Source organism: Pipistrellus hanaki (genome assembly GCF_964339955.1).
Source record: "Pipistrellus hanaki genome assembly, chromosome: 15".
Lineage (NCBI taxonomy): Eukaryota > Metazoa > Chordata > Mammalia > Chiroptera > Vespertilionidae > Pipistrellus > Pipistrellus hanaki.
In genome coordinates, this window is record NC_140517.1 from 42,656,923 (window position 1) to 42,722,993 (window position 66,071).

The following is a 66,071-nucleotide window of genomic DNA, read 5'->3' on the forward strand; positions in this document are numbered from 1 at the left end:
GCCTCCTGCGCGGCAGGAAACCTGCATCACCTACAACAGCTCCCTCAGATGCCTTTGGCCCTGGGCCCCCACTCCTCCTGGCTGTGACTCTTCAGTCATTGTTGACACTGGAAGTTGGCTCCCCAGGCATGGGACCCACCTAGTCCTTTGTCAACAGAGCCGCACGGCTCAGCCCCAAAGGTGCTCTTGGGGGCGGGGGCGGGGGCGGGACCGGGGGCTGCGAAACTCCGGCCTGCTCTCCCGGGGTTGGCCTCCGGCCTCACCTGTGCCCACAAAGAGCAGCATGGAGAGCGGAGGCCGGAGGAGAGGGGGTGCGCAGGGGCCTCCCAGGAAGAAATCTTTTGGACACTCGCTGTTTTGCTCAAGGGAGAAACGGGGGCCCAGGATTTTACAAAGCAAGTGAGTAGCAAAAGCTGCTCATAAAACTCAGAGATCCTGCCGAGACCGGTTTGGCTCAATGGATGGAATGTCGGCCTGCGGACTGAAGGGTCCTGAGTCCGATTCCGGACAAGGGCATGTACCTTGGTTGCGGGCACATCCCCAGTAGGGGGCGTGCAAGAGGCAGCTGATAGATGTTCCTCTCTCATCGATGTTTCTAACTCTCTATCCCTCTCCCTCTCTGTAAAAAATCAATAAAATATATATTTTTTTAAAAAACACTCAGAATCAGAGATAAGGGAGGGGAGTGGACTGACAATTCTCGGGAAAAGGGGAGTGTTGGATGCGGGAAGAGACTGAACATAAACTGTGCACCTATGGATGAGGACAATGGGGGGTGGGGAAAGGGCAGAGGGTGGGGTGGGAACCTGTGGGAGGGGGAGGGAAACGAGGAACTTTTGTAATAATATGAACAATAAAGATTGATTTAAAAAAAAAACACTCAGAGATCCTGTGGTAGGCAGGTAGACCGACGTGAGCAGGAGCAGGGCAGGGCCAGATACAGGTCACCAGAGCTGAGAGCCCCAGGCACTTCACAAGGCAAACAAGGTTCTGCCTCCAGGGTAACCTTCCTTCCCCTTCCCTATTGCTGATCCTTCCGTTTGGATCCCCTGACTTTTCCCCCTTGAAGACAACTTCCAGGCCCCTGTTGTACTTCAGCTCCAGGCTCAGAAAAGAAGCAACAGCCAACACCAGTTTGGCTCAGTGGATAGAGCGTCGGCCTGCCGACTGAAAGATCCCGGGTTCGATTCCAGTCAAGGGCATGTCCCTTGGTTGCAAATACATCCCCAATAGGGGGTGTGCAAGAGGCAGCTGATGGATGATGATTCTCTCTCATCGATGTTTCTAACTCTCTATCTCTCTCTCTTCCTCTCTGTAAAAAAATCAATAAAATATATTTTTAAAAGAAGAAGAAGAAGAAGCAGACAAGCGAAGGCTGCCTAGGTACGGGGTGCACTGACTAATGACCCCCTGCCCTGGCCCCCACCAATCAGGGGAGACCAGGACCCCGGAAGAGCACACCTGGAAAACAGATGAATAGTCTGCCGAAACTCTCTCTGAGACCTATCCCAAGATTCCTACCTGCGAGAGAGAAATAAACACTCTCCAGACAAAAGATCCAGCAGGTGCTCTCCCTCCGGGGAGCATACCCCCGCCATTCCCTCCCTCCCCCCACTCCTTCCCCCGCAGGCACCTGTCTCTAAACTCTAACAGGTCCCGTGAGTCTTGCAACCAGGGGAGCAGTGGGCAGCGGCAGCTGGTCCTGGGCTAACCCCAGGGGCTTGTCTCCCAGCCCCCTTCCCTCTGACTTCCCAGGGAGCCACAGCAGCCCTGCCCGGCTCTCCTGCTGCCGCTTCGAAGCTAAGCCCCTCCTGGGGTCCCTGTCCTGAGTGTGCTTTTGCTGTGGCCAATTCAGCATCTCGCTTGCTCTGCCGCACTGTGTCTCCTGACTGGATTTCCTCCTTCATGTGGACAGGAACCGAGGTCTCGGTCTCGTTGTCTTACCGGGAACAGTGCTGGCCCTCTCGTCTGGCCCAGATTGGGGGAAGAAGGACACGAAGATCTAGAGCACATTTATTATGCACGTACTTGCCAGCCAACCTTGCGCTAGGCTGTGCCGAGCCTGAGGTACACATTATCTCCAGGCCCAGCCTGCACCTCCTTGCGGGGTTAGCTTGGAGAAATCTACTCAGGGCCCAGTGTCCTTTTCCAGTGAAATGGGGACCATGAGAGTGTCCCCTTCATGGGGTTCTTAGGAGAAATGAACTAAGAGAAGCCAGTCCGTTCCGGATCTGCCGGTTTGTAACCCTGGGACTTTGGATCGAGTCACTTCATTTTCTCTGTGCCACGATTTTCTGATCCCTTAGGGTCTGTGTGGGTTATACGCGACCCTAGAGCACACAGGCCAGTGGCTAGCACATGGTAAGTGCCAACTGCATTTATTTAAAAAAATATATATTTTATTGATTTTTTGCAGAGAGGAAGGGAGAAGGATAGAGAGCTAGAAACATCGATGAGAAAGAAACATCAACCAGCTGCCTCCTGCACACCCCACACTGGAGATGTGCCCCCAACCAATGTACATGCCCCTGACTGGACCTCTCAGTCCGCAGGCCGACGCTCTATCCATTGAGCCAAACCAATTTCGGCGCCAAATGCATTTATTAGCAGTATTATTATTACCAAGACATGAACGCCGCTCCATAAGTCCCGGCTCCCTGAGCTTCTGGGGGGAGAGCTCAGGTGTATGGCGGACGGGGCAGGAGGGAAAATCTAAGGGGGGCTCTTTGCTAGCAAGCCCAGGCATCTGCTCCCAGCGGATCAGCTCCGCGCCCAGAGGCACTGGATCGGAGGGATTATAGGCGCTCAGTGGCATCCCCTCCCTCGGCCTTCTGGCTTCCCGCCCTCACCCAGACTAGCTGGGCGGCCTCACCAGCCCCCCCCCGGGGCAGCCCAAGGAATGTGAAGAGGTAGGTGGGGCTGCGGAGGAGCGGGAGCCGCGGGGAGAGACAAAGGGGCAGAGCCGGAGCGGAGACGAGCAGAGACGTGAGGAGGCGAGGAAGATAGGGAAGTGGGACAAGGACGCGGGGAGTGTCTGGAGGCCAAATCCTGGCTGGGCCCAGCAGAGGGCCGCGCGCGGGGGCCGGTCTGTGCTGCCCCCTGGCGGACGGGCGTAGGAAGGAGGCGGTGCGGACCAGATTGGGGAGGACGAGGGGATGGATGCACCAGGAATAGAAAACAGAGACAAGGGGCAGAGACATCGGGAGAGAGACACAGAGAGAAGCGAGACACCGAAAGAGAGACAACGCACAGAGACAGGGGCAGACACAGGCACAGAAAGAGACAGACATGGAGATAGATAAAGGCAGAGACACAGAGACAGAGTCGGAGGGAGAGAGACACACAGGACCAAGTAAAACATAAACAGAGATAGGAAGACACAGAGAGCCCAGAAACACAAAGCGATAAGATAGTGAGAGACACAAAGACGGAGGCACTCAGAGACATCTAGAAAGAAACGATGCAGCGACTCCCAGAGTCCGCCGAGGAAGAGGTGTAGGAAGAGAAAGAGGCCGCTCTGAGGAGCCCCCCCAAACGGGAGACAGACTCACAGCTAGCGAGGGGCGAGAGCAGAAGTCGGAGGCGGGGCTGGGGGTCTGGGCGCCAGGGCGGGGCTCCAGAGGGGGCGAGCCTAGGAGAGCCCGCGAGCCCCGCGCAGGTGTGGCGGGAGGGCCAGGACCTTCGCAGAGGGCGGGGCTAGAGCTGTGGGCGGGGCTAAGGCCGGGCAGCGGGCTCTCGGGTTGGAGAAGCTACAACCCAGATGATGGGAGGGGCGGGGCCTCGAGGAGGGGCGGGGCCTCACGGCGGGGGGCTCGCGGAGGGCGGGGCCTCGAGGAGGGGGGCGGGGGGCGGAGACGGCCGGGGCCTCAGTGGAGCCCCCAGGAGACGGAGAGCGGAGCTCCTGGGGAGAGGGGGCGTGGCCAGAGCACGAGGGGGAGAGGCTCGAACACCCGAAAGGGTTAGAGAATTCGGGGGGTGGGCCGATCATCGACCCCGGAGGGGCGACCGTGGAATCCAGAGGGGCGGCAGGTGTGGAGCCGTGGGAGGGGGCGGGCGGAGTGCGGGGCGGGGAGTGTGGGATCATGGGAAGCGGAGGGCCCGGGCGCTAGGAGGGCGGGGCGCGCTTCCCGGGTAGGGCCTGTTTGGAATCCCGGGAGGGGGCGGAGCCGCCGGGGCTCGGCGGGGCTGGGCTGGGCAGGGCAGGGGGTGGGTCCTGTGACGTCGTCCTAACAGCCAGAGAGGAGCTTAGCGGCCCGGGGGCACGGAGCCCGCAGAGCCGGGACCGAGATCGACGAAGCCGGGGGACGGGAACGCTGCGGGCGGGAGCCGGCCGGGAGCCGGAGCCCCTCAGGCACCTGCTGGCTCGCACAGGCGGTTGGCGCTCGCAGAGTGGTCCGCAGGCCTCCGCCAGGCCGCCCGCCCCCAGCCCCTCCCCGGGCCCCCCATGGCCCGGGCCGCGGCCCTCCCGCCGTCGAGACCGTCGCCGACTCCGCTGCTGCCGCTGCTGCTGCTGCTGCTGCTGCTCCGAGAAGCCGGTGAGCGCCCCTCCCGCGCGGACCCTGCCCCCTGCCCCCCTCCCGAGGGGGGCCCTGAGCACCCTCCCCACCCCTCCCCCAACGCGCCGGCCCCCGGCTTGCGCGTCCCCCTTTCCGGACCGGCCCCACCGACTCAGACCGCACCCCCCGCCCCCCGCGATCTGAGTGAGACTCCGACCCTCCCCTCTCCACCGCCCTCCCATCCTAATCCCAAACTCCCCAGCCTTCGCCGGACCCCCGTTCCCCCCCGCGCCCCTTCCCGAGGCTCCGATCCGGGGCCGAAAGGGTTAAAGCCCAGGCCTCTCGCCCCCTCCCCGCCCCGCGCCGCTCAGCGCCTCTGGACCTGGACATCCGTCCGCTTCCTCCCTCAGGAATGTCCCCCCCCGCCCCCAGCTGGGGGGTCGGGAAGACGAGGAGGCGAGATCAGGGTCCCCCGCCCTTATTTTTTTGTTTTCCCGGGGCTGGGCCTCTGAGGCTCGCCCTGGGAATGCGGAGGGCACGGCCTGGAGCAGGGGCGGGAGCTGGACTTTCGGCCCCTCGGAGAGGCCGGGATGGGAGTTGGGGCGACCCGGGGAGGGCCTTCGGGGAGCCGAACCCCGACTCCGGGGCTCCGGGGGAAATGAGGGGCTGGGAGCCCTGCGTTCTGGGTCCCCGGGAGGAGGAAGGCGGGGGGCTCTGCCTCCTGGGGTTCGGGTGAGAACCGGGGGCGAGGAGCTCACAGATTCCTGGGTTCTAGACTCCTTGGGGGGTGGTTGCAAGAGGCAGCCCCTGTCCTGGGCTTCGGGGGGTGCCCTGAGGTCCAGGCCCGCAGACGGGCAGGGGCCCTGTCACTGGGGTCCTGCGTGTCCCCGGGGGCCCGGGGCTCGGGCCGGGCGGCGGAGGAAGGGGCGCGCCCCGCGGTCTGGAAACTTCCCGGCCCGGCCGCCGGCGGGGACCTCCCTCCCTGGGGAAGTTTTTCCGGTTTCACTTTCACCTGAGCCCGGCCGATACCGGGCGGGCGCGCCCGGCTCCCGGTTCGGGCTCCCGAGTTTCGGGGACTTTACCGCCTCCGGCCGCGCCTTTGTCCTCCGAGCCGCCGCCCTAATCCCCGCCCCCGCCCCCCTCCGCGGCCCGGAGCCCCTCCAGCCCGGCCCGGGGGGAGGGGCGCGGCCCGGGGGGGGGGGTGGGAGGGGGAAGGGGAGAGAGAACAGGTGAAACTGGCTGCGGCCCCGCCCCTCGCAGGTGACCTGGCTTTTCATTCCCCAACCGGAAGCTCGGGACCCTGGGTTTCCCTAGGGTTTGCCCGAGGGGGTCTGGAGGGGGAACCTCGGGTCACCTCTCTGACCTCATTTCCCCCAGCGTTACTCCGAGCCCTGACCCAGAGCTGAGTGAGGGCCGCCTTCTCCCTTCCCAGCCTCTCCTTCCCGGGGGAATGCTCAGACTGCACCCCCCTTTGAGCCAGCCAGCTCAGGAACGCTCTAGATGGGGCCTAGGTCCTGTCCCTGTTCCCATTTTGCGGATGAGGGGACAGGCGTGGGAAGGGCCGCTCTCCCAGGACCGGCTGAGAAGCCGGACTTCAGACGTAACCCAGAGCCTTTCTTGGCCCCGCGCTCAGGGTGGGCTCCAGGCAGCCCCTCAGCCTGCATTTCCTCCTCGGTAACAGGGACTACCGTCCCTGCCGGCAGGCCCCTGGGCGGACTCGGAGCCCTGCTGATCCCCTGTGAAAGCTCTTAGCACCCGCACGCCTGCCCGCCCGCAGGGAGGGAGCCTCCCCTTTGACCCTTTCTCCTTGTGCCTCTGCTCTGCTGACTTTCTCTCTCTTTGCCTTTTCCTCCCTCCCTTTCTCTCTCTCTGTCTCTCTCCTTCCTTCCTTTTCCCTCACTTTCTCTCTCCCTCTTCCTGTCTTCATTTCTCTCTCCTTCTCTGTCCCTCATCTGTCTCCATCTCAGAGCTCTCTCTCTCTCTCTCTCTCTTTCTCTCCTTTCCTTCATCTCTGTGTGCCTGTCTCTGGCTCTCCGCTTCCTTCTCCCTGGCCTGACCAACAAGGGTGCACCACCAGGGCCTCGCAGCTCTCCCTGCCCACCCGTGTCAGCCAGGCCTCCATGGCAGCGAGGGGGGGGAGCAGAGGGGACTCCAGGCCCGCTGTCTCTTCTCATTAGGGAAGGGACACTCACATCCTGGGGAGAGGAGGAGGGGACGCATGGAGACAGAAGCCAACAGACACAGATTTAAGGATGGGGTTAGAAACACAGGAGGTAAGGGAAAGGATGGCGCAGAAAAACACTGGGTGGGACCGAGACCCCAGGATAAAGGAAAATGGCCTTTGGAGAGAGACTTGGGAGCCCAGAACTCCTTGGTGACTGACTGGTGGAGGTGTTAGGACACTGGGAGGTCAGGGCACAGGCTCCTCAAGGCCAGCATTGTGTGTGAGCCACAGGGAGTGGGGGACAGGGAGGGACAGGGAGTTGGGCACGCCGGCCAGCTCCCCCGCCACCCCACCCCCCGCCTGAGACGCTGTTACATTTTTAATGTCCCCGAGATACAGAGAAATGAAGCGGGGGAGGAGGAGAAAAAGGGACCCAGCGAGATGGCCCAGGCACAGAGAAAGTATGTCAGAGATGAGGAGAGACGGGGGAGACCCAGGAGGCAGAGAAGCAGACCCTGAGAGGTGTGGACCCTTGAGAGATTCCAGACCCAGGGAATCAATTCAGAGAGCCAGATTCCGGGGACTGGCAGACAGGACCTGGGAACACCGAGACCACGGATGTCAGAGATACTGAGGAGAGAGTATGGAGACAGCTAAGGCATGCGGGTATATCTTCTCGGGCCAGGAAAACTGTCCTGGAATTGGTGGTGCCGATGGAAGCGCAAACCGATGAATATACTAAAACCGAACACTTAATTTTTAAAATATACTTTTGTTGATTTCAGAGAGGAAGGGAGAGGGAGAGAAACATCAATGACCATAATCATTGATCGGCTACCTCCCGCACACCCCCTACTGGAGACCGAGCCCGCAACCCAGGCATGTGCCCTTGACCGGTATGGAACCCGGAATCTCAGTCCGCAGGCCGACGCTCTATCCACGGAGCCAAACCAGCTAGGGCTAACACTGGACCCTTTAAATGGGCACATCGTACAGTCTGGGAATGTATCTCACTAAAGCTGTTAGAGAATGCGAAAGAAACGGTGCGGAGACCTGGGCCTGGGAGTTGGAGACACAGGAGACCAAGTCAGACCCTAACAACCAGATGCAGAGCGAGAAACAGGAGCAGAGAAACAGAAACATGTAGAGCGGCGTCTGAGTGGTTCCTCTGAGGGGCTCAGCCAGGGAGAGCAGCCTAGAGATCCGCCCCAGCAATGGAGACCCCCCAGGGGAGGGCGTTGGGGACCCGAGCCCCTGGGGGAGGGAAGGCAGGTGCAGAATCCAGGCCGAGGCAGGCAGCCCCGCATCCTGCCGGACTGCCTCCGGATGTCTGCTGTGAGGGTGGGCCCTGTGATTAATGCAATTAATTAATTATCGGAGGTGGCTGAGGCAGCAGCTGAGGCCAGCGCATGGAGCACACTGGCCTTCAAAGGCCTGTGGAGCCTGGTCTCACCCTGTAGGGGAGGGCGGGTCACGCTGGGGCTTTATAGGGTTTGAGTGGGTGAGCCAAGCCCCAGGAGCCAGCCAGGTGGGGCCCGTCTCAGACCTGAGGGACAGTCCCCGGCCCCTCCCCGCTCCAGGGCTCCGTAAGTCGCTGTGTCCCCCCCCTCCGCCTAGATCTCCCCCTCCTGGGCTCACACCACAGGAAGCCTGCAGGCCGGGCCGCGGGGAAAGGAAGCGTGTCTGGGGACCCAGCTGACACCTCATGAAGCTGTCACCAGTCTGACCTCCTGAGGGAAGCCGGTGTTCCCATGGCCGCTCTCCCCCACTGTGGGGCCGGCCACGTCCCGGCCAAGGTCAGAGCGTGGGCACCCACCCAGCAGCGTGCGGGATACGAGGGCCCTGCCTCCAGGCCAGCCATCTTCCTGGCTTTGTTCCTCCCTACTCCACCCGAAACTCAAAACATCAGGGCAGTGGCACCCCCACCCCCCTCACCCCCACAGCCCCTCAGCGCCCTCGTCTTCCTAACCATTCTAACACCTGGACGTGTTCCAGTCCAGCTTGTCCTCCATCGCCATCACTCCCACCCTGGTCCAGGGGCCTTTTCTTCCCCTGGGTCCCAGCCCCACTCCATTCTGAGGGCTTTTATCTAAAGCACAAACCTAACCCTGTTCCCCTGCCTCCACCTCCGCCTGTCTATAACTCTCTATGACTCCCCAGCGCCCTCAGGAAAAAAAGTCCAAGCCTGTACTCAACCTCAGCTTGTGTGGCCCAGTGTACTGCTGATTTCCCATCCTCATCTCATTCATTCACCACGTTTATGAAACTCCCGCAGTGTGCCAGGCACTGTGCTAGGCTCTGGGGAGGTGGCGGGGAGCAGGGCAGAGGCCGAGAACCCCTGCCCCTCCCCGCACTGGTATTCCAGCGGAGAAGACACAGAGGAGCCGGAGGGAGAAGATTAGGTGGGGGAGATGGAGAAAGTGAGGGCGGGAGCCGGGGAGACACGTGGTGGGGAGAGCTTTCCCGAGTCCCGAACAGCAAGTGCAGAGGCCCTGAGGTGGGACTGGCCTGATGTGTTGAGGAGCCGGAGGAGGCCAGTGCGGCCGGAACGGGGTGAGCCACCGGAGAAAGGGTGGGAGACGAGGTCAGGAAGAGGACGAGCCAAAACCGGTTTGGCTCAGTGGATAGAGTGTCGGTCTGCGGACTGAAAGGTCCCAGGTTCGATTCCGGTCAAGGGCATGTACCTTGGTTGCAGGCACATCTCCGGTGGGGGGTGTGCAGGAGGCAGCTGGTCGTTGATTCTCTCTCATCGATGTTTCTAGCTCTCTATCCCTCTCCCTTCCTCTCTGTGAAAAATCAATAAAATACATTTAAAAAGAAAGAAAAGAAAAAAAAAGGAGGAGGACAAGCACAGACCATGGACCTGTGACCGCGGTAAAGACCTGAGCTTTTTCCTGAGTGGAGAGAGAGCCGTGGGAGGACTCGGAGCAGAGAGGAGGGGCTGGATCTGATATAGCGTGGTCGGCAAACTGAGGCTCTCGAGCCACATGCGGCTCTTCCACAAAATACCATGTGCAGACGCATGTACAGTGTGAATGAAACTTCGTGGCCCACGTGCAGAAGTCAGTTTTCTGCTTTCAAAAGAAGTTTCAATCGTTGATATTTGGCTCTGTTGACTAATGAGTTTGCCAACAGGACCTCTCTGGCTGCTTGTGGCAATACACTGTGTGGGGCAACTGCCATCCTACCAGGAGCTGGGTGACAGTTGCTTGTATATATTTTTTTTTAAAGGAGAGACTTTTAATTGATTTCAGAGAGGAAGGGAAAGGGAGAGAGAGAAACATCAATGATGAGAGAGCCTCGTGGATCGGCTGCCTCTTGCACACCTCCTACTGGGAATCTAGCCCACAACCTAGGCATGTTGCCCTTGACCGGGATTGAACCCGGACCCTGCAGTCTGCAGGCCGACGCTCTATCCACTGAGCCACACCGGCCAGGGCTGTCGATGTGCTTTAAAGGTGGAGCTGACAGGTTTCCTGATGGACTGACTGCATGTGGGGTGAGAGAGAGGGGGGACTCAGGGATGACTCCAAACCTCTGATCCTAAACCTTTACCTGAGGTGGAAATGCCTAAAAAAGACGGGCTGTCCCCTCCCAGGGGCAGAGCCATCCTGGTCATTGATTCGGAAGTAGAGACTTAGAACGGGAGGCTTGTAGCTGCGGGATCTCAGAACCCGGTCCGCGCGGGGAGAGGCGTGTGGCCTCGGGGCCAGGGTCCGGGGCGGGAAGTGACCTGGGGAGTTGGCAGCTCCAGAAGCTCCAAGTGGGTCGGTTGGTTTTTAAATCTGAGGCTGGCTGCCGAGGCGCCACCCTAGTTGTGCAAGGGCGGCCTCCCTCCGAGGAGAGAGGGAGCGTCTGGCAATCCCAGGACCCAGACGGGCGTGGGGCCCTGGGCCTGGAGCTCAGTTTCCCTGTCACTTCCTCCAGGAGAACCTCCCGGCCCCCCTCCGGTGGGTCATCCCCTGCTCCGGGTCCTCCCCCACTCCCACCTCCTTCAGCCTCAGCCACATCCGTGGTGCTGCCCGTTTGTGCAATGTTTGCCTTCCCTCCGGAATGTCACCTCCCGGAGGACGAGCGCCGGGTTTGGCTGGCACTTCTGTGGCACCGGCTCCGAGCACAGCACTTACTGAGCACCGGCTGCGGGGCCCCTGGTGCAGGCTGTGGGGATACAGGAGGGACCCAGACAGACAGGTCCTGTCCTCAGGGGCTGGCTCTCACACCCAGGCCTGTTTGTCAGCCACCGTTTGGGTTTGCCCAGAGGGGAAAGAATGGCCGAGAGGATCCTCTCAGGTCCCTACATCCCTTCAGTTCTGCACCAAGTCTCCGTCTTAGCGTCTGGGTCTTTTTATCCAGCCTTTTCGGGGGGCCTTTTGCTATCTGACGATCCGTTTCCGTCCAGCTCCCCCCTAAGCCGAGCCATTCTCCACCTGAGGGGCCCTCCGCGCCTCCCACCTGCCTCAAGGAAAAAGCCCACGTCCTCGGTCCCACCTCCTTTGCTCTCTGTAGCTCAGGGCCTGGGTGTTTTTTCCTGACAGAGTGCCCTCCCTCTCGGCCCGGCTAGAGAGGGGCGGAGCCTTGAGGGCCCTTGTCCCGCTTCCTGCCTTTGGGAGCCAGGTGGGTGAAGGGTCCTGGCACCCCAGGGGATGTCCTGAGGGAAGGGGCGGTCCCACCGCAGCTCCTCCCAGTTGGCCTCCCACCACGTTCATTTCGGTCTGGATTTTGGCGGTCAGGCTCCCGACCCACTGGTTCAGTCTGAGAGTGGCAGCTGCCACCTGTGCTTGGCTGCGCCAGGCCCTGCGAAGACTTGGGCGAGGAAATCATTTCATGGAACTTCCCACGGGCCCTGCAGGGCAGCTTAGACACCCCCATTGTACAGATGGGGGAAACTGAGGCTCAGGAACAAGTCACCCTCCCGGAGGGAGCCAGAGGGAAGCCCCCAGGGATCCCACACGCCCGAGTCTGTAGAGCTGCCCCTGGAGGGGAGCACCCCTCCCTGGGGGCGCCCTCGGGTTCCAGGGGTGGGTGTGTGTGTCACACAGTGGCCTTCGCTGATGGATGGCTTCTTTCCAAAGGCCTCCGGCACTGGCCCCACCCACGGGCGGCCTTTGGCTGGCACCCTCTCATTAGGGCCGCCCGCTGCTGCGCTTTGGTGCGGAGGCCACGCTGGGTCAGGCAGAGCGGGCGTGTGCCCGTGGCCGGCCTTGCCCAGAGGCTAAGTGACAAGGGCCTCTTGAGATGATGCTCAGCTTGTTTGTTCCTTCCTGTGGCCTCGCACAAGTGCTCCACAAATATCCCTAAAGTTCATGGCAGCCCCTGGGCCATGCTCGCGGCTGTTGTCCTTGTGTGACAGCGGAGGAGACTGAGGCACAGAGAGGTTACATGGCTGGCCCAAGATCACACAGCCAGCAAATGGTCGTCTTTATCCTCAGTTGCCACAGAAACATTCAATGTTTCTCCCTTTCTCCTTTTCTCTCTCTTTCTCTAAAATCAAGTTTTTAAAATGTTCTCTTTTTTTTTTAAGCGAGAAAACTGCCTGACCAGGGTGGCTCAGTGGTTGAGTGTCGACCCATGAACCAAGAGGTCACCGGTCACATTCCCAGTCAGGCACATGCCCGGGCTGTCGGCTCAATCCCCAGTAGGGGGCATGCAGGGGCAGCCGATCAATGAAGTCATGGTTCCATTCCCAGTCAGGGCACCTGCCCAGGTTTTAGAGTCCAGCCGGTCAATGATTCTCTCTCACCATTGATGTTTCTATCTCTCACCCTCTTCCTTCCTCTCTGAAATCAATAAAAACATACTAAAGAAAAATAAGATAGGGAAAGAGAGCTGTAGGTTTTATTTTTTTTAATATATTTTATTGCTGAAACCGGTTTGGCTCAGTGGAGAGAGCATCGGTCTGCGGACTGAAAAGTCCCAGGTTTGATTCCGGTCAAGGGCATGTACCTTGGTTGCGGGCACATCCCCAGTAGGGAGTGTGCAAGAGGCAGCTGGTCGATGTTTCTCTTTCATCGATGCTTCTAGCTCTCTATCCCTCTCCCTTTCTCTCTGTAAAAAATCGTAAAATATATTTAAAAAATATATTTTTTAATTGATTTTTTTACAGAGAGGAATGGAGAGAGAGAGAAACATCAATCAGCCGCCTCCTGCATACCACCCACTGGGGAAGTGCCCGCAACCAAGGTAATGCCCTTGACCGGAATTGAACCTTCAGTCAGCAGGCCGCTCTATCCACTGAGCCAAACCAGCTGGGGCCCAAGGATATTTTTCCTTTTGATTTTTAGAGACAGTGGAAGGGAAGGGAAGAGACAAAGAGGGAGAAACATCCGTGTGAGAGAGACCGTGCCCCCTGGGGCAGGGGATGGAGCCCTGGGGTGTGTGCCCTGCACCAGAATTGAAGGTCCTTCGGTCTGAGGGCCTGCGCTCTGTTCACTGAGCCAGAGTAGCTACGGCTCAAAAATTGTGGTGTTTTTTTTTCTTTATTTTTTCTTGTTTTTGTTTTTTTTGGGGGGTGGGAGGGAGGCTCAAAGTTTAAAAAAAATTATTTTGGGATAGGCTATATTTTAATCAGTTTTGTTTCAGAGGATTTTTTTTTCCCTTCCAACATTTGATACTGAAAAGTTTCAAATATACATGTATGAGTTGGAAGCACAGCCCCTCCCACTACACTTGACAGTTTGTAACATTTTGCCATGTTTGTTTCACCACTTTTTCTAGACCTTTTTATAGTTTTTGCTGGAAAAAAACAGTTGAGAGTATGTTGCAGACATGACATTTAATCCTATATTTTCATTTGTATTGATTTCAGAGAGGAAGGGAGAGGGAGAGAGAGAGAGAAACATCCATGATGAGAGAGAATAATTGATTGGCTGCCTCCTGCACGCCCCCCACTGGCAATTGATCCTGCAACCTGGGCATATGCCCTGACCAGGAATCGAACCTGTGACCTCTTGGTTCCTGGGTCGAAGCTCAACCACTGAGCTACACCTGGCTGGGCTAATCCTATATTTTCTAAGAAAAAGGAATACCCTATAACCATAATTTATTCAAAGCATCTGAGAATATTAACAGTAATATTAGTAACATGTAATTAATAATAACTCCATAATAACATGTCATATAGTCTGGACTCAAACGTTCTTAGCTTTTCACAAAACATCTTTTCTGGCTGGCCTTTTTAGGCTTCCCGAAAGCTGAGCACGGTGTTTTCCCAGCAGGCTCCCTCCCCCCTCGGTGGGGGCCCCGCCCCCCTGGAGGTCTGGGTCCTCCCCTCACCCGCCCCTCTCTCTGCTCTCTCCCCAGGAGCCCAGAATGGGCGGGTCAGCATGCCCGCCGAGGTGCGGGGCCGCCTGGGGGACACGGTGGAGCTGCCGTGCCACCTGCAGTCGCCGGGGCCTAAGGGCAACGTCTCCCAGGTGACATGGCAGCGCCTGGACCCGTCCGGGGACCTGCAGAGCGTGGCCGCCTTCCACCCGTCCCACGGCCTCAGCTTCCCCAGCCGGCAGTTCCCCAAGGACCGGCTGTCCTTCCGCTCCATGGGCCAGAGCCCCGGCGCCCGGCCCGGCGCCGAGCTGCGGGACGCCACGCTGGTCCTGCAGGGGCTGAGAGTGGAGGACGAGGGCAACTTCTCCTGCGAGTTCGCCACCTTCCCCCTGGGCACCAGCCGTGGGGTGACCTGGCTCCGGACCATCGGTGAGCAGGGGCGAGGGGGGCGGGCAGGGTGGGAGAGCCCCGCGCTGGTCTCTTCTGTCTGCTTTCTCCGCAGCCTTCAGTCAGGCGGCAAGCATTAAGCGAGTACCGTTTGCGGATGCTATTCTGCAGGTTGGGAATACAGCAGCCAACATGGCATTCAACAGACATACATTGAATACCTACTGTGTGCCGGACACTATTGTAGGCTCCGGGGATAAAGTCCTCCTGGGCTTATACTCTGAGAAAGGGGTGCCAGGGACTGAGTAAAAAGAAAAAGGGGTGAGTCAGGTGGCGGTAGGTGCTATAGAAGTTGAGGGGGAGCAGGTTACAAGTTTAGCCAGGGAGGTCTGGCGATACCTGAGCAAGAACTGGAATGAGGTGACGGAGCTGGGTAGACCTACGTGAGGGAGGAGAGGTCAGGCAGGGGGATGATAAGTGCAAAGGCCCTGAGGTAAGGTGCACCGGGGACATCTGAGGAGGAGAAAGACGTCTGTGTGGCTGGAGATGCGTGAATGGGGAAAGCAGGCAGGGACAAGGTCAAGGAGGCGATGGGTCGTAGCTGGCCGTGCAGGCGACGTGAAGACCGGCCAGATTCTGGGAGGACAAGAGCTGTGGGAAGTTCTGAGCAGAGACGGGCGTGACCGGCTTGCGTGTTCACAGGCTCCGTCCCGCTGCATGGCGGGGAGAAAGTGGAAGCTGGGAGACCCCAGAGGAGGCGACTGCATAAGTCTGGGGAGGAAGTGATGACAACTGAACCAGGTGGAGGCAGTGGAGAGGGGGGGAAATATGTCAGAGGTGAGGCCAGAGGAAGATCAGTGAGTGAACAAGCCAGCATGTCGCAATGCTCCCTGGGAGTAAGAGCTCCAGCGCCGTATGCAGAGCCAGGGCCGCTGACGGAGGAGGCCGCCCATGGCTGCAGCCGCCAGCAGAGGAAGGGGGCATAAGCAGGGGGACAGCGTATGCAAGAGCTGGGACGTGAAAGCGAGCTTGACATGTTCCAGGAACAGGCGGAGGCTGATGGCCAGGGCTTGAGTGGCCCTCAACAGGCAGGAAAACCAACAGGGCCAGACTGCGAGGGCCTCACGGGTCAAACCACAAAAGCACCCTGGTCAGATTGTTCAAGTTACGGAAAGATACAAGGGGGGAGGACTGGGGGGCGGGAGGGGGCGGGATTGAAGGCGGAGACAAAGGTGGACCAGGCGAGAGAAGGCATTGGCTTGGAGAGGAGGCGCGCTGAGGCGGTGGAGGAGTGGGCGCAGTGCGGGCTGCTTGCAGGAGGCAGCAGGTGCTTGTCCCTGGGTCGGAGGAGGACCACCAGGAAGGACCCCCGCCTTCTGGCCCCGAGCGTGACTGGCACCGCCCCTGAGTGAGCGGAACGGGCGGCATCGGGGAAGGCACTTTTCCCCAAAGATGCCGTTTCTTGCGAAGTCTTGGCATTCCCCTGGAATCCCTACCTTTTCCCAGCGACTTCCCCGCAGCCAGTCACCCTGGCAGCTCGCTTTCCCCGCTCGGCCCCGCGAGTTTTGGAGGGCTGTCCCGCGCAGTCCCCGAAGCCCTCACTTCTCTTTTTAAGGAGGTGACATCAGCCCCAGCTCACTCCCACACACACACACACACACACACACACACACACCCCGCTTCCCAAAGGTCTCTCTGAGCAGTCCTTTGTTCTTTGAGGAGACACAGTGAGGGCCCGGGCTGCGGTGGGAGCGGGGACAGCCCTCCTCGGCTTTTGGGGAGCAGGTGGTGTGAGTGAGTGTCCCTGAGTCAGGAAAGCTCCCGGGAGGAAGAGCAGCTGGAGTCTGGAGGAGGAGGGAGAGCATTGCAGGCGGAGGGTCACCGAGGCCCCCACTGTGGGTAGAGGGATGGGTGGGCGGTCCTGGAGCCGTCAGAGGACAGAGGGAGGGGGGAGGGGGGAGGCCCATCGGAGGCTCTGCTGGTCGGGGAGAGGTGGACTACACCGCATGAAGAAGCTCAGGAGAGCCGAAACCGGTGTGGCTCAGTGGATAGAGCACCGGCCTGTGGACTGAAGGGTCCCAGGTTCGATTCCGGTCAAGGGCCTGTACCTTGGTTGTGGGCACATCCCCAGTAGGGGGTGTGCAAGAGGCAGCTGATCGATGATTCTCTCTCATCAATGTTTCTAACTCTCTATCCCTCTCTGTAAAAAGTCAATAAAATATATTTGAAAAGAAAAGAAAAGAAGCAACTCAGGAGACCCCCGATGGGGTCCCGGAGGCAGCTAGCGATGTGAGCAGAACTCAGGGCGGGTTCTGGTTAGGTTCACGCATCCATACCTGGGGGTTGGCATTGCTCCTCCTGGAGGTTTTATTCCTCCTCACGTTTGCCAAGAGGATGGGTGAGAAGGGGTTTCTTCACCGCCTTTATCCCACTTCTGCCACCAAATTAGTGGTGATCGTAGGGAAAGAAGGCCTTCAGCGGGACCTCGGGACCACGCGGTTCTACTGTCAATATTTCTTTAATAGTCCCAGGCTCTGGGACACCCCGCTTGTCCAGCAGAGCAGAAAGCAGACACTGGCTGCAGGACGTAACGGCTAGCGCTTACGTTGAGCAGTGCGTGCCAGGCACTGGTCGGTGTGCTTGGATATCCGTGTATTTAGTCCACAACGCCATTCCGTGCAGTGGGCGCTTTCATTATCCCCCTTCCCCGAAGGGGCCTGAGTACCGGGCTGGGGAGTTCCTGGAGCTGAGCAGCAGAGCCGGGGTTTGGGCCCTCGCTGCTCAGCTCCGCGGTGACCACCCCCCTGCGCTCCTCCAGCCCAGCCCCAGAACCACGCCGAGACCCAGGAGGTGGCGCTCAGCGCGGAGCGGGTGCCCGTGGCGCGCTGCGTCTCCTCGGGGGGCCGCCCGCCCGCCAAGATCTCCTGGCTCTCGCCCCTGCACGGGGAGCAGAAGGAGACCGAGACCGCGGGGCCCCTGTCCGGCACGGTCACCGTCACCAGCCGCTACGCCGTGGTGCCCTCCAGCCAAGTAGATGGCGTCAGGATCACCTGCAAGGTGGAGCACGAGGCCCTGGAGGAGCCCGACCTGCTGCCCGTGATCCTGTCTGTGCGCTGTGAGTGCCTCCCCGCGGCCGCAGCGCCCGCGGCCGTCCACTGGGCTCGGCCACATCCGCCCTGCCTGCCGGCCCTGCGCCTGTGCTCCACACCGCCCCCCCCAGGCCACAGCCACACACTGCCCTGTCGTCCACACGGCCAGGCCGTGGCAGACGCTGCCCCCACTGTCACTGCCCCTCTGTCCACACTGCCTGAGCCAGCGCTGTCTGCACGCACACGCTCATCCACTCTGTTTCCATCCACTCCTGTGGTCTCTACACCAACTCCTGCCTCCGAAAATGATTCCCACCCACCCCACTGGCCCTGACAGTGCTGACGCCTTCCAGTGTGTTCTGTGCCAGCTCTTCCCCACACTGTGCACACGCACGCCCCTCCTACAGCCCTAAGGCCTCCCTGGCGCTGCTCCCCCCAGCCCCTCTCAGTCCCCCCAGCCCCTCTCAGCCATGCCTTCGGTTAGGCCCGGGGTCGGCAAACCCGGCTCTTTGGCCCCTTGAGTGTGGCTCGTCCACAAAATACCACGTGTGGACGGGCATGCACAGTGTGGTTGAAACTTCGTGGCCCCTGCGCAGAAGTCGGTTTTCGGCTCTCACAAGAAATTTCGGTCGTTGTGCTGTTGATATTGGCTCTGTTGATGATGAGTTTGCCGACCGCTGGGGGAGACTGAGGCTCGGCCAGATCCCCGTGCACGCTGCCGGGGAAATGGCTGTGTCCGTACAGCCCGGGCCCTGCCCCCGAGAGGAGCTTCCTCCGAGTGCGGAACGGCGTCCTCCGGCCTCGCAGGCGCGGGATTCGCCCCGACAGTCCCACGGCTCACCTCCTGCCAGCCTGTCCCATTCCCACAGGGTCCCGTCCGTCTGCTTGCCTGTCGTCCCCTTTGGGACTCCCCTCTCTGAGCCAATCCCCCCATTTCCTCCAGACCCGCCCGAGGTCTCCATCTCTGGCTATGACGACAACTGGTACCTCGGCCGTAGTGAGGCCACTCTGAACTGTGATGTTCGCAGCAACCCGCAGCCCACAAGCTACACCTGGAGCACGTGAGTCCTGGGGGCCTGGACCCCTGGGTGTGAGGGAGGAGGGCTGGGGGCCTGGACTCCTGGGTCTGAGGGAGGAGGGCTGGGGGCCTGGACTCCTGGGTCTGAGGGAGGAGGGCTGGGGGCCTGGACTCCTGGGTCTGAGGGAGGAGGGCTGGAGCCTGAACGGGGGTGGGGAGGGGGATCGTCCAAAAGGAGGGAGCAGGCAGCTCAGGGTCCCTGGAGGGCTGTCAGCAAGGACCTGGCCTGTGCTCTGTGGGCCCGGCCGTCCCCTTATGTGACCTCCCCATCCCCAGGACCTCGGGCTCCTTACCGGCCTCAGCGAAAGTCCAGGGCCCCCAGCTGCTAGTCCACCTGGTGGACAGGCTGGTGAACACCACCTTCGTCTGCACCGCCAGCAACGCCGAGGGCTGGGGCCGCGCCGAGCAGGTGGTCCTCGTCCGAGGTGAGCGGGCCTCGGGGCGGGGGAGGTGGCCGGGTCCCACGTGCCTCGCGCTGGTTCGGGCCACACAGGGGAGGCTGTGCTGCCGGCGGGGGGGGGTGGGGGTCCGACCCCCCAGGTGATGGGAGAGGAGGGGTCTGGGCCGGGCTGATAGAGGGCAGGGGTTGGCAGAGGAGTTCTGGGGGCTGAGGCCTATGCGGGCGGTTCCCGGAGGGGAGAGGCAGGGCAGGGACTTCAGGAAGAGACCAGCCACCTGGCCTGGGCTCCAGCCAGTGACACGCCCACAGTGAGGTAGCCAACCGGACACACCGAGCTTCTCACGGTGAACTCAGTCCTTTCTGTCCGGAGCCCCTGGTAGTGCATGGGGGGCGTGTGTGTTCCTGGAGTCGGTGCTTTGGAAACGGTGACTGGTGATGAAGTGGCTCTGTGGGTGGGAAGTTCTCCGAGTCCCTCGATGTGAACTCAGAGACACAGACCCCGAGACACACAGCGGAGAGAGAGCGGAGGCAGGCTCAGCCTGTGCTTAGGCTGGAGGCAGTGGGGTGGGGTCACAGCACTGAGCCCAACCCAATCACAGCTGGCCAGAGCCCGAAACCCCTGGCGAATGAGACACCGGCCTTGCCCTCCAAGGCACACCCTGAGAAGTCAGCTCCACCCACCCAGCAAGGCACCCAACTGGAACCTCCACCCAGAAACACACCTGAGGAACGGGTCCCCCCACAGGCAGAAGGCACTCCCAGGGGTGCAGCCTGAGGAACCCAGACTCGGGCACACTTACCGGCCATCGGAGGAGTGCACACACACACACACGCACACGCACACGCACACGCACACGCACCCCGGGGCTGTCCGCTGCTGGGCTCTCACCCAGTGAAACACCCAGGCCCACGGGGACCGGGACGCACACAGAATCACAGCCCCACAAAGACGGAGCAGTGAGGAGAGCCGCTCCCTCCCCGACTATCCCAAAGGAGGCCACAGGCCCGGGAGCAGCCAAACGCCATCAGGCCACGCCCACAGGTAGATGCCACAGAAACGCGGCAGGTCCAGGCCCGGCAGTGAGGGCCAGCACCTGGCCTCGCCCGGGAGCCCCCGCTCCTGGCGGGCTCCCCGCCCCCCACGCTCGCAGACCAGACGTGCTGTCATCGCCGGGGTGGTTCACACCGTGCAGACTGGGCACGGCCACACCCGGCCGGCGTCCCTTCGGGGAGACTGAGCTCGGCCCACGGGCAGGGTCACTCACGGCCGGCTCGGCGGCTCCGGGCACAGGCGCCCCCCCTCCAGACGTGTGGACTGTCTGCTCCGCGCCCGCCCAGGATCCAGGGAGAGACATGCATTTTCCCCAAAAGAGGTTCGCAAAGTAGTACTTACCCTCACGCGTGAGGGGCGTTCCTGTTCTCTTTAACTGCTGCTTGCGAGTCACGTAACTGCCTTGACAGCCCCCTTTTTAAAACACCCAGAAATAGCCGCCCTGGGGCCTCTGCACAGAGGCTGGGGAGGGAGGGTCTGGTGTGAGTGGCCCCTCTGGTCTCGCCCCTGCATACAGGGGTGGGGAAAGCCCGTGTGATCAGTTCCCATTGTACATGTCTGTCCCTGGTGTGGAGCCCAGGCCCCTCCCCCTCCCCCCAGGCCTCCCCCCTGCAGTTTAGCCAGTGCAGGGAGCACTAGCGGGCAAAGGGACGGTTTGAGCCCCGTTTTCTGTGCTGGGGACGGGTGCCCAGGCGGGAGGCGGGAGGCGGGTGGCACCAGGATGGGTGGCCCAGGAGGGAGGCGGGAGGCCCAGGCAGAAGGCGGGTGGCACGGAGTTAGGGTGACCCAGGCGGGAGGTGGGTGACATTAGGAATGGGTGGCCCAGGCAGGTGGCACGGAGGAGGGTGGCCCAGGTGGGAGGGGGGTGGCACGGGGATGGGTGGCCCAGGCAGGAGGCAGGTGGAACCAGGACGGGTGCCCAGGCGGGAGGCTGGTGACATCAGGGATGGGTGGCCCAGGCAGGAGGCGGGTGGCACCGGGGGCAGGTGGAACCAGGATGGGTGCCCAGGTGGGAGGCGGGCCATGCTGCCCAGACCAGGTGCTCCCAGCTCCAGGGCAGTTCTCAGAAGGTCCCTTCTCTGCGCACAGAGAGCTTTGGAGGCAAAGCTCGATCCGCCTCTCCCTCTTCCTGGCTGGATCCACTCCAAGGTGTTGTGACCATGACCTCAGCTCATCCTCAGGGGGTCACGTGCCTCCTGGGTCCTGGCAAGCGAGCTGGTGGCCGGTGTGGAACTCTGTTCCCTCCCAGGCACAGCCTCACTCAGCTACGGCCCATCGCGGGGGGAGGACCTGAGGCTCTGGTGTTGCCAGATCTGACCACCTTCCCCCCGCAATGAAACAGGGAATTTTCAGTGACATCACCCGGTTTCTGAGATGTCGGCCAGGAAGTTTAATAATGCTGTGGGGATAAGGAGATCTGGGACCGGCTGGGAACCCCTCCGCACGCAAGGCACTCGGCCTGTAGCAAAGAGCGAACGGGTTCTCCCTGCTGCTCCCCCCCCCCATTTTGCCAGTCAGTCCCCTCCCTGTTCCTGTCACCCCCCTGCCGGGTCCTCCCAGGCGCATCCTCTTGACCTGTGTCTCCCTTTCTCTCTCTCTCTCTCTCTCTCTCACCCCTCCTCCTCTCTCCTCAGAAGGCCCCCGGGCCTCTGCCCAAGACGAGGGTCCCATGGTGTGGGGGGCCGTGGTGGGGACGCTGCTGGTGCTGCTGCTTCTGGCTGGGGGGGTCTTGGCCTTCGTGCTGCTGAGAAAGAGGAGGAGGAGGAAGAGCCTTGGAGGAGCAGGAGGAGGACCGGACATCGGCCAGGGATCCTACGATCCGAAAACTCAAGTGTTTGAGAACGGGGGCCCCGTCTTCTGGACCACCACAGCCCCGGGCCCCCCGAGGCCGGACGGCCAGGTCGCGGAGGAGGACTACGAGGAAGAGGAGGAGAAGGCCGAGAAGTGCCTCATGCTGCCTCCGTCCCTCGCGCTCGAGGACGACATGGAGTCCCAGCTGGACGGCTCCCTCATCTCCCGGCGGGCGGTGTACGTGTGACCCCGGACAGAGACAGACACAGAGACAGAGACAGCCCGCAGGGGCCCTGGCTCAGACTGGTTGGACTCGTTTGTCTGGATGACACTGGAGCGCAATTGCTACCTCCCACTTTCCTGGGATTCGGAGGGAGGTGGAATATCACACACTGGACTTACAGTCTCGAGGCTGCATGGGGGAGGGGACGGGGACCGCAGAGGACCCCCGCCCCCAACAGAGACTCGGTTTTGGCTCCGGCCTGCCCCAGCCCTGCCCTGTGACACTCAGGAGTTAATAAACGCCTTGGAGGAAAAATCAGGGTGTCTTGTAGTACACTGGACCCCCTCCTGGGGGGGGAAGCTGACCTGGGCTCCGTGGAGTGGGGGCTGGGGGCTCTTACTGCTGGGTCCTTGAAGGACACCTTGGTTGCTGAGACCCCCGAGGCCAGTGGGACTGGGACCTGGGCGGAGGCTGCCTTCCGGGCAGTGGCCAGACCGTGGGAGGCTGACTCCCCGGGCCACGCCGGGGCCCCGGACCCCTGGGCGCTTGCAGAGGGTGCTGTGGTCCGATTATCCGGGAGCGCAGACCCAGAGGAGACCTGGGGAGGGAGCGCTGCCCCCAACGTTCTCGGGGCCCCAGGAGGCCAGGGAGCGTGGGTGCTGAGAAACAGGGAAGGCCCACGATCTGCCCCAGCCTTTCTCGCTTCCTTCCTCTTCCTCTGCCCCTGGGAACCAGCCAGAGGGAATTTTCGGTGATTCAGAGGCAGGGCTGTAACTGCTTCCCTGCTCATTCCCCACAACCAGAACCTCTCCCCACCGGAGGCTGGGGTGAGGACTGGGAGGGGCCGGGTAAGTCCCAGCCACCTCCCTCCCTGGCCCCGGGCCACTGCCCCGGGCTGTCTGCTCCGAGGCTGCCCCTGCTCAGGAGGCTGAGCCCCTCTGCCCAGTGGGCTGGCTGGTCGGGCGGGGCTTGGTGAATTCACTCTCCGCCAGTTTTGACTTCCACTGAATTGCTGGGGATGAAGCAGGGACGCGGGCAGACTCCCGTGCAGTCCGGACGCCTGGAATGACAGTAACTTGAGGATGGCCGGTGTGGACTGAGCGGCAGTCACTCTGTTACCCTCCCACATTCAAGCCCTCCGGAGCAAGCCGGCTGTGGACCAGGAAGTGTGGAAAACGGACAGTCCTGGGTTCCAGACACAGTCCCTCTGGGGGCTGGATCCCCTCTGTGGTCTGGGCTTCATGGGAGGGGTGGGGCCCATGGCCGGGGCTTTGCATTCTGGTTGCTTATAGTCTAACACCCCCTTTAGCCCCCCGTTCCCACCTAGAGGGCAGGGCGGGGATTTGTCAGTCTGGCTCCCAGCAGGTCCTGAGCGCCCAGGCCCACCCTCCCTCACACATCCAGCCAGACCAGCCCGTCCAGAACGTGCGGCCCAGTGTAGAGACTGGCAGATACACGATAATGACTCCAATAACAGCGCGAGGAAGTGTGAAGTGTGCTGCACAGGAAAGGCCTTGGGGCCGTGAGTTTCTCTCCTGGCATTTCCTGTTGGGCTGGCGCAGCTCTGATCCTCGGATAATGAATGCCTGGCTATGATCCTAACCCCAGGACACCCCCCCTCCCCCATCCTAAGCCCCGAACCCCTCCTACCCGCCTCCGTTCTCTGCCTTGTAGCTCTGCTTCCCTTCCCACCAGTTCCCGTCCCTCCTCTCTCTGCCCCCCCTCACTGGCTGCTCCTTGCTGTTCCTTAAAAACAGCACAAAGCTTCCTCCTCGGGGCCTTTGCACCAGCTGCCATCTCTGCCAGGAACGTTCTCACACATCCCCCCCATCCCCCACGGCTCACCCCCTTACACCCCCTTCAGCTCTTTGCTCACATGTCACCCGCAGTAAGGCTCTCTCTGACCACCTGCTCTGTCACTTCCTACCACCTTCCCCACTTGGCAGTTTTGTTTGTTTTCTTAAGATTTTTAAAAAAAATGTATTTTATTGATTTTTTACAGCGAGAGGAAGGGAGAGGGACAGAGAGCTAGAAACATGAGAGAGAAACATCGACCAGCTGCCTCCTGCACACCCCTCACCAGGGATGTGCCCGCAACCAAAGTACATGCCCTTGACCGGAATCGAACCTGGGACTTTTCAGTCCATTCAAGTCCGCAAGCCAACGCTCTATCCGCTTTACGCCAAACCGGTTTCGGCTTCTTAAAATTTTTTATTTATTTTTAGAGAGAAGAAGGGGGAGAGAGAGAAATATTGATATAAAAATAAAACATTCAGTGGATCTCTCTCATTATTGATGTTCCTTCCACTCTGAAATCAATAAACACATATTTAAAACAAAACAAAACAAAAAAAAACATTGGCCCTACCTGGTTTGGCTCAGTGGATAGAAGGTTGGCCTGCGGACTCAAGGGTCCTCGGTTCCATTCCAGTCAAGGGCACACGCCCAGGCTGTGGGCTCGATCTCCAGCAGGGGGCGGGCAAGAGGTACCCAATCAACGATTCTCTCTCATCATTGATGTTTCTATCTCTCCCTCTCCCTTCTCTGAAATCAATAAAAATATATATTTTTTAAAAAAATATGAAGCTTTTTCAAAAACAAAACATTGATCGGCTGCCTCCTTCGGGGTCCCTATGGGGGGTTGAGCCCACAGCATCTTGGTACATGGGACTACGCCCAGCCCACTGAGCCATACTGGCCAGACCCACCATGTACCTTTATCCTACATCACTTAATTGCCACCTGGCACATTGTAGCTGTGTCTGTACTGTTGTCTCCCTGCCCAACTACGACATAAATTCTGTCGGGGTGGGGGCTTTTGTATGAATAAATTCCCCAAAAATGGCTTGGTAAGGAGGCGTTGAATGAGAGAACGTCCCCTGCCTTTAAGGCGGGCAGGGGGGTGACTTGGGCTGTGAGTGAGGAGCTGTGGCTTCCCCCCGGAGACCCCCTCATACTGTCCCTCTTCTTGCAGAGTCCCCCAACACGTCAGGTGCAGGAGCCACCGGGGGCATCATCGGGGGCATCATCGCCGCCATCATTGCCACCGCGGTGGTCGCCACGGGCATCCTCATCTGCCGGCAGCAGCGGAAGGAGCAGAGGCTGCAGGGGGCAGAGGAGGAGGAAGATGAGTAAGTGACGCGCACCACGCAGTGGAGGAGGGAGGGTCCCAGAACGGGGACCCTGCGGTGGAGGGTAAAGATGGGAGAAAACCATCTGTAATGGCTCCATGAAGCAGAGGCATCCCAAATAACTTATAACTTAAATAGCACAGAGAGAAGAGTTTGCTTGTGTCTCATAAATCACGGATATGACAGCTCTGCTCTGCGAAGTCATCGGAGCCCAGGCTCCTGCTGTCTTGTCGCTCGCCTTTATTCACGTGTCAAAGGCTCCCCACTCTCCTATCATCATCCACATACGTCACAGCCCGACAGGGCTGTCCTGGCCTCAAAGCCCATTCCTGCCGGTGGGAAAAGGAAATAGAAATACAGGGTATTCAAGCCTGACTGGCGTGGCTCTGATTCAGTGTCAACCTATGAACCAGAAGGTCACAGTGTGATTCCCGGTCAGGCCACACATGCCTGGGCTTCAGGCTCGATCCCCAGTGGAGGGTGTGAAGGAGGCAGCCGATCAATTCCCTGTGACACTCACTATTAATGTCTCTCTCTTTCCCTCTCCTTTCCTCTCTGAAATAAATAAAAATAGATTTTATTTTATTGAATTTTTAAAAATATATTTTATTGATTTTTTTTTTCACAGAGAGGAAGGAAGAGGGATAGAAAGTTAGAAACATTGATGAGAGAGAACACTGATCAGCTGCCTCCTGCACACCCCCCACTGGGGATGTGTCCACAACCAACGTACATGCCCTTGACCAGAATCAAACCCGGGTCCCCTCAGTCCGCCCACGCTCTATCCACTGAGCCAAACTGGTTTTGGCAAAAATAGATTTTTTAACAAAGGAAAGAAATACTGGGTATTCAGTCACCCTTTAAGGAAATGCATCACTTCTCACTTGAACCTGTCACATGGCTGTCCCTAACAGCAGGGCAAGCTGGGAAATGTAGTCTTTATTCTGGGTGGCCACGTGCCCAGCCAAAACCTTCATTACGATGGGAAAGGAGGAGCCTGGGTATTGGGGAAAACTGGCCACACTCCTCAGTGTAGAGCACTGTATGTGCCAGGCATGATGAGATGCATTTGACATGTGTAACCTGGACACAGTCTCACATCCATTCATCGAGTCAACAAGTATTCAAACAGTAGCCACCCAGGCCCAGGCCCTGGAGGTAGGGACGCAATGATGAGAGAAACATTTTTTAAAAAGTGCCCCCACGTTGCTCAGTGGTTGAGGGTCGACCTATGAACCAACCTGGGTTGCAGGCTCGATGCCCGGGAGTGGGCATGCGGGAGGCTTCCAATCAGTGATTCTCTCCCATTGTTGTTGTTTTTAAAATATACTTTTTTATTGGTTTCAGAGAGGAAGGAAGAGGGGAGAGAAATAGAAGCATCAATGGATGAGAGAGAATCATTGATTATCTGCCTCCTGCACTCCCCCTACTGGGGATCGAGCCCACAACCCGGGCCTGTGCCCTTGGCCAGAATGGAACCTGGAACCCTTCAGTCCGCAGGCCGAAGCTCTATCCACTGAGCCATACTGGCTAGGGCTGTGTTGGTTTTTTTGGATAATATTTGTATTGATTTTTAGAGAGAGAGGAAGGTTGATGTAAGAATAAAACATCAATCAGCTGCCTCCTGCATGCCCCCTAGCCGGGAGAGAGCCCACAACCTGAACATGCGCCCTGGCCAGGAATTGAACCAGCAACCTTTTGGTGCACAATACGACACCCACTAACTGAGCTGCCCCAGCCAGAGCTGAGTTGGGTACTGAAGGCATAGTAAGTGCCCATCATTATTTTATACACAGGATGCTCTGAATGAGGGGACTTGGCATAGTTTGGAGCAAAGGTCGCCAACCAGTGGTCCATGGACCACTGTGGTCCGTGAGGTCCGAAGGGTTGGTGGCCGCTGGTTTGGAGGATGGATAGGAAAGCGTTTCAATCCTATATTCACTCTCTTAATGAATATTTACTGAATTCTTCATAGTGGGTTCTGGGAACACCATGATAATCAAGATCTCATTCTCTCCCTCACTTTGCTCATGGTTGGTTACAGTCATTGAGTGATATCAGAAATAACATGTCAGCCCTGGCCAGTGTTGCTCAGTGGTTAAAGAGTCGCTGGTTCTATTCATGGACAAGGGCATGTACCTGGGTTGTGGGTTCACTCCCCACCTCCACCCTGGTTCAGGTGTGTGCAGGAGACAACCAGTCAAAGTGTCTCTCTTATCGATGCTTCTCTCTCTCCCTCCCTCCCTTCCATTCTGAAAAGCAGAAGAGAGAGAGAGAAAAAACAAAAAACAAAGACACTTCAAATACAAACTCAGTTAAGTGCCCTAAGCGGGAGGTGTACAGTCCAATGTGACCTCCTCACAGGCGATCGTGATCCTCCTGGGGAATCGGAGGCCTCCTGGAAGAAGATTCCTGGGATGGATAGGAGTGAGCTGGGCAAGGGGAATGGGGGGGGGGGGGGGGATAGAAAGGGATAGCAGGCAGGAGGAGGGGCTTGTGCAATGGCCCTAGGGTCGGGGGGCTTAGGTCTGAGCCTCTACCCGGTCTCCCTCCTACCCCACAGCCTGGAGGGGCCTCCGTCATACAAGCCACCAACCCCAAAGGCAAAGCTGGAGGAGCCAGAGATGGTAAGCTCTTTGCCCGGAACCCAGGGCTGCGCCCCCCCTCTCCCTCCCTCCCCGCCCGCCACCTTTCCCCAATAAGACCATGGTGGGGAGAGGGAGTTGGGGAAAGAGGTGGGCTGGGCGGGGGTCCTGACCTATCCTGCCCCCTCCCGCTGCAGCCCTCCCAGCTCTTCACTCTTGGGGCCTCAGAGCACAGCCCACTCAAGACCCCCTACTTTGATGCTGGCGTCTCGTGTGCTGAGCAGGTAGGATCTCGGGTGAGGATGAGGCTGGGTATAGTCGCCAACACAGAAGTTAAGGGTTAAAGGTCACAACTCAGATTCAGAGCTGTGTCTCCGGTCAGAGCTCATGTCACGGAGCTATGTTTACAATTCAGTGGGGGAGGTCAGGACTGAAAAATCCCAGGGCCCTGCGGTTAGAGTGAAGACTGGTTGAACATCTACATCTGCTAGATACAGTAAGACATGTAGTCCCATCAGCCATCTGCTGGAAGTCAGGGGTCAGATATTGAAGTTGTAACTGGTGAAAGTTGAAGGAGCTATTTCAGGCTTAAGGTTAAATAGTTGAGATCAAGATCAAAGTCAAAGGTTCACGGGGAAAGACTCAGATCAGAAATCAAAAGACAGAGTAGAGACTCGGGATTGACAGGGTGAGGTCCATGCTTTGAATTAGGGACAAGCCATATGACTGACCCCGTGACAAGGGGTAAGATTGGGTCTGGTTGGTGTGGGGAGATGGTCAAGATTTTGGAGTCAAGGGGATTCTGTGTCAAGCTCAGGAAGTGACCTTGAGCTCCTATTCCCTCCTTGTCCCCAGGAAATGCCTCGGTACCATGAGCTGCCCACCTTGGAAGAGCGGTCGGGGCCCCTGATCCTGGGGGCCATGAATCTCGGGTCCCCCATCCTGGTGCCTTCAGGGCCGCCTGTTGTGGAGAGGCTGCCCCTGGATCTGGAGGACTTGGATGATGATGAGGAAGACTACCTGGACAAGATCAACCCCATCTATGACGCCCTCTCCTACGCTAGCCCCTCTGATTCCTACTCAAGCAAAGGCTTTGTCATGTCCCGGGCCATGTACGTGTGAGCTGCCATGGCCCTGGCTCTTGCTTCTCTTTTTGATCTCTCAGCTTTCTGCCAGGAATCTAGTGCCGCTTGACCTCTGGCCAGACCCCTGTCAGTGAACACAGGCATCTCATCTGTGACTTCTACCTTGGTGGGTCCATTGGGACCTCTAATTCCTTATCTCTGACCTAGAGGACATGACAATGGAAACCTGGCAATCTTATCTCATGAGTTGAGGGAGGGGAGATACGTTTCTGCACAATCTGGCCCAAGGACTCCTAAAAGTGTGACTCCTTAGTTCATACCTCTTTTCTCATGTTCTGCAGTCTCCTCCCAAATTCCAAAGAAAACCCCCGACCTCTAATGTGTCCTTAGGTAGTAAACTCCCAATAGTTCTGCTGGGTTGGATGTTGGGGGGCAGGCACCTTGCTGCTCAGACCTGAGCCCTCCAGGCAGCAGAGCCCCACTTGCCCCCTCCTACCCTGTCTGTTCCCAGCGGTGGGAAGGAGGGGGGTCCCCAGCCCAAGGTATAGCTTCCCCATCTCCCTCCTGCAGGCAGGAGTCACAAGGTCCGGACCCTTCCCTGAGTCCCCACTTCCCCAAATCCTGTCTTCTGGGAATTAAGCCCCTCCGCCCCGTCAAGGACTAGACAAGGACTAGATAGGGTGAGTGTCGTGCAGAGTGTGCCTTGCTGACCCCAGCCTTGAGAACAATCCCGTGTTACTTTGAAGACTACTACGCCCTTTTACTGCTGCCCAGTGGAACGGGACCCAAACATCTCCCGGGGGGAGGTGGGGAGGAGATGGTCACCTGGGTTGGGGTAAGGGATCTGATATTGTTTTGTAATAGGGAATTTCCTACCAATATGAATTTGTACTTTGACCAGGTCTCAACTTGTGTATTCTGTGGGATGTGAAGGGGAGGAGGGTGGAACATGATGGTGGGTAATAAATAGAGGGCCCAGGACTTAAGGGGATCGGTAAACAAAGTCAAGATGTGTTATAGACAAAAATAAGAGCCAAAGACATGACAAAAATAACAGAAGGGATAATGACTAAATATGCATAAGCAAAAAGAAAAATGTAATGATGGGTAATAGAAGGAAAGGGGGAGAGAAATCCAGAACTTGTAGTTAATGAAAAGGAAACAGTGCAACAGCAGTCTAATGGCAGAAATAAACGGAACAGAGATATAAATGGTAGTAATTAAGTATGAGGGACTCGGTTTAATGGATAAATGGCAAGAATAGACCAAAGTCAAAATTATGAATAATGTAATAAGAGGTCATGATGGGTAATAGATCTGGATGAATGAACCAAAGGCAGACAGATGAATAAATGGAAAAATAGGGGCCGCAGGCATGCTAGATAATAGAGCCAAAACATGATGGTTAATTTAAGAAGGGCTAGAAGGACGTCGGAAGTGCACAGACAGAAATGTGCTAAAGGTAGTACAGGCAGTGAAACAAATGAATGGGACGGGGGCATGCTGGGTAATGGGACAGAAATGAATGGGCCAAAGATAGAAGCCGCAGTGACGCAGGTCCGGGGGGGAAAGGGAGGGGGGACAGAAGGCATGATGGGTAACGAGAGATCGGTGGGTCTACGGCAACTGTCGCGTTAAACAGGGAAAGCATTGTGGGTAACAAGAAGCCGGCGAAGGTTCACACAGCCGGTTAGAATTCTCCCGATGCACTGTGGGAAAATCCAGACTTCCGGTTCTCGGTCGCTGACTCCGGACTGGGGCCTGCCCCTCTGCCGCGGTGCCTGATGGGACGCGAGGCCTGACCTTGCTGCCTAGCAGCCTCTGCCGCGCAACGCACCTTTACCCGTGTCCCTCGACCCTGCACGTTAGCCAATGAGCGCACCAGTCTGATTATGTCACAAGGGCGGGACCTGTGCCTGCCGAAGCCAATCATAATGCTATAAGGGCCAAAGCCGGCCAATTATCAAGGCAACTTCTCCGCCGGGCGCAGTGGAAAGAGGCGTGCCTTCCGAAGAGGGGCGGAGGCGACGAGTCAGGGGGCGTTGCAAAGTGCTCAGCACAAACCAATGGTAAAGGAGCGCCGAAACCCGCGGCGTAGCACACCAATAGGCACGGGCTTCACAAGTCAATGGGAAGGGCGGGCAGGTGTGCTATAACCTGCTTGCGAGTGGGAGCCAATAAAAAAGGGCGTTTCGAAGAAATGGGTGGGTTCTCATCCGTGGTTCCAATAGCAGGGCCAGACCCTGAAGCTGGTGGGCGGAACCCAGGGCATGTTCAACCAATAGGCAGGGCGGGGCGGGGCGACGGTGGCGGCGGCGGCGGCAGTGGGTTCGGTTGCGCGTGGCGCACGGGGTAGGAGCGGAGCCCAGGCCGGGAACAGGCGCCGCCGCCAGTGAGAACCGGGCCCCAGAGCAGGGCGAGGATTGGCTGGGGACTGGGCCCGGGGCCACGGGCCCTGACCTCCGCCCTCTGACCTTTTCCCTTGCAGGCGACCATGGGGAACGTGTTGGCCGCTAGCTCGCCGCCCGCAGGGCCACCGCCGCCGCCCGCACCCGCCCTCGTGGGTCTGCCGCCGCCTCCCCCCTCTTCTCCGGGCTTCACGCTGCCGCCGCTCGGGGGCGGCCTGGGTGCTGGGGCCGGCGCGGGTCGAGGTTCCGAACGGACCCCCGGGACGCCTGCAGGGACCGCGGACGATGGGGCCTGCGGCTGCCTCCCCAACCCCGGCACGTTCGAGGAGTGCCACCGGAAGTGCAAGGGTGAGGGGCGAGGGACCCGGCGGGTGCGTGATGGCCTGTACCTCGGGAGACAGGGGGGGAGTACATTGAGGCAACCTTGGGAACTGGCACCGGCTTCCGGAATTATTTAACAGCGTTGGGAGTTGACGTTGGGATCGAGTGGTGGAACATTGGACTTGGGGCTTGGAACGATGGGATCAAATGGTGGAACCTTGGAGTGCAATGGCATAGGAGCGGAGAAAAGCCTTAGGAGCCCCAGGGATCGGCCTAGCCGGCCTCCTCGTGCGATCCGCAAAGAAACTGAGGCCCAAGGTCACAGTGTCAGCGAGGGTCTGGTGGGGACGGAGCCCCCAAAGCTTCTGGATTCTGGCTTGGGATAATCGCGGTAGCAGAAACGATGGAGACTTACCGCGTTCTGCCCTGGCATTCAATGCATGTTCACTCGTTAAGTCTTTGCAATGTTCCCACGTGGTGAGTGTCATCTGGCAGATGACAGGTTTGACAAGGATAAAGAAACTTACCAAAGGCACACAGTGGTCGGATTTGGACGCAGGCAGAGGCCCTGGTCTTGGCCCCGTCCATCAGGCCATCCTGCCGTTTTACTGGTTGGATACTTTGTGGGACCATTGTGCTGTGGTTCCTTGGAGACGGGAGAGCTGAGATGAGAGGTGGGTGTGGGTGTGGGTGACAATATTTCTCTTCTTCAGAGCTGTTTCCTATTCAGATGGAAGGTGTCAAGCTCACAGTCAACAAAGGGTTGAGTAACCATTTCCAGGTGAGCCATCCAGCCACCCCCTGCACCTTGGCATACAACCCCCTTGCTCCTCCCCCAGGGCTGGGCTCCTTGGTACTTGAAAAGACCCAGAGACAGTGCCAGGCTGACTTCTCAGTGGCGGTGTTTAGGGACCCAGAATTCAGAGATACCCCTTCCCCCATAGCATCCAGGTAGAATGAAATGCCAGGTATGTAGTCCACCCCCCAGCGCATTCTTTCTCCAAATCTCTAATCTAGTCCAGCCACACCTCTGAGTCTTAGCTCCAGGCTCCCAGCCAAGAGATGCTGGTCTTTTCCTCCTGGATTGGGAAGCCCAACAGGCAAATGTCCCCCATCCCAGGCTGGAGGGGCGCTGTGCCGGAGGTGGGCTCCGCTGGGATGATGGGGGGGTGGCCTACAGCTTCATCCCCACAGCCCTCCCTCTTCTCTCAGGTGAACCACACAGTAGCCCTCAGCACAATCGGGGAGTCCAACTACCATTTCGGGGTAACGTACGTGGGGACAAAGCAGCTGAGTCCCACAGAGGTGAGGTTCTTGTCATCTCATTCATTGTGTCATTCTAACGAGTATGTAGCCGAACGCCAGAAGGCTGTGTCAGGGAGAAGCCAGAGCCGCGGAGGGTGCTGTGAGGGGACTGTCTCTCTCCGAGGTGCATTGGAATAGGGGTCCTTCATCCTGAACCCCTGCTCTCTGCCCAGTCCTGTGTTGCATGAGGCTTTGAATGCCAAACTAGGCATTTGGACTTTCTCTAGGGGGCACTAGAGAGCTATGGAGAGATTTGAACTGGGGAAGGTCATGGTCAGGTTTATGCTTTAGAAGTGTCTTTCGGGATGGCGTGCAGAGGCTAGTTTAGGGGAGTGGGGGCAAAACTGGGGGCCTGGAAGGAGACTGGGGCAGGATCAGGTGGAGTTAGGAGACTGAATTCGTTAACTGGTTCCATTCAATAAACGCACTTAGTCAGCAAACCTTCGTTATTCCTCCATTCTGTGTCCAGCTCTCTGCAGGGGACACAGCAGTGACAGACAGTGTGGGGCTCACAGTCTAGTGAACAGGGGGCGGTCTGCTCCGGGGGAGGAGCAGTCCAAGGTGGGCAGGGCTGAAATGGAACCCAAAGGCTGTGGGAGCCCAGCGGGGGGCCTTCCAACTGAGGCTTTCTGAGTCTGAGCTTTTCACCTGGGCCCATCACTTATGCTCTTCCATAATGCTAGGCTTCTGACCTTTAACCTCTGACCTTCCCCTCTGCCTCACAGGCATTCCCCGTGTTGGTGGGCGACATGGACAACAGTGGCAGCCTCAACGCTCAGGTCATTCACCAGCTGGGCCCCGGCCTCAGGTCCAAGATGGCCATCCAGGTGAGTGGGAGTCGGGTCACCTGCTCCCCCAGCCACCCTGAGCGCCAGGCTGCCCTCACGCTCCCTTCCTCCCCACAGACCCAGCAGTCCAAGTTTGTGAACTGGCAGGTGGATGGGGAGTACCGGGGTTCCGACTTCACCGCAGCCGTCACCCTCGGGAACCCAGACGTCCTGGTGGGTTCAGGTAAGAGGCGGGCGGGAGGGGTCATAACCTGGTCCCGGCTTTACCAAGTCCAAGTCCGTCCCCTCCTCTGTGCCTCCTTTCCACCCTCTGAGAGATGGGCATGGGCAGGAGGGGTTTTGCAGCACAGCATCGTGGGAGAGGAAGAGAGTCAAAGCCAGCTCTGCGCTGGCCTCATTGCCCTGGGAGGAAGCTTCCAGCACCGCTGGGCCTCAGTTGTCTTGCCCATAAAATGGGCTGCCTCAGGGGCCATTGAGTAGGTCACGTAGGTTCATGTGTGTGAAATGCTTCGGAGGGTCAGGCATGTGATCTGGATCCCGAGGAATGGCTGCTGTCATTAACTCGTGGGGCCTGTGGTGTGTGAGGCGCAGAGCGGCTCCCAGGCGGCAGGCTCCACCTGCAGTTGGGAAGGAGACCGTCTGAAATGTGGAGACGGGCGAGGGAATGCCTGGTTGGGGTTGGTGGGGGCAGGAACCACTGGGCTCTGTCTCCCTTCCAGCTTCTCCGTGGTGTGGGTGTGGGTGTGGGTGTGGGTGTGGGTATGGGTGGGTGGATGTTCTGTTGTTAAACGAGGATATTTTTCCCGTTGATCTTTAGGGAGGGGGAACGGGAAAGAGAACAAGGAACATCCGTGTTAGAGAGACACATTGATTGGTTGCCAACAAGGCCGGGGATCGAACCTGCAACTCGGGGATATGTCCTTGACTGGGAATAGAACCTTCGATCTGAGGGCTGGCGTTCTAACCACTGAACCTCCAGCCGGGCTTTTGTGTGGGTTGTTTTTTGTCTCTGGGCGTCTGCCTTTGGCTTCTTTACGTTTATCTAGTGGGTATACATTGATCGTGTGCGTGTGTTCTAGGCACAGAGGATAAGATGCTGAACAGAGGAGAGTTAATTCTGCCTGTGGGAGCTCCCGTCTTAGGGGAGGCACCCCCAGGCACAGCAGTCCATACAGAGTGATGTCAGGTGATGGAGACGAACAGAAAGATTCGGGTCTCAGGAGGGTTGGATGGAGTCCTCAGAGAAGGCCACATTACATAGATGGTATTTGAACAAAGACTGAGGGCAGGCAGGCACAAGGCTTCCAAGCAGTTATGTGGAAAGGGGCTTTTCAGCCAGAGGAAACAGCAAGTGCAAAGGCACTGAGGCAGGATTTTTGCCTGGAACACAGAGGAGAATGGCTGCCGTGGATGGAGGAGGAGGGTGAGTGTGAGGGTTAGGGGCCCGGGGACCAGATCACACAAGGCTGTGTGAAAGTTTGGCTACCGGAGGCGCTTGGTAAGACAGGATGTGACTTGGCTTCTACCCTGTTTCCCCGAAAAGAAGACAATGTCTTATATTAATTTTTTCTCCCAAAGTTGCACTAGGTCTTATTTTCAGGGGATGTCTTATCTTTCCATGCGCTAGGTCTTATTTTCGGGGAAACACTGTAACAGGACCCTTGGGCTGACGGTGAGGGACAGGTAGGAAGGGACCGCTCGCTGCAGGGGCATGGAGGGGTGAGAAGTGGTCAAGTCCGGGTGTGCTTTCAATGTGGAGGCGCCGGAGTTTGCAGTGGGTTGGGCATGGGAGATAGAAGAGGATCCAGACGACGCCCGAGTTTTGGGCTTGAACAGCTGGAAGGACGGAGTTGGTGATTCCTGCCTTTGATGGGTCATGACAGTGGGCTGCGGGGCAGGGAGTCCTGAGGGCTTTTATGAAGGCGGCGCCGGGAGCCTCAGAGGAGGCATCGCCTCTGAGCTTCCAGACGGAGAAGCTCCCGGCAGGAGATGGGAGCAGCGGGAAAGGGCGGGGAGGCCATTCGGGAGCTGGGCAGCTGGGCATGAGAGGCCCCTGACATGAAGCTTCCTCCGTGGGCGGAATGCGGGGCCGTGGGCAGGAAGAAACGTTTTCTGTCCCTCTGACCTCTGATGGCATCACCCCCCCTGCAGCTGGGCCATGTGAGTCTTTCTGACACTCCCTGGAATCACTGTTCTTTCTACCCCAGGACCTTACACATGTACACACTTCTTACTGATTTCAGAGAGGAAGGGGGAGAGAGAGGCATCCATGATGAGAGAATCATTGATCAGCTGCCTTCTGCACGCCCCCAACTGGGAATTGAGCCCACAACCCGGGCATGTGCCGTGACCTCCTGGTTCATAGGTCAGCATCCAGCCACCAAGCCACACCGGCCGGGGCTTTCTCTGGCTCTGACATGGCCGAGTACGTCTCTGGGCACGCACCACCCTCAGCAACAGACCTGTGACTAGAGTGTACCTATGTCTGTAGTGTTGCCTCACCCTGTCCCATAGTCTCTATGGCACTTCCCTCTGAATTGTCTCACTCTTTTTTTTTTTCTTTTTTTAAACATATTTTTACTGATTTCAGAGAGGAAGGGAAAGGGAGAGAGAAATAGAAACACCAATGAATGATGAGAGGGAATCATGGATCGGCTGCCTCCTGCACGCCCCACTCTGGGAATCCAGCCTGCAACCCGGGCATGTGCCCTCGGCCGGAATCGAACCCAGGACCTTTCAGTCCACAGGCTGACGCTCTATCCACTGAGCCAAGCCAGCTAGGGCTGTCTCAGTCTTTATTGCCTGTCTATCTCCTGTGCTAGGATGTCAGGAACTTGGCTGGTGTGCCGGCGCCGGGGACGGTGCTGGGGCCAGAACAGGTGCCCAGGAAGCGCTGAGCAGAGGAGTGAGCGGCGTGATGGCAGGTCCCTCCGTTCCCTCAGCCTCTGTCGAGCCCTGAGCATGCCACGTGCATTTCCCCTGCGGTCAGTTCCAGGCCTGGGAGCAGCAGGAAGGCTATAGCTCCCGGATCCTCTGGGCGGCCGTGGGGTCGGTGCTGCCGCTGTCCCCGTCTCACCGAGGCCCAGAGGGGGGGGCGGTTCCCAGAGGGCGGAGCAGGTCGGACTCCGGAGTCCATGCTCTTCCCTCTGGTACCAGCACCTCCTTCCCCCGCACACCCTCCCAGCACTGGCCTCCCAGCCCCTCCCCTCCCCCTCAGACTAATAAAAACAGGACCTACTGGTCCAGGTCACTGCTGAGCACAGGAGTGACTTACCACCCACGGCTTGGGCTGAGCCTGTTTCCTCATTTGACCACCTCTCACTGAAGGAGAGCTGGAGCACATCTTCAGCGCTAAGCTCCGGCCAGGGGGTGGGCAGGGCTCGCTCTGTCTCGGTGCCGCCCCACAACGGGCGGAGGGCGGAGGTGTCTGTTGTTTTTTGGGGAGGTGTCTGTTGTTTTTTGGGGTGTCTGTTTTTATGGCCCCCATTTCACTGATGAGCAAACGGGCCTGAGTGAAATCGAATTGCCTGGACTCCGAGGAGCTGGAACGTGAATCACGGCCTCATTCAGAGGCCCGGGTTCTTACCTGGTTCCCTCCCCAGGGCCTCGGCTCCTCAGGAGCTTCTGTGTCATGCGAAGCACCTAGTGTGTGGGAGCAGCAGGGGCTGAGACACACACACCCCCTCCCCCCTGCCCTCGCAGGGCCCTGGGCCAGAGGGAGAGACATTGGCCTTTAAGCAGATGATCCCAGTGGCTGCTGCTGTTGGAGAATCCTGCTCAGGAAAGCTCAGGTCGCGGTGAGAACTTGGGACAGGCGCCAGCTGTCTCACCTGGAGGGACAGACCGCTCCCCTGACGGCCCTGTCTGTCCGAGCGAGGGAGGGGGAGGGGAAGGGTAGTGCTCTGGAGCGGGCTCTGCTCGTGGGGGCAGGCGGTGCAGAGAGAAGTCCTGTCCGGCGGGGGCCGCCGAGAACCACCTTCCCTTCAGGTCCCGCCCCAGGGACTCCCCAGGAGTCCTGGCGTGGCCCCACCGCGCAGGGCCAAGGTCCGGGGGTGGGAGCCTGCGCCTGCCCCGGCCCAGCAGGTTTGGGAGGTGGATCAGGAGCCGGGACTCCTCTCCCAGGTTGGCAGCTCTGCCCTTGCCAGAGGCCTGCTCTTTGGTCTCACAAACCTGACCCACTTTCCCTCCTCGCGGGTTTTGGGCTCGCTGGGTTCCTCGCGGCTGCTGTAGGCCCTGCAGCATGCATCGCGTCCAGGTGAGCTGGTGCACGTGTGCCCGGCTGTGTGAGGAGAAAGTGGCTGTTTGGAAGGTGGGGCCGAGCCGCATGGGAGCCGCACAGGCTCTGAGCAGGGGAGGACGGGTGGAGTTGGTGCTTTAGCAGGACCCCTCTGAGTTGCTGGGAGAGGGTGAGGCTCAGGCAGGCCAGGGAGGAGGGTGGAGCTGGGCATCGAGGGACAAGGCAGACCCAGGAGATGGGAGGAGGGAGAGCTGGAGAGAGGTTCAGGGTCACACAGCCCTCAGTCCCAGCAGTCGGCAGACCTGAGAGGCCAGTGAGTTTTAGGCCCCTCTGTTACTCAAGGCCACAGGTGTGGGGTGTCCAGCCCGTGGGCCATATGAGGCCCAAGAATCATTTGGTCTGGCCCTGCCAAGGCAAGGGGTGAGTTCAGTGTTTAACCAAATATAGCAGGCTAATTATTTTTAAATACCTTTTTGTTGATTTCAGAGAGGGAAAGGGAGAAACCTCAGTGATAAGAGAAAATCATTGATCGGCTGCCTCCTGCAGGCCCCCTCTCAGGACTGAGGCCCCAAATCGGGCATGTGCCCTGACCAGGAATCAAACTGATCTCCTGATTTATAGGTCAGTGCTCAACCACTGAGCCACCCTGGCTGGGCACCAGGCCAAATTTTAAGCTAATAATTTTTAAAAAATATATATTTTATTGATTTTTTACAGAGAGGAAGGGAGAGAGATAGAGAGCTAGAAACGTCAATGAGAGAGAAACATTGACCAGCTGCCTCTTGCACACCCCCTACCGGGGATGTGCCCACAACCAATGTACATGCCCTTGACAGGAATCGAATCTGGGACCTTTCAGTCCGCAGACCGACGCTCTACCACTGAGCCAAACCGGTATCAGCTAAGCTAATAATTTTATGTGACCTGAGAATGATGTTATAAATATCCAGTGGCCCTTGGCACTAAAAGGTTCTCCACCCCTGATCTAGCCAGTCACTTCATTCTGTTGGCCTCAGTTTCCCTCTGAGTAAGGATGTTCCGGCCAGAGGTGTGCTGGTAATGTTAATGCCGGCTCTGGGCTGACTGTATCATCTGCTTGTTGTGGCTCAGTGAGCCCGGCCGTGACCCCAGCCTCCCCAGAAGACACCGCCTGGGGCCTGGCCCTGGACCCTTGGCTTCCCTTAGCCCAGTGGTCAGCAAACTGTGGCTTGCGAGCCGTAGTTTGTCGCTCTGTTGACTAATGAGTTTGTCAACCACTGACCTAGACTCTCCATTCCAATAATAACAGGCTGTTCCTTGTGATTAAGCCCCTATCCCAGTGGTCAGCCAACTCAGTCAGCAGAGCCGCAGTTTCCTACCACTGCCTTAGCCCCACTGGCAGCCCCTTCCCAAACGTGCCCACTCACTGATCGTGGGCCCCCCCCCCATTTCTGCCCCGCTCCCATGCCAGTTGGAGTCTGTGTATCTGATTGGTTTTCTCTGAGAAGCAGCATCATGCTCTGTCCTGTCCCTGCTTTCTTTCCCCTACGGGGTCTTCCTGTTTCCTGTTGGGTTACATGACTTCACGGCCTGTCTCTGCTCAGACTTGGTGGGTTTCTCTGCAGAGACTCTTCCATCCCTCTTTGCCCTCTGCTTCCCTGCCTCTGTCGGTGTCTTGTCTGTTTCTGTCACTCCCTGTCTCCCCTGGTCTTCCCCTCCCATAAGATCACGTGTGTGGGGCCGCTCTAAAGACGGGCATGAATGAGTCTCGGCCCGTGGCATCAGGAATGCAGTCCAGCAACGGAGAGCCATCTGCTGGCTAACACTACGGGGGCTTCTAGGGTCCCCGCTGCCGAGGGCAGAGGGTCAGCCTAGTGACCACACCCACTCCTCTAGGCACTTTACTGAGAAGTGACCCCATCGCCTGCGGGTACAGCTGCGTGGTGGGTTGCAGTGCCGTTGGCACCCCGAGGTGTGCTCTCACTGACCCTCCGCTCCTGCCAGTCCCGGCAGCAGAGTGTTCTCACACATCTGGTGGCCATGGCTGAGGGGCTTCACTCCCTCGGCCTCCCCTGCAAATGGTGGCGCTTGCATGCGGCCGTACGGGGTTGTGCAGACCAGTGAGTTCCCACGGGGCCTGGGAGGCTGACCTCACTCGGCCTGTGAGCTCCACGGAGCAGCAGGTGGGGGGCTGGGGGCGTCCCTGAGCCTCCGGCAGGGGCCTGCCTTCCAGGCCCCGGGAGCAGGCGTCCGGCCAGCACCCGGGCTGGGCAGAAACGGACCGCCCGCCCCAGTGACACCTGCCGTCTCCCCACAGGCATCCTCGTGGCCCATTACCTCCAGAGCATCACGCCGTGCCTGGCGCTGGGCGGAGAGCTGGTCTACCACCGGCGGCCTGGGGAGGAGGGCACCGTCATGTCTCTGGCCGGGAAGTACACGTGTGAGTCTGGGCCCGGGCTCCTGGGTCTGCGGGAGGGGTCCTGGGTTCTCGTGTCTCCTTGGTAACCTACCCCCACCCCACACGCTCTCTTACAGTGAACAACTGGTTGGCGACAGTGACGCTGGGCCAGGCGGGCATGCACGCAACGTACTACCACAAAGCCAGTGACCAGGTGAGCTGGGCCGGGGCCGGCTGCCAGGGCACTGCCAGGCGTGGGCCGCCAGGGGCTGGTGTGCCTGGGGGTCCGGTCTGGGGTGCTGACCCTGTCGCCCTGGCCCCTCCAGCTGCAGGTCGGCGTGGAGTTTGAGGCCAGCACAAGGATGCAGGACACGAGTGTCTCCTTCGGGTACCAGCTGGACTTGCCCAAGGCCAACCTCCTCTTCAAAGGTACAGGCCTCAGTTTCCCCACGAGTGGGTGTAGGCCAAGGAGACGGTGAAGGGCATCATGCCGGGACTGTTGAGGGCCTCCAAATCACCTGGGCCTAAGCTTTGTCCCTACTACATTCCCCCCTTACCCCTCAGCCAGCACCCCTCCCCCATCTCTGCCCTTTTTCCGGAAGTGGGAGGCAGCTGGAGCACATCCGGCCACCCCACTCTTCACAACGAGGCTGCTGGAGGCTGTAGTCACTGCCCACCCGACCCCCTCCAGCTGCCGCCTCAGCCAGGTGTCGGGTTTAAGTCTCTTGGGCCTCAGTGGTGCTGGTGGAGGGTGTGAAGACACCCGAGGGCCGCTGCTGCCAGCAGAGACGAGGCCCGGGGGTTGCTGCGCCTCTGGCCTCTCGGCCCTGCGCTTGCAGAGGTGGGTGGGGTCCCAGGTTTGCCCGTGAAGCCAGTGAGCCTCCCTCCCACACGGGGACACTGGCAGGTGCATATCACCAGCTCTAGTGAGCAAGCCCGGGGATGGGCAGTCTTTTTTTTTTTAATAAATACATTTTTTATTTCAGAGAGGAAGGGAGAGATAGAAACAATGATGAGAGAGAATCATTAATCAGCTGCCTCCTGCGCACCCCCCACTGGGGATTGAGCCCGCAACCTGGCATGTGCCCTGACCAGGAGTCAAACCAGTGACCTCTTGGGTCAGCACTTAGCCGCTGAGCTACACCTGGCTGGGCCCGTTCAGTCTTCCGTTCAGCGGACACTGAGCGCCCGCTGTGCCCAGCTGTGCCCAGGGCGCTGGACGGCCGGTCCTCAGGGATCACACGGGGAGAACAGACCCGTCCGCAGAGCGCGGCCTGGTGTGGACGGGACGGAACAGGGGAGCCTGGGGGTGGCAGAGGGCTTCCGTCTAGGTGGAAGCACTTGGGGCGCAGGAAGAGGTTTCTGGGAACAGGTGGTCACAGGTGTGAAGCCCGCAGTGGCAGGGTCTGGTGAGGCCGGCACAGGCTCTCAGCGCGCTGTCTGCCCGCAGGCTCCGTGGACAGCAACTGGATCGTGGGCGCCACGCTGGAGAAGAAGCTGCCGCCCCTGCCCCTGACGCTGGCCCTCGGGGCCTTCCTGAATCACCGCAAGAACAAGTTCCAGTGCGGCTTTGGCCTGACCATCGGCTGAGCCCTCCTGGCTCTGCCTCCCACTCCCTCCCTCCTAGATTCCCCTGCTCCTCCCCGACAGGGGGGGACCTGCGCGCCCCTCCCTCTCCCTTCCCTCCCTCCTTGGTGTCAGGGGGGCCGCGGAAAGGAGGGGGCCACCACCCCAGCAGCTGAGGGGGGATTCCGGAACCACGGGCGCTTCAGGATTCGGAGCACGGGGGGCTGTGTGCCCTGTGGACCTGGGGCCCGGGAGGGGTTCTGGAATCGAGGGGTACGCCAGGTTCTGAGCACCAGGGGCAGAGGCTGCCAGACAACCTCAGGGAGGTGTTGGGGCATCACCACCACCACCCCCAAAGATCTCGGGGCCCCGCCCCAAGGGGGCAGCAAGAAGAGGAGATTCCCCACCCCAGGTCCGCCCCCACCCACTTTCCCATCCACTCCTCGGTATAAATCATGTTTATAAGTTATGGAAGAACTGGGACATTTTACAGAAAAAAAGCAAAAAACAAAAAATATACGTGAGAAAAAAAAACCAAAACGGGAGACCTGCCTTTCCTGCCTCTCTACCCGTTCACTCCATCCGGCCTGCTCTTCCTGTGGTGGCCACAGGGGGGCGCCACGGGGCTGGGTATGGGAGGATGACCCAGAAAGGGAGTCAGTCCTGGCTAACGGGAGCCCAGCGCGGTGAAGGGCCTGGCCCGGGTCACAGCCTCCTGGGTCATCACCGGCCTCGGAGGGTGTAGTCTGGTCACTGGCTCCCGCTTGGCCGGGCCAGAGGCTGCGGGGGACTTTGCCTTCGGAGGTGAAGCAACAGGAGCGGTGCTGTCGTGTCAGGGCGAGAGGCTGCGAGCTGGAACTGGGGGGGGCTTTCCAGATTCCAAAAAGGGCAGACGGGGCTTTCTGCTGGGGAGGGAGAGGCTTCCCGAAGAATGCAGGCACCTGGAAACACTTCAGAATCACTCTGACAAAGAACAAAAGAAACTGCACTTCAAAATGGGAAAAATATTTGTGCTTTAAAGGTCACCAAGAAAAAGAACCCATCCAGCGGGAGGAATATTTACAAATCCGATACATGATAAGGATGGTGACGGGAAAAACGGGGAGAAGGGCAGGAGTTTGGGGTTGAGGGGGGGCGGGGTGGGGTCGCCTGTGCCTCGGGTATCTGATGGGGACATGAGCTGGCCCACCCAGGGCTCCGGCAAACACCCCTGACCCCTAAGGGAACTGAAAGCCCTGTGCCCCCACACACCTAGGGTTTGGGGAGGGAGGTCGCTGGGCAGAAATGGACCTTTACTGCCTGGAGATCCGCAGCACCCATTCCCTGTCCGCTCCGAGGCCCCCTTCCTGACCCCGTGGAATCCAGTTCTCCCTGTGTGGCCTCACCATCTGTCTTAACTCTGAAATAACAGCTGCTGGGGAGAGTGCTGGGGCTCGCTGCCCGTGGCAGCGGTGAGGTTGGGATAAGACCCGCTGTGTGCTCGGTACTTCACACGGAGTGCGGGGGTACTCAACGTCCTGGCCATTTCCTTATTATACTGATGAGATGCTGTAGGAACTGGACTAAAGTTTCTATCAACTGGCCCCGGTAAAGAGCTTTGTTAAACATTCTGCCGCAGTTCCAAGGACCGTCTGTTGACGAGGTTACGTGAGGACGTATGTAGCTTCTTGCGTCACTGACGATGGTGTAAGTGCAGTTGTTCCCCGTTACGTGGACCAGAAACTGGGTGTTCGGACAGGCTTGGTCATTTGCCCAAGGTCGCACACAGCTGGCGAGGGGCGGCCCAGTTCGGGCTGGGCAGTTTGGTTCCAGCGTCTCCCGCCCGAACGGCAGCATGAAAGCTCCAGGCCGGCGGAGGCATGACATTCGGGCGGCTGGAGTCCAGCACAGTGCCTGTGCTGGACTCCGAATGGGCTCATCTGTGCCCAAGGTCACGGCCAGAGGGAGTTCGGATAGGACCCAGGTTCCTTTCTCAGCAGGGGCACCGCATGTCCCCAGCCCTCCCGTCTCACTTCTGCCACCAGCTCTCCTCCCTCAGGCCCGGAGGCCAAGCCCCAGCCCCCTCCCCAAACCTTATTCACCAGCGGCTGCTGGCTACTTCCCCTCGCCGGCCCCGCCCCACAGAACTGAGGGCGCCGAGTTTCTGGGTGAGATGTCACTCCCCCCCTGGGGGCTGGGGGCGTCCCAGAGCCTCCAAGCCCCACCTCCTCCCCCTCCTCGCCGTGTGGAGGGGAGAACAGCCCACCTCGTGACTAGGGGCTGGCCCAGCTGCCCCGGCCTGGAGGAGTGGGCGGGGCGGGGGAGCCCTATAATTGGAGGAGTCTGGGATCCCTGAGTCCTACTCAGCCCGAGCGGAGGAGGAGGACCCGGTGCTCAGCAGTCGGTGAGGAGCAGAACTGGGGGCACAGAGACCAGCTCAGGGCCTCTGTGGGAGCAAGCTGGGGAGGAGGAGGTGACCGTCCTGTCTGAGCCAGAAAAAGCAGGATCTGGGGATGAGTCTGGAGGCGGGGGGGCTGGACCTGGGGGTGGGGGAGGGGCATCCCAAATCGGCCAGAAGGGCCAGAAGGTGGGGCGGGGTGGGGGGAGGGGAGCATCGACCTGTGGAAAAACCAGAGGAGCCATCGAAAGAGCCCGCAAATTGTCACCCATTTATTGAGCACCTACTGGGGATCCCCTTCATCCTCAGACCTCCGCTCAGGGTGGTGGCAGGGTAGCTAGAGCATTGGCTGAAGGAAGACTTTTAAATGATTAATTAGCTAATATTAGCTAATATGGCGCTTAGGCGTGGAGATGGAGTTTAGGATGTGAAGGGAGAGCAAGGAATGCGAGCCTGGATTTAGAATGCCCCGTTGGGCTCACATGGAGCTCAGGGGGGAGGGGAGGAATTTGAACCCTGGGAGAGGAGGACGGAATTTTGGCCGGAGTGGCCGGGGGATGAGGAGATAGGAGAAGACAATGAGGACCTCAGACAGTAGTGCACGTTTGTGATGGGATTAGGAAGATGCGGGTCTGGGGTTAGAGGCCTAAAGTCCAAGACCCAGGGGGTGGGGCTCTAAGTGGGAGGAGCCTCCACTGGCTGTTGATTGACAGTTTCTCCGTCCCCCCAGACTGAAGGCACTGAAGATGAAGGTCCTGTGGGCTGTGTTGGTGGTCACGCTCCTGGCAGGTATGGGATGGTGCTTGCTCAGGCTCCCTGCCCCTACCCCCCTCCCTTCTATCCCTGTCCCTTCTGCTGGTCTCTTGAGAAGAGGCCCAGGTCTGAGCCCTCTTCTGACATCCGCTGGCTCTGAGCAGCTGTTACTCTCCCAGGGCCTCGACTGTTCCCATCCGTACAATGGGAGCTCTAACAGCTTCTAGCGCATGGTTGTCAGGCGGATAGTGAGGGCCACATCCGTGTCAGCTGTGATTGCTCTCCATCACCCCGCACGGAGCACACACGCACAGACACGCAGTGAATGCTTGTCCAGTGAGGAAACAGACCCGCCGTCCTTCCCCCCCTCCCTCCCCATCAGTGCTCCAAAGCAGCACAAGGGCATTTGTGAAGCACCTACTGTGTGCGCGAAGAGGGCAGGGGACTTTGACGGCCATGCACTTGCTCCGCGCAGGATGCCGGGCGGAAGTGGAGGAGGTTGTCAGGCCAACCCCGGAGCCAGAGCTGAGGCAGGCCACGCAGCCGTGGGAGCAGGCGCTGGGCCGCTTCTGGGACTACCTGCGCTGGGTGCAGACGCTGTCTAACAAGATGCAGGAGGAGGTGCTCAGCAACCAGGTCTCCCAGGAACTGTCGTGAGTGTCCCGCCCCCGCCCCGGCCCTCCTGGCGGGCAGTTCCGGTCTGGAGCTCTTCGGGGGGGTCTGCTCATTGCTTGCTTCCGCTTGCCATTTTGAACTCTCGGCCGAGGGCTCTCTGATCCTCCTCATCTCTTCCTGTCCCTGATGTTCCCTCCGGCCGCCCAACATCATTCTAGCCCGTCTGCTCCTCTCTGCTCCTGGCTGCCTCTGTCGCCTCCTCTTGGCCTCTCCCTCTTTTGGGTCTCTCTGTCTCTGTCTCTTTCTCTTTCTCTGTCCCCTTCTTGCCCTCCCCCACCCACCTTTCCCCTTCTTCTCTCCGCACACACCCCCTGGCGCCCTCTCCGCCTGCAGGATGCTGATGGAGGAGACCATGAGGGAGGTGAAGGCCTACAAGGAGGAGCTGGAGGCGCAGCTGGGCCCCATGACCCAGGAGACGCACGCCCGCCTGTCCAAGGAGCTGCAGGCGGCGCAGACCCGCCTGGAGTCGGACATGCAGGACGTGCACACCCGCCTGACCCAGTACCGCAACGAGGTGAAGACCATGATGGGCCAGAACTCCGACGAGCTGCGGTCCCGCCTGACCTCCCAGATGCGCAAGCTGCGCAAGCGGCTGCTCCGCGACGCCGAGGACCTGCAGAAGCGCCTGGCGCTCTACCGGGTCGGGGCGCGCGAGGGCGCGGAGCGCGGGGTGGGCGTCCTCCGCGAGCACCTCCTGCCGCTGCAGCAGCGCGCCTTCACCGTGGGCCAGCCGCTGAAGGAGCGCGCGGAGGCCTGGAGCCAGCGGATGCGCGAGAAGCTGGATGCCATGGGCACCCGCTCCCGCGACCGCCTCGACGACATGCGCGACCAGATGGAGGGGCTGCAGGCCAAGATGGAGGAGCAGGCCAACCAGATGCGCCTGCAGGCCGAGGCCTTCCAGGCCCGCCTCAAGGGCTGGTTCGAGCCGCTGGTGCAAGACATGCAGCGCCAGTGGGCCGGGCTGGTGGAGAAGGTGCAGTCGGCCCTGGGCGCCAGCCCCACGGCGCTGCCCGTGGAGAATCACTGAGCGCGGCCGCGCGCCCCGTGGGCCCCACGCCCCCCTCCCAGCCCGCGGGGGCCCCGTCCCTGCCCCCTCCGCCCCCCTGGGGGGCCCTGGCTTAATAAAGGCTCACAAGCTTCACATCTGCAGGCATCTGAGTGATTTCTTACAGCCCCGGCCTCAGTTTCTCCTTCCCCACACACGGTCCCGTCCCCTCTGAACGTGTGTCTGTCCGTGTCTTTGTCTCCGCTTTGGCTCTGTCTCTGCGTCCTCCTGTGCCTCTCTGGGGTTTTCCCCTTCCTGTCTCTGCCGCCCTCTCTCTCTCTCCTCGGCCCCTTTCCATTCTGTCCCTGAGACACGGTTCTGGAACAAGCCCTCCCCTGGGGTCCAGCCTGCCCTGAGCCCAGGTCTGCCCAGCCTCCTCACACCTGCTTCCTAGAGCCGCCAGGACTCAGGAGACCCGAGACCACTGCCTCTGTTCATAAGGTGACCCGACGCCCCGCTCTTGGCGGGACCATCCCGATCGGGACTTTTTAAAAACGCCTCGGGACGCGGGTCAAATTGTTAAAGAATCGGGATGTCTGCGGAAACCGGTTTGGCCCAGTGGATAGAGCATCGGTCTGCAGACTGAGGGTCCCAGGTTCGATTCCGGTCAAGGGCATGTACATTGTCTGTGGGCACATCGCCGGTAGGGGGTGTGCAGGAGGCAGCTGGTTGATGTTTGTCTCTCATTGATGTTTCTGGCTTTCTCTTCCTCTCCCTTCCTCTCTGTAAAAAATCAATAAAATATATTTTAAAAAGAAAAGAACAGAAATAAAGAAATCCTCTTTAAAAAAAAAAAATTGGGACGTCTGATCACCTTACTATTAAGCCATCTTTACCCCCCTCATTGTCTCTCCCCTTCTCCAGCCAGCCTCACCTGGTTCTGCCTCCTGGCCCCTCCTGGCCCCTCCTGGCCCCTCCTGGCCCCTCCTGGCCCCTCCTGGCCCCTGTGCACTGAGAGGCCTCATTTTCCAGCTTCCTGTGTCCCTCCAGCTCTATTTTCTCTCCCCACCTGTTTCTCTTGCCCCAGCCCAGCTCCTCCCTCCCCCATCTTCCCCCGTGAGGCTCTTTGCTCCACCATTCTGTTTCACTCCAGCCCTCTGCCCCTCTCCTTCCCTCTGGTTCACGAGTCCCTCACTCTGAGCTGTGCTTCCTGTCCCCAGCCCCCAGCCCTCATCTCATTCCTTCCCTCCGGCTGCGGGGTCCTGGCTGGAGGAGGAGGGAGGGGTCCCGGGAGGGTCTGCACAGCCCGTGGCCCCGGGGCTGGAGGTGAGCTGGAGCCGCGGGGGCTCTCCTCTCCCACGCCCGGCTCCAGAGCGGGAGCCGGCTCCACCACAGAGGCCAGGCCAGGGCCCGAGCTGTGTTCACGGCGGGCCTGCCTGTCCACGCACCCAGGGCTGATGGAGGAGGGGAAGGGGCAGTGGGCTGGGAGGCCGGGGCCTCCTCCCAGCCAAGCCTGGAGCTGGGCCAAACCCTCTCAGAGCGTCCGTTTCCCCAGGAGGCAGTGCGGGAGGACACGTCAGTCTCCCATCTGAAGAGAGGAATTTTGAGTTCCCATGCATGAACACACCTGAGCAGGGAGGGCTCCCACTCACTGCAGCCCCAGGCAGTTCTAGGAGGTGGGACGGCCCAGCCAGTGCGGTTCAGTGAGTGTCGACCTAGGAATGGAGAGTCCTGAATCCATTCCTGATCAGGGCGGGCTCCATCACTGGCGGGGGGTAGCTGATATGTTTCTGTCTCTATCCCTCTCCCTCCCTCTCTAAAATCAATAAAAACTAACCCCTAGCCAGTTTGGCTCAGCAGATAGAGCGTCGGCCTGCAGACTGAAGGGTCCCGGGTTCCATTCCCCTCAAAGGCACATGCCCGGGTTGTGGTCTCAATCCCTAGTAGGGGTGTACAGGAGGCGGTCGATCAATGATTCTCTCTCATTGATGTTTCTATCTCTCCCTTCCTCTCCGAAATCAATAATATATATATATATATATATATATATATATATATATATATATATATATATATAATTTAAAAATAAATTAAAAAGTTTAAAAACGAGGTGGGACAAGGGCTGGCAAAGGGTGCTTCGGGCACTGAGCAGTGGGGGGTCCTGACCCCAGCGAGGATCTGGAGAGACAGCTTGGAGTCTGGGAAGGGGGGGTCAAAGAGCACCCCACACTCAGCCCCTCACTGCGCCTCTGAGTGCTCTTGGCTGAGCCTCAGTTTCCCCACTGTAAGCGGATGTCCCTGTAGTCGGGGTGAGGAGGAGACTGAAGACGCAGAGCTTTCTCTCGCGGGGCCGGACCGGAGGGCAGGCAGCGGGTGGGTGTCCGGGGACGCTGGCCCACGAGGAAAGAACTGACTTGGAGAACGGCTCGGCGGGGGCTGACAGGCGGGAAGCTGCTGAGCTGGCCAGAGGCGTGTTGCAATCTTGCCAGGATCCGGCTCTGCGTCCCTTTCACAACCATCCCCCTCACCGCCCCCTCCGGGCTGACACGTGGTTGTGGGGGCACAAGGCCAGCCAACCTAGAGTCTGGGGCCCGGGGCCACCCTCCCCTGAGCTGCCAGGGGTCACGGACGGTCAAAGGCGGCTGAGAAGGGAGGCAGCACTGGACTCCAGCCGTGGGGGGCAGGTGTAGAGCTGGGGTGGGGGCGGGGGCAGCGGGGCTTGGGGCCAGGAGGGCCCTCGAGGGTGAAGAAGAGCAGTGGAGTGTTTCCAGGGGCCCCGGGAGGCGTGGCGCTGGCGGGGTGATGGAGGCCGGGAGCCTGGCGGAGGGGCTGCCAGTTAGAGAGACTGAGCAGGCCCCGCCCCAAGAGCGGGGCTGGGGACTGTGGAGTTGGGACCCCAGGGAGGCCTGAGCTGTGTCAGATGCCAGGCGCTGGGGAGCTTGAAGGGCTGGTGCAGTGGTTCCCTCACGCCCCCCAGGGGAGGCGATTTGAGGACGAGTTTTGTTTTTTTTTTTTTAAATATATTTTATTGATTTTGTACAGAGAGGAAGGGAGAGAGATAGAGAGTTAGAAACATCAATGAGAGAGAGTCATCGATCAGCTGCCTCTCGCACACCCCCTACTGGGGATATGCCCGCAACCAAGGTACATGCCCTTGACCGGAATCGAACCCGGGACCCCTCAGTCCCCAAGCCGACGCTCTATCCATTGAGCCAAACTGGTCTCGGCTGAGGACGAGTTCTTAACAGTGAGCTCCTTGCATTTCTTACGGTGCGAGGGGCCTCGTGTACGGTGTATAAGTATATATCGTGACATATTTATGCAGTTCAGTTCTCTGTTATATGTTTTGAAACTTTGCTATTTTTTCATATCCCTTCATATTATTATTTTTTTAAAACAACTGTTTGTGACGTCTTCCTCAGTCCTTCAACTGTCCTTTCGTTCTTTCATTTTTCTCTTTTCATGGATGCCATGTTCTTGGAAGCTTGTTTAGACCAAGTTCATGGCCTTTTAGGCTCCCTCCCTGAGAATAGAGCTCACCTTTTTTTTTTTTAATATATATTTATTGATTTTTTTACAGAGAGGAAGAGAGAGGGATAGAGAGTTAGAAACATCGAGGAGAGAGAATCATCGACCAGCTGCCTCTTGCACACCCCTTGCTGGGGATGTGCCCGCAACCAAGGTACATGCCCTTGACCGGAATCGAACCCGGGACCTTTTAGTCTGCAGGCCGATGCTCTATCCACTGAGCCAAACCGGTTTCGACAGGAGCTCAATTTTTGAATAATAATAAGTATATGGAAAGGTGGTTTTGCTTATATCGATATATACACCAGAATACTGAACTTCATAAAGTAAAAATGTTTCATGCTAGGAAAAAACAGAAAAAGGATATGTCACAGGGGGCATCAGGATTTTAGGGTGCTTCGGTGGGGTATGGCCAAAGAGAGGTTGGGAGCCACCGGGCTCGTGTGAATGGAGGGGGTGTGGGTGGACCCCGCAGACATAGAGCAAGAGTTGTTTGAGCTGAAGAGGCTCCGAAGAGGGAGGCGATGGGAGGGAGAGCATCCTGGGTGAGTGGGGTGACTCAGTAGCAGTTACTGGGGGGCCCTCTGAGGCTGGCAGGCGGGGTGAAGCAGGAGGGGAGGGGCCGGAAGCCCCTGAGGTCCCCACACTCAGGGAGATCTGGAGGGAAGTGCGCAGCAGGAGGCTTCGGGCTGAGGGACTTGCCCGTGTCCCACCCGGCACCCATCCCCACCAGCCAGGGGTGCAAGGGGTGTACAGAACAAGGTGTTGGCACAGGGGGGCGGGCTCCAGGGGAGGCCCAGGGGGAGGGAGAGCCGCTGCCCCGCCCCCTCCCCGGACCATAAAGGCCAGGCCAGCCTGGGACCTGCTACCCTTGCAGCCCAGCAACTGCATCAGGTTGGTGCTCGGTGCCCCAGAGAGACCCTCCACACACCAAGGGCACCAGGAAAGGGGGGGAGAACCTGGGGGGAGGGGGAGGGGCGCCACTGATCACCCACCTCTCCCTCCAGTGTGCCCTCCGGCCCAGCCATGAAGCTCCTCCTGTCGCTCTCGGTCCTGGCGGTGGCTCTGCTGATGGTTTTGGAAGGTAAAAGTGGGAGAATCCGGGGCTTGGGATTGGGATTGGGGAGCACGAAGCTGCCAAGGGCCTGGGATCCAGGATTAGAGGACCCTTGAGAGCTCTGGGGCCCCTCTGGAGCCCTGGTTCCCCAACTGCCCACCGATCACCCCACTACCACCCGGCCAGGTGGGTCCTCGGGGGTCCTCTCAGCAGGCGTCCGTCCTCCGCAGCTCGAACGCCAGCTGGTCCCTCCAGGACCCTCCCCGCCCATCCTAACCCCACGATCCCCAAGAACCACACCCACGGGTCTCTCTTTCTGTCCCTGGAAGCTCACCCTCTCTCCCGGCAGGCCCAGCTCCGGCCCAGGCCGACTCCAGCATCCAGGAAGACCTGAGGACGTTTGGGAAGACGGTGGAGGAGAAGGTCACGGCAGCCTTTGAAAAAATCAAAGGCACGAAGGCCTGGTGAGGACCCTTCCCCGGGGGCGGGCGGGCGGGGGGATCCATGAACAGACTGGGAAAAGCGACGAGATCCCTGCGGTCACACAGCTGGACCTCAGGGTGCTCAGACATGGGGGGCAGGTTTCCTGACTCTCCCCGCCAGCCGGACTGGAGAGAGGGTGCTGGGTGGTGGTGAAGGATCCAAGCTTGGGGGGTTGGACGGATCTGGGACCACAGGTTGGCAGAGACTCACTGTGTGAGCACAAGCCTCAGTTTTCTCATCTGTGAAATGGGTGGTTCTGAGGGGAAGGCCACGGGAGCCCTCACAGAGGGGTTTTGGTGAGAATCACTTATTCCTGAACAAATGTCTGTTGAGCAGCAGCTAAGCGCCAGGAACTATTGCAGCGTGGGGAGTAATAGTGAGCAACGAGGCAAAGTCCCAGCCCTCGGAGCTCTGACCTTCTGGGGGCGGGCTGCGGGCTGGGGAACAAACATGAAATCGGTGAATTCCCAGAATCCGCGCAGACACGGCCGGCACTGAGGACGGAAACGGGGTGTGTGCAAACAATCAAAGGCTGGGGGGGCTTTTGCCGACTGGGGGGCTGGGCCTTCTCGGAAGAGAGAACACTTTCAATTGAGGTCCGGCCCCTGGTTGGGTAGCTCGGCTGGTAGAACTTCGTCCTCAGGGTACGCCGAGGGGGGTTCGATCCCGGGTCAGGACACATGCAAGAATCAAGAGACGGCAGGCCCTGAAAGCCAGGCTGAGGCTAAGTGCTCTGACTTTAAAGAGCTCTGGTGCAGCTGGGAAACTGAGGCACAGAAATTGGGCCACTCAGCCCAGGGCTCTTCCTCATGGGGGGGGGAGACATCCAGGAGGCAAAACAGTGACATCTCCTCCTCTCTCCTCTCCCCACCCTCCTCCACCCCCACCCCACCCCCACCCCGTCTCTCCCTACAGGTCCTGGATTGAGGAAAAATTCCAATCAGCAAAGAAGGCAATTAAAGAAAAATTCTACTGAATGCCAGGAGGGCGGCTGCACCCCAGGAGGGGGCTCTAACACCCCCACCCCCACCCCCGCCTCCACTGTGCCCCACGTTCCCTCCCACCACCAGCAGCAATAAAAATGCTTTAGAGAAACCTGAGCGCTCTTTCCTGAAAGGCGAGGCGGAGGCCGGAGACCAGGACACGGGCTTTATTGGAGGGGAGGACCCTAACGGGCTGGCTGCCTCCCAAAGGAAGGGAGCGCACCTGCAGGGGTGAAGGCGCCTTTTGAGGGGGGAACAGAAGGGGTGGGGCTTAGGGCACTCGGCACGCGCTGATTGGCGGTTTCATGTAAGGCACATGATTAGGGACTTAGGAATCGGGGCTTAGGGTACTTGGCAGGTGCTGACTGAAGGGTCCCAGGTTCGATTCTGGTCAAGGGCATGTACCAGTGGGGAGTGTGCAGGAGGCAGCTGATCGATGTTTCTCTCTCATTAATATTTCTAAATCTCTCGCGGAAACCAGTTGAGCTCAGTGGATAGCGCATCGGCCTGAGGACTGAAAGGTCCCAGGTTCGATTCTGGTCAAGGGCACGTACCTTGGTTGCGGGCACATCCCCAGTAGGGGGTGTGCAAGAGGCAGCTGGTCGATATTTCTCTCTCATCGATGTTTCTAACTCTCTATTCCTTTCTCTTCCTCTCTGTAAAAAATCAATAAAATACATGAAAAAAAATATTTCTAACTCTCTATCCCTGTCCCTTCCTCTCTTTAAAAATCAATAAAATATATATTTTTTAAAATAATAACATTTGGTGAAACACACGTGCTAAATCTGGAAACACGGAACAAACACTAAGCATTACATTTTGCAAACCCCTCTAGGTAGATTCTCGCTGACCCTGTGGTTCAGAGGAGGAAACCGAGTGAGACGCAGTTGTCTGGCCACTTGCCTGATGTCACAGCCCAGTGGGGTCCCGGGGCCACCTTCTCCCTCAGCCCACCTTCCTCTTCCCGGAGTCACCTGCCATGTCCCTCATCAGACAGTGACCGGATGAGGCATTGCGCCGGGGTTAGTTAGCCAGTGGGTTTAAGAGTATATTCTGGCCCTAGCTGGTTTGGCTCAGTGGACAGAGCGTCAGCCTGCGGTCTGAAGAGACCCGGATTCAAGTCTGATCAGAGCACATGCCCGGGTTGTGGGCTTGATCCCCAGTGGGGGGCCTGCAGGAAGCAGCGGATCAATGATTCTCTCATCATCGATGTGTCTATCTCCTCCCTCTTCCTTCCTCTCTGAAATCAATAAAAATATATTTTTAAAAAGTGTATATTCTGAACAACAAAAATAGATCCAGAGACACAGAAGCTTCGAACAGACTGTCCAATCTCAGAGGGAAGGCAGGGAAGGGTAAGAGATCAACCCAAGGCCTTGTATGCATGCATATAAATTTAACCCATGGACACAGACACAGGGGTGAGGGCATGTGCTGGGGGGTGGGGGGGGCTGAGTAGAGGTCAATGGAGGGGAAAGGAGACATCTGTAATACTTTAAACAATAAGGAATTTAAATTTTGTTTAAAAAGAGTATATTTTGAACGAAACCGGTTTGGCTCAGTGGATAGAGCGATGGTCTCCGAACCGAAAGGTCCCGGGTTCTATTCCAGTCAAGGGCATGTACCTTGGTTGCAGGCACATCCTCAGTAGGGGGTGTGCAAGAGGCAGCTGATCGATGATTCTCTCTCATCGCTGTTTCTAGCTTTCTATCCCTCTCTCGTTCTCTCTGTAAAAACTCAATAAAATGTATTTAAAAAAAAAAAAAAAGAGAGAGAGAGAGAGAGAGAGAGTATATTTTGGCCCTAACTAGTTTGGCTCAGTGGATAGAGCATTGGCCTGCGGACTGAAGGGTCCCAGGTTCCATTCCGGTCAAGGCCATGTGCCTTGGTTGCGGGCACATCCCCAGTAGGGGGTGTGCAGGAGGTAGTTGATCAATATTTCTCTCTCATCAATGTTTCTAACTCTCCATCCCTCTCTCATCTTCTCTGTAAAAAATCAATGAAATATATTTAAATAATAAAAATAAAAAGAGTATATTTGAACAATTACTAATTTTTACTTGGCTATTTCTCTAGCACTTTAGAGCCAATCAATTTCTTTTCTTTTTTAAAAATCTTCACCCAAGAACATGCTTAGAGAGAGGAAGATAGATAGAGATATCAATGTAAGAGAAAATATCAATCTGTGGCCTCCCACACATACCCTGACCCAGGATTGAACCTGCAACCTTTTGGTGCATGGGGACCACACACCAACCAACTGAGCCACACGGGCCGGGGCACACTGCTTTTGAAGAGAGCCTCAAACTTGGGGCAGACATATGTCCGGGGTCTGCTGGTGACAGATCCTCCCTTCCCCCAACCGATGGGCGGAGAATGACGTAACCTGCACCTGCGGCCGGACATGCCTGAGCGCCTCACCAGGCGCCTTCCATGGACTGTACATGAACCACCTTACATGGACTGTCAGCACCTGCCAAGTACCCCAAGCTCCCGATTCCTAAGTCCCTAAGTCCCTAATCATGTGTCTTACATGAAACCGCCAATCAGCGTGCGCCGAGTGCCCTAAGCCCCACCCCTTCCCGTTGCCCCCCTCAAAAGGCGCCCTCACCCCTGCAGGTGCGCTCCCTTCCTTTGGGAGGCAGCCAGCCCGTTAGGGTCCTCCCCTCCAATAAAGCCCGTGTCCTGGTCTCCGGCCTCTGTCTCACCTCTCGGCGGGCCTGCCTACCACTTGCAAATCCCCACCCCCACCCCTTCCTCGGGACCTCTCTGCCCCAGTGTCCGCCCCCGCGCCCCCACCCCCCGCAGTTGTTTTTGAGCTGCCTCTGAGGTCCACCCTGAACCACCGACCTTCAGCCTGTTCCTGGCCCCGAGGTGGGCAAACATTGCAAGAAGCGAACAGCAAACAGTCTGGCTGACCTTGGAGCGGGGCAGGGGTCAGAGACCTCCCGGCAGGCCCACCCCCACCCCCTCCCACCTGCCCCTTGGCCTGGAGGTTGCGGGGGGGGGGGGGGGGGAAGGTGGGGCAGCGGTCCTGTGAGAGGGCCGGGTGGGTGCGGGGCTGTGCGGGGCTGTGCGTGGGGAGGCGGCCCCACCCTCACTCCCACCCGCAGGCTCAGCCTCCCCATCTGCCGAATGGGAAGGAGGCAGAGGCCCACTCCGAGGGAGGTAACGGAGTTAATGCGCTAAAGCCCCCGGAGCGCCCGGTGCTGGGGAAGCACAAGCTCCATAAACAACTGCTGACACCGCCCCGGTCCCGGCGGCGTACCTGGCACCGCCGGGCTGTGCGGACCATCTCTCCGCCGCCCTGGCCGGGCCCTGACCCCTGTGCGGGCTCAGACCCGGCCCAGGGGGGCTGTCAGAGTCCCTCCTGCAAACACAGGATGCCCCCGAGGCTGGAATTTCAAATACACAACAGATCGCTTTTAGTATAATTCCCAAATGCTGAGTGGGGCACACTGATACTAGACATAAAATGCATCACTTATCTGACATTCCCTTCTCACTGGGAGTCCTGCATTTTACCTGGCAACCCTAGACCAAGGACTTCTTTTTAAAAATAATTTTCTATTTTTAAAAATTTTTTCTCATATATATGTGTGTGTGTGTGTATATATATATATGTGTATGTGTGTGTGTGTGAGTGGCCAGATTATTATGATCTCTGAACACATAATAATCTGGCCTCTATGTTAGAGGCCCGGTGCATGAATTCATGCATGGGTGGGGTCCGCCCAGCCTGGCCAGGGGGAGGGGACATGGGTGGTTGGCCGGCCTGCCTGCTGATGGAACTCCTAGACGAGGGGACAATTTGCATATTAGCCTTTTATTATATAGGATGTACACTGAGTGGCCAGATTATTATGCGTCCAGAGATCATAATAACCTGGCCACTCAGTGTGCATAAATATGCACAGACAATAGGGTGGTGAAGGCCTGGGGTAGAGGATGGGGTGGGCTAGAAGGGGCCAATGGGGAGGGGACATGGGTAATACTTTCAACAATAAAGATTTTCTTAAAATAAAATAATTTTCTGTTTTATGTTATCTTTGTTTTGAGAGAGATAGAGAGAGAGAAAGAGAGAGATCAATTTGTTGTTCCACTTATTTCTATTCATTGGATTGCCCTGACCTGGGATTGAACCCACAACCCTGGAGTATCAGTACGACGTTCTATCAACAGAGCTCCCCAGCCAGGGCAAAATAGGCTCGTTTTCTTTCTGTCTAGCGTTGGGCACCAACCTGGTGCTGACAGCCTCCTACGACGCACACCTGGAGCTTTCCTCTCCCCCCCGGGCCTCGCCAGCCTTCACACGGGCTCTCCGGGCAGGTGCTTATTACCGCCCCATTTCACAGATGAAAACACCGAGGCCCAGAGAAGGGGAAGCACGTGGTGAGGTGTGTCCGGCCCTACAGCCAAGAGCTGTCAGAAGAGAGAATGGATCATACACAGCTGTGACCTACGGCCACAGCCACTGCCAGGCTCCATGTTCACACCTTCCCCTGTATCATGTCCTTGAAGGAGTGTCCCGCCTGGAGCATGGAGCATGGACCGTGGGCCCATTTTGCAGAGCAGGAAACGGAGGCCAGAACTGGTGCCGGTCCCGTGAAAGTCACATGGGGCGGAGCCAGGGTTTGAACCTGGGCCAGCACAGGAGGCCAGAGGAGGTCCTGCCTCCCCCTGTGCTGCCAGGGGCCGGGGAGGCAGGCGGGAGGGAGGCCGGCGGGGGCGGGCGAGGCCTCTGGCCGTCACTGCCCTGCAGGTCCCTGGCTCTGAAGTCCCTGCCAAGGGGCGTGGGAGGCCGGGGAGGGCTGTGCGGGCGCAGCCTCCCCTCCCCCAGCCCGGCTCCCGAGCACAGAGAGAGAGGGCCCCCAGAAATGCTGCTCCCCGGAGGCAGGCCCCGGGCCCTCGCCGCCCTCTGCCTCTGCGCGGCAGTCCTGGCCTGCGCTGTGGGTGAGCAGCTGGGGCGGGGTGGGGGGGAGGGAGGGGGGAGGGGGGTGGGGAGCAGGGGGGCGGGGGGGACCCCACAGTGGACGTGGGTGCAGTTTGTAGGCATGTGTGCTCTTGGCGAGTATGTGTCAGCTGCAGTTGTGTGTGAAAGTGTGTATGTGGGGTTGGAACACATGACAGTGGCCATGCATGTGTGTGTAAGCATGAGTATGCAGTCGAGGTGAATGTATGTGTCTCTGTGAACATGCATGTGTGTGCCTGCGTGTGTGTGTGTGTGTGTGTGTGTGTGTGTCTTTATGGGGTCTTTATGCAAAAGCTTTGAGTGTGTCCGCGTGTGAGGGCGGGTGTGAGCTCGGAGCGAGTCCGTCCGGGGCGTGCGTGTGCCTGTGAAGTTTTAACACGTGTACAGCGCCTCGGTGTGCAGGGCACCCATGCGAGGGCCTGACACGGGTTCATCCTGAATCCCACCAACCCCGCGAGGTCGGTCCTAGCATCGTCCGGTTGCACAGAGAGGGAAGCTGAGTCTGGAAGAGGGTCAGTCCCTGGCCGGGGGCACACCGCCGGCACATGGGGGCCTCTGTACATGCATGTGCGTGTGCAGCGGCGGGATGGCTGCCCGCTGGGAGGCTCTGCGGGTGCCGGGGAGTGCTGCGCCCACCGGGACAGCACTGGCCGGCTCCGCTCCCGGGCCCCGCTCCCGGGCCCCGCTCCCGGGCCCCGCTCCCGGGCCCCGCTCCCGGGCCCCGCAGGGAGGTCAGCCTGGGGGTCACGGGAGGAGGAGGGGCAGCCGGGTCAGTGGGGAAGAGGCAGCGGGACAGAGACAGGGGTCAGAGCGGTGGGGTGACACTGAGGGAGAGGAGCACGGGCAGAGGGGGGACAGGAGGGGCCACGGGCACAGAGGGGGAAGGGGATGACCAATGGCTGAAGGGGACCTGTAAGGGGTGAAGGGCCGCGGGGAGAGGGCTGGTGAGGGCTGCCCATGGCACCAGGACTGACAGTGGCAGTGACAGTGACGGTGGGCAGGGAGGGAGCAGGGCTCTGGGAGGCCAGCCGGCCCAGGGCGCCTCTGTCACACCCAGAATGCCGCCAAAGGCCAAAGGTGCCCGCAGGCACCCCGAGCCCCCCGCCCGGCCTGGCAAGTAGCTCCTGGAGCCTCGTGCGCCAAAAGGTGAAGGACCTGGTGGAGCCGCTGGTGACAAAGACCAGAGAGAAGTTGCAGTGGTTCCAGTGAGTATACACAGGAGGCCGGGGCCCCTGGGTCTGAGGGAAGGGGGTGGGGGCCTGGACCCCTGGATCTGAGGGATGAGGGTGGGGGTCTGGACCCCTGGGTGTGAAGGAGGAGGGTGGGGGCCTGGGCCCCTGGGTGTGAGGGAGGAGGGGCTGGGGGTCTGGACCCCTGGGTGTGAGGGAGGAGGGGCTGGGGGCCTGCACTCCTGGGTCTGAGGGAGGAGGGGCTGGGTATTTAGACTCTTGATCTGAGAGAGGAGGGGATCTGGACCCCTGGGTCTGAGGGAGGGGGGTGGGGGCCTGGACCCCTGGGTGTAAGGGAGGAGGGGCTGGGGGCCTGGACTCCTGAGTCTGAGGGAGGAGGGGCTGGGGGCCTGGGTCTGAGGGAGGAGGGCTGGGGGTCTGGACTCCTGGGTCTGAGGGAGGAGGGGCTGGGGGCCTGGGTCTGAGGGAGGAGGGACTGGGGGGCCTGGACTCCTGGGTCTGAGGGAGGAGGGGCTGGGGGTCTGGACTCCTGGGTCTGAGGGAGGAGGGGCTGGGGGCCTGGACTCTGGGTCTGAGGGAGGAGGGGCTGGGGACCTGGACCCCTGGGTCTGAGGGAGGAGGTGCTGGGGGCCTGGACCCCTGGGTCTGAGGGAGGAGGGGCTGGGGGCCTGGACTCTGGGTCTGAGGGAGGAGGGGCTGTGGACCTGGACCCCTGGGTGTGAGGGAGGAGGAGGTAAATGAGGCAACGTGTTGGGGGTAGCTGGGCTCTCACTGACACCCCCTCCGCCCCAGGGTCCCCCCGGCCCTCCAGGGCTATGTGCAGACCTACTATGAGGACCACCTGAAGGACCTGGGCCCCCGCACCCAGGCCTGGCTCCGAAGCTCCAAGGACAGCCTCCTGAACAAGGCCCACAGCCTGTGTCCCCAGCTCCTCTGCGGGGAGGGGGGCCGGGGTTAGAGCGCCCACAGCCTGTGTCCCCAGCTCCTGTGGGGGGCGGGGGCCGGGGTTAGAGCGCCCACAGCCGCACAATAAACCGTTCCTGTCCGTGTGCCTGTCCCGAGCTCTCCTCAATGGGCCCGCGACGAGCCCACCCCATGCACCCCGGCAGGGCAGCGAGTGACGGAGGAAGCGGCCCCCATAAGGGAGGGGTGCGTGTGCGGGGCGGGGGCGGGGGCCGGGCGGTTGCGGGGGAGAAGTCGGGGGCCGCCCTCCCTCAGCCCTCAGACCGGTTTTCGGGCTTCTGTGGGGTGCAGACTGCAGGCTCCTCGGGGTGGGGTGGAGGGGGGCAGCTGGAGAGGAGGTGGGTTCGCAGGTCCCCACAGAGACGCCCTCATTCAGAGCGTGGCCTCTACGTCCACATGATGGAGACCCCAGATCCCACTCCTGCGGGGGGCGCCCAAAGCCCCCAGCCCCTCCCAGCCCCCTCCCGGCCTGTCTCTCTCGGGTGAAGGCTCGGCGGGGGCTCCGGTGGCGTGGCCTCAGGGCATGTGGCTGCCCCCGGGCCCGCCCCCGCCCCGTGGCTGTGTTGGCCTGGACTTTGGCCTAGGCAGCCCGGCCGAGGGGACGTGGAGCTGGGGAGCTATAAAGCCTTTCCCTGCCCCGGGAGCCGGTGAGGACCGCCCGCCTCCGGAGTCTGGTAAGAGCGGGGCCCACATGGGGGGGGGTCAGCAGGGAGGGAGCAAAGAGTGTTCCCAAGTCAGCACGGCCCTAGCCTAGCCGGCCTGGCTCAGTGGGTAGAGCGTCGGCCTGCGGACTGAAGGGTCCCGGGTTCGATCCTGGCCAAGGACACAGGCCTGGGATGTGGGCTCGATCCCCAGTGGAGGGCGTGCAGGAGGCAGCCCATCAGATTCTCTCTCATCATTGATGTTTCTAGTCTCTCTCTCCTTCTCCCTTCCTCTCTGAAATCAATAAAAATGTATTTTAGAAAAGCAAGTCAGGATGGCCCTTGCTGGTTTGGCTCAGTGGATAGAGAGGGTCAGTCCTCAGACTGAAGGGTCCCGGGTTCGATTCCAGTGAAGGGCATGTACCCCGGTTGCAGGCTGGATTCCTGGCCCTGGTCCCGGGGCACATGCAGGAGGCAACCAATCAATGTCTCTCTCTCTCTCTCTTTCTTATTCTCTCATTCTCTCAAAAAAAAAAAAAAAAAAAAATCAATGGAAAAAGATCCTCGGGTGAGGATTAAGAAAAGAAAAAAACAGTCAGGGAGCTAGACTCACAGAATTTAGAATTGTGGAACATTGGCCCACGCGGGGCCCCGTCCAGGGCCAGCTCTCCACCCCTCCACAGCGACACCGGCTGAGGGAGCGGCGAGGGGGAGAGCAGACACCTGTCATCCCCACACCGGTCCTGAGCTGAGCTGCGGCCGGCCCACACGGGCTGGGTCTGACCTGAATGCCTCCTCAGGGGGCCTCCCCGGCCCTGGCACAGCCCCCCCCCCAGCACCTATCTCCAGGGACACGCTGCATCTCCTCTTTCAGTATCTGCTCACTGCCTTCTCTCTCCTGTGGCTTCCTAAGGGCTGGACCGTCGCTGAGCTCACGGCCAGGCCCAGAGCTGTGCTTGACACGTAACAGAGGCTCAAGAAATGCTCCGGTGCCGGAACCGGTGTGGCTCAGTGGATAGAGCGTCGGCCTGCGGACTGAAAGGTCCCGGGTTCGATTCCGGTCAAGGGCATGGACCTTGCATGTGGCACATCCCCAGTAGGGGGTGTGCAGGAGGCAGCTGGTCGATGTTTCTCCCTCATCGATGTTTCTAACTCTCTATTCCTCTCCCTTCCTCTCTGTAAAAAAATCAATAAAATATATTTTAAAAAAAAAAAAAAAAGAAAGAAATGCTCCGGAGTGAATGAATGGATGCTAGGGTTACAACGTTACAATCAGGAGTAGAATCACAGAATGTTAGACAGGGAGGCGCATGGGGAACTTGACTTGGATTGGGGGGCAAGGGAGAGGGAGCACAGCCCCCTTTGAGGGCGGGGACCCCAGGAGTAGATGCCTCCACGACCCTGCCCCACCCCTCCTCAGTGTTCCAGGTCTCCCGACGCCATGGGAACCCGATACCTGCTGGCTCTGTGTCTCATCCTCCTGGTATTGGGATTTGGTGAGTGTGGTTGGGAGGGGAGGCGGATCTGTGCCCTAAGCATCTTCCCATCACAGTTCTGGTCCGGCCCTGGCCCTGCCCCCTCCTCCCTCCTTCCCTGCCCAGCGCCCTCTGCTGCAGGCCCATCAGCTCTCCTATCTCAGTCTCCCCTACAGAGGTCCAGGGGACCCCTACGCCCCCGCAGGATGAGGCCGCCGGCCCCACGCTGTTCTCCCAGATGCAGGAATCGATTCTTAGTTACTGGGATTCAGCCAAGACAGCCGCCCACGACCTGTACAGGAAGACCTACCTGCCCTCCATGGACGAGAAAATCAGGTATCACCCCAGCCCCAGCCCCTGCTCCCTCAGACCCAGGGTCTAGTTCAGACCTAGGCTCTTTCAAGGCCCAAGTACCTCAGTCTCCAGCCCCCAACCCCATCAGAACCTGAGATTCGGAGACCCCAGCCCTGTCCTACCGAGGATTCCAGAAGCTTGGGTTGCAGCCACCTTTACCCTAAGGACATGTGATTCTGGCCCCCAGCCCCTCCCCCCTCAGACCAGGAGTCCAGGCCCCCAGCCCCTCCCCCCTCAGACCCAGGAGTCCAGGCCCCCAGCCCCTCCCCCCTCAGACCAGGAGTCCAGGCCCCCAGCCCCTCCCCCCTCTGACCCAGGAGTCCAGACCCCCAGCCCCTCCTCCCTCATACCCAGGAGTCCAGGCCCCCAGCCCCTCCCCCCTCTGACCCAGGAGTCCAGACCCCCAGCCCCTCCTCCCTCATACCCAGGAGTCCAGGCCCCCAGCCCCTCCTCCCTCAGACTCAGGAGTCCAGGCCCCCAGCCCCTCCCCCCTCTGACCCAGGAGTCCAGACCTCTAGCCCCTCCTCCCTCAGACCAGGAGTCCAGACCCCCAGCCCCTCCTTCCTCAGACCCAGGAGTCCAGACCCCCAGCCCCTCCTTCCTCAGACCCAGGAGTCCTGGTCCCCAGCCCCTCCTCCCTCAGACCCAGGAGTCCAGACCCCCAGCCCCTCCCCCCTCAGACCAGGAGTCCAGGCCCCCAGCCCCTCCCCCCTCTGACCCAGGAGTCCAGCCCCCCAGCCCCTCCTCCCTCAGACCAGGAGTCCAGACCCCCAGCCCCTCCTCCCTCAGACCCAGGAGTCCAGCCCCCCAGCCCCTCCTTCCTCAGACCCAGGAGTCCTGGTCCCCAGCCCCTCCTCCCTCAGACCCAGGAGTCCAGACCCCCAGCCCCTCCCCACTCAGACGGGGAGTCCAGGCCCCAGCCCCTCCTCCCTCAGACCCAGGGGTCCAGGCCCCCAGCCCCTCCTCCCTCAGACCCAGGGGTCCAGGCCCCCAGCCCCTCCTCCCTCACACCCAGGGGTCCAGGCCCCCAGCCCCTCCTCCCTCAGACCCAGGGGTCCAGGCCCCCAGCCCCTCCTCCCTCACACCCAGGGGTCCAGGCCCCCAGCCCCTCCTCCCTCAGACCCAGGAGTCCAGGCCCCCAGCCCTCCTCCCTCAGACCCAGGGGTCCAGGCCCCCAGCCCTCCTCCCTCAGACCCAGGGGTCCAGGCCCCCAGCCCCTCCCCCCTCAGACCCATGAGTCCAGACCCCTGCCCCTCCTCCCTCAGATCCAGGAGTCCAGGCCCCCCGTCCCTCCTCCCTCACACCCAGGGGTCCAGGCCCCCAGCCCCTCCTCCCTCACACCCAGAGGTCCAGGCCCCCAGCTCCATCCCTTCTCAGACCCTCTGTCCTGTCTCCACAGGGATGTGTACAGCCAAAGCACAGCAGCTATGACCACGTACACAGGGATTTTTACTGACCAGCTCCTTTCTCTGCTGAGGGGAGAGGAGTAACAGCTGGGGCCCAGTCACATGGTCCAGACGCCATGGCTCCCTGACCACCCTGACGCTCCCACTTCTTAGCCGCTCTCAGCAGCCTGCTCTCAGCTTTAGCCTGATTTCTTATCAATAAAAAGAAAAAAGCCAAGTTCGTTCTCTTTGATGTGGTTGCTTTTCTGAGACCTCAGGGACCAAGATGAAGAGGCTCTTTCAGTCCAGCCAACACTTACTGAGTGCCTATTATACCCAGGCTGCCCTAGCCCGGTTAGAGGGAACAAAGAGGTAAATAACAACAATAAATGATCAGAACAACAAAATTAGAGACTGTCTTTCACCAAGACCCTTCTCTCTCATCTACAAAATGACAAGCCATGGACACAGCAACCCTGCAGGGGCCTCTGGCAGTGTCCAAGCTGTGGGCTGACACTTTAAATGTGCCGTCTAGCCCTAGCTGGTTTGGCTCAGTGGATAGAGTGTCGGCCTACGAACTCAAGGGTTCCAGGTTCTATTCCGGTCAAGGGCATGTACCTTGGTTGCAGGCACATCCCCAGTGGGGAGTGTGCAGGAGGCAGCTGATCGATGATTCTCTCTCATCAATGTTTCTAACTCTCTATTCCTCTCCCTTCCTCTCTGTAAAAAGTCAATAAAATATATTTTAAAAATAAATAAAAATAGATGTGCCATCCATGGAGTGGAGCGTGTGACAGAGGGGAGACTGGTGCCCACAAGTCACTGCTGACCACAGGAAGTCAGTGCCCAGGCTGGCTGGGACCTGTGAGGACAGACCTGCTCCATGGCAGTTGCTATCCATTCACCTCACGTGCATTTATTGAGACCCTACCAGGCTCTGGGGGCACAGCAGGGAAAGGCACAGTCCTGCCTGCATGTGGCCCCTCACAGTGCTTTGTATTGGGTTTTGGCCCAATTCCACACAGTTTTAGTGATTAAAGATTTGTGGTATCTTTTGTTAGTTCTTTTTAAAAATTCATTTAAAATATTTTTATTGTGCCGAAACCGGTTTGGCTCAGTGGTAGAGCGTCGGTCTGCGGACTGAGGGGTCCCAGGTTCGATTCCGGTCAGGGGCATGTACATTGGTTGTGGGCACATCCCCGATGGGGGGTGTGCAGGAGGCAGCTGGTCGATGTTTCTCTCTCATTGACGTTTCTAGCTCTCTATCTCTCTCCCTTCCTCTCTGTAAAAAAATCAATAAAATATATTTTTTTAAAAAAATTAAAAAAATTAAAAAAAAATATTTTTATTGTGTTTTTTTAAGAGAAAGAGAGAGAGAGAGAGAGAGAGAGAGAGAGAGAGAGAGAGAGAGGAAAGAGAGGGAGACATTGATATGGAAAATACATCAATTGATTGTCTTCCATAAGCACCCTGGAGATCCAATCCCATAACATGTTATGGGATTGGAATAGAGCTGACAACCTTTTGGTGCATAGGATGATGCTCAATCAACTAAGCCACACTAGCCAGGGTTTAACTTAAAATATATATACAATTTTTTATTGATTTCAGAGGAAAAGGAAGAGGGAGAGAGAGAGAGAGAAATAACAATGATGAGAGAGAATCACTGATTGGCTGCCTCCTGCACGCCCTCCACTGCCTGCAACTGAGGTATGTGCCCTTGAGGGAATTGAACCCGGGACCCTTCAGTTAGCAGGCCCACGCTCTTTCTACTAAGCCAAACCAATTAGGGTTTAATGTTTTTATTTATTGATTTGAGAGAGAGGAAGGGTGGGGGGAGAGAAAGAGAGAGAAACATTGCTTTGCTGTCCCACTCATTTATGCATTCATTGGTTGCTTCTTGTGTGTGTCCTGGCTGGGGATTAAACCAGAAACCTTAGCCTATCGGGTTGACACTCTAACCAACTGAGCTACATGGCCACCGTGTTCTTATTCTTTCCTTTTTAAAAAAAATATATTTTAAAAATTAATTTCGGCGAGGAAGGGAGAGGGAGAAAGATAGAAACATCAATGATGAGCCAAAACCAGTTTGGCTCAGTGGATAGAGTGTCAGTCTGCGGACTGGGGGGTGTCGGGTTCGATTCCGGTCAGGGGCATGTACCTTGGTTGCGGGCACATCCCCGGTAGGGGGTGTGCAGGAGGCAGCTGGTTGATGTTTCTCTCTCATCAACGTTTCTAGCTCTCTGTCCCTCTCCCTCCCTCTCTGTGGAAAATCAATATAATATATTAAAGAAAACAACAACAACAACAACAAAACATCAATGATGAGAGAATCATGGATTGGCTACCTCCTGCACACCCCCTACTGGGGATCAAGCCCACAATCCTGGGCATGTGCCCTGAGTGGGAACTGAACTGTGACCTCTTGGTTCATAGGTCAACACTCAACCACAGATCCACACCAGCCAGGCAAGGTGCTCTCTTCTTATTGGCAACAGTCATAAC

At 58.9% G+C, this 66,071-nt stretch overlaps 6 protein-coding genes across 12 annotated transcripts; all 6 read left to right on the forward strand.

Moving 5' to 3' along the window:
- The first annotated feature begins 4,216 nt into the window (after window positions 1-4,216).
- Window positions 4,217-29,637, forward strand: NECTIN2 (nectin cell adhesion molecule 2). 4 transcript variants are annotated; one of them, XM_084905426.1, is made up of 9 exons: window positions 4,217-4,535; window positions 13,960-14,349; window positions 17,126-17,422; window positions 18,340-18,457; window positions 18,751-18,899; window positions 24,914-25,070; window positions 27,634-27,697; window positions 27,853-27,951; window positions 28,511-29,637. In XM_084905426.1, exons 1-9 carry the CDS (start codon window positions 4,445-4,447, stop codon window positions 28,775-28,777), a joined length of 1,632 nt encoding a protein of 543 aa, XP_084761552.1. In that variant the 5' UTR covers window positions 4,217-4,444; the 3' UTR covers window positions 28,778-29,637. The 4 variants fall into 4 exon arrangements, with proteins under 4 accessions (XP_084761552.1, XP_084761553.1, XP_084761554.1 ...); XM_084905427.1 differs by having other exon boundaries at window positions 27,853-27,939; XM_084905428.1 differs by lacking the exons at window positions 24,914-25,070; window positions 27,634-27,697; window positions 27,853-27,951; window positions 28,511-29,637 and adding an exon at window positions 21,560-22,254.
- A 1,390-nt stretch (window positions 29,638-31,027) lies between these two features.
- TOMM40 (translocase of outer mitochondrial membrane 40) lies at window positions 31,028-42,293 on the forward strand. The gene is made up of 10 exons (XM_084860771.1): window positions 31,028-31,132; window positions 31,229-31,496; window positions 32,183-32,250; window positions 32,682-32,774; window positions 33,500-33,601; window positions 33,680-33,785; window positions 40,096-40,218; window positions 40,314-40,390; window positions 40,503-40,605; window positions 41,627-42,293. The coding sequence occupies exons 2-10, from the start codon at window positions 31,235-31,237 to the stop codon at window positions 41,764-41,766; spliced, it is 1,074 nt and encodes a 357-aa protein (XP_084716897.1). The 5' UTR covers window positions 31,028-31,132; window positions 31,229-31,234; the 3' UTR covers window positions 41,767-42,293.
- A 451-nt stretch (window positions 42,294-42,744) lies between these two features.
- On the forward strand, window positions 42,745-46,688 carry APOE (apolipoprotein E). Its single transcript, XM_084860798.1, has 4 exons — window positions 42,745-44,125; window positions 44,850-44,908; window positions 45,348-45,525; window positions 45,881-46,688. The coding sequence occupies exons 2-4, from the start codon at window positions 44,866-44,868 to the stop codon at window positions 46,572-46,574; spliced, it is 915 nt and encodes a 304-aa protein (XP_084716924.1). The 5' UTR covers window positions 42,745-44,125; window positions 44,850-44,865; the 3' UTR covers window positions 46,575-46,688.
- Window positions 46,689-50,932: 4,244 nt separating this feature from the next.
- On the forward strand, window positions 50,933-52,695 carry APOC1 (apolipoprotein C1). The gene is made up of 3 exons (XM_084860796.1): window positions 50,933-51,144; window positions 51,467-51,581; window positions 52,516-52,695. The coding sequence occupies exons 1-3, from the start codon at window positions 51,087-51,089 to the stop codon at window positions 52,574-52,576; spliced, it is 234 nt and encodes a 77-aa protein (XP_084716922.1). The 5' UTR covers window positions 50,933-51,086; the 3' UTR covers window positions 52,577-52,695.
- A 4,595-nt stretch (window positions 52,696-57,290) lies between these two features.
- APOC4 (apolipoprotein C4) lies at window positions 57,291-59,797 on the forward strand. Its single transcript, XM_084905671.1, has 3 exons — window positions 57,291-57,539; window positions 58,616-58,763; window positions 59,541-59,797. Exons 1-3 carry the CDS (start codon window positions 57,464-57,466, stop codon window positions 59,704-59,706), a joined length of 390 nt encoding a protein of 129 aa, XP_084761797.1. The 5' UTR covers window positions 57,291-57,463; the 3' UTR covers window positions 59,707-59,797.
- Window positions 59,798-59,931: 134 nt separating this feature from the next.
- Window positions 59,932-63,804, forward strand: APOC2 (apolipoprotein C2). Of its 4 annotated transcripts, none has more exons than XM_084905674.1 (4): window positions 59,932-60,385; window positions 61,773-61,848; window positions 61,992-62,163; window positions 63,581-63,804. In XM_084905674.1, exons 2-4 carry the CDS (start codon window positions 61,794-61,796, stop codon window positions 63,669-63,671), a joined length of 318 nt encoding a protein of 105 aa, XP_084761800.1. In that variant the 5' UTR covers window positions 59,932-60,385; window positions 61,773-61,793; the 3' UTR covers window positions 63,672-63,804. The 4 variants fall into 4 exon arrangements, with proteins under 4 accessions (XP_084761800.1, XP_084761801.1, XP_084761798.1 ...); XM_084905675.1 differs by having other exon boundaries at window positions 62,004-62,163; XM_084905672.1 differs by lacking the exon at window positions 59,932-60,385 and having other exon boundaries at window positions 60,392-61,848.
- Window positions 63,805-66,071: the final 2,267 nt, after the last annotated feature.

Bases quoted from the DNA above. Each gene is read 5' to 3' on its own strand.
- NECTIN2 (XM_084905426.1), top strand. From the start codon at position 4,445: ATGGCCCGGGCCGCGGCCCTCCCGCCGTCGAGACCGTCGCCGACTCCG. The intron at 18,900-24,913 runs GTGAGCGGGCCT...CTCTTCTTGCAG, and splicing joins GCAGGTGGTCCTCGTCCGAG to AGTCCCCCAACACGTCAGGT. The intron at 27,698-27,852 runs GTAAGCTCTTTG...CTCCCGCTGCAG, and splicing joins AGCTGGAGGAGCCAGAGATG to CCCTCCCAGCTCTTCACTCT.
- TOMM40 (XM_084860771.1), top strand. From the start codon at position 31,235: ATGGGGAACGTGTTGGCCGCTAGCTCGCCGCCCGCAGGGCCACCGCCG. The intron at 31,497-32,182 runs GTGAGGGGCGAG...TCTCTTCTTCAG, and splicing joins GTGCCACCGGAAGTGCAAGG to AGCTGTTTCCTATTCAGATG. The intron at 40,219-40,313 runs GTGAGTCTGGGC...GCTCTCTTACAG, and splicing joins TCTGGCCGGGAAGTACACGT to TGAACAACTGGTTGGCGACA.
- APOE (XM_084860798.1), top strand. From the start codon at position 44,866: ATGAAGGTCCTGTGGGCTGTGTTGGTGGTCACGCTCCTGGCAG. The intron at 44,909-45,347 runs GTATGGGATGGT...TGCTCCGCGCAG, and splicing joins GGTGGTCACGCTCCTGGCAG to GATGCCGGGCGGAAGTGGAG. The intron at 45,526-45,880 runs GTGAGTGTCCCG...CTCCGCCTGCAG, and splicing joins CAGGTCTCCCAGGAACTGTC to GATGCTGATGGAGGAGACCA.
- APOC1 (XM_084860796.1), top strand. From the start codon at position 51,087: ATGAAGCTCCTCCTGTCGCTCTCGGTCCTGGCGGTGGCTCTGCTGATG. The intron at 51,145-51,466 runs GTAAAAGTGGGA...CTCTCCCGGCAG, and splicing joins TCTGCTGATGGTTTTGGAAG to GCCCAGCTCCGGCCCAGGCC. The intron at 51,582-52,515 runs GTGAGGACCCTT...CTCTCCCTACAG, and splicing joins ATCAAAGGCACGAAGGCCTG to GTCCTGGATTGAGGAAAAAT.
- APOC4 (XM_084905671.1), top strand. From the start codon at position 57,464: ATGCTGCTCCCCGGAGGCAGGCCCCGGGCCCTCGCCGCCCTCTGCCTC. The intron at 57,540-58,615 runs GTGAGCAGCTGG...TGTCACACCCAG, and splicing joins AGTCCTGGCCTGCGCTGTGG to AATGCCGCCAAAGGCCAAAG. The intron at 58,764-59,540 runs GTGAGTATACAC...CCTCCGCCCCAG, and splicing joins GAGAAGTTGCAGTGGTTCCA to GGTCCCCCCGGCCCTCCAGG.
- APOC2 (XM_084905672.1), top strand. From the start codon at position 61,740: ATGCCTCCACGACCCTGCCCCACCCCTCCTCAGTGTTCCAGGTCTCCC. The intron at 61,849-61,991 runs GTGAGTGTGGTT...CTCCTATCTCAG, and splicing joins CCTCCTGGTATTGGGATTTG to TCTCCCCTACAGAGGTCCAG. The intron at 62,164-63,580 runs GTATCACCCCAG...CTGTCTCCACAG, and splicing joins TCCATGGACGAGAAAATCAG to GGATGTGTACAGCCAAAGCA.